General features: G+C 41.4%; 3 protein-coding genes across 3 annotated transcripts; 2 read left to right on the top strand and 1 right to left on the bottom strand.

Annotated features, from left to right (window-relative positions):
- The first annotated feature begins 24,132 nt into the window (after window positions 1-24,132).
- Window positions 24,133-36,006, top strand: TRIM68 (tripartite motif containing 68). The gene is made up of 7 exons (XM_003910325.4): window positions 24,133-24,366; window positions 26,858-27,340; window positions 29,066-29,161; window positions 29,992-30,252; window positions 30,717-30,739; window positions 31,284-31,384; window positions 31,585-36,006. Exons 2-7 carry the CDS (start codon window positions 26,915-26,917, stop codon window positions 32,133-32,135), a joined length of 1,458 nt encoding a protein of 485 aa, XP_003910374.1. The 5' UTR covers window positions 24,133-24,366; window positions 26,858-26,914; the 3' UTR covers window positions 32,136-36,006.
- Window positions 36,007-36,053: 47 nt separating this feature from the next.
- LOC101016255 (olfactory receptor 52I1) lies at window positions 36,054-37,242 on the bottom strand. The gene is given in 2 exon segments (XM_017948696.3): window positions 36,054-37,117; window positions 37,120-37,242. Coding segments are annotated over 2 exon segments (972 nt in total). The 5' UTR covers window positions 37,151-37,242; the 3' UTR covers window positions 36,054-36,176.
- Window positions 37,243-41,556: 4,314 nt separating this feature from the next.
- On the top strand, window positions 41,557-57,539 carry LOC101016622 (putative uncharacterized protein C11orf40). The gene is given in 8 exon segments (XM_031653964.1): window positions 41,557-46,315; window positions 47,735-47,929; window positions 50,451-50,611; window positions 56,220-56,330; window positions 56,332-56,356; window positions 57,010-57,070; window positions 57,073-57,161; window positions 57,163-57,539. Coding segments are annotated over 8 exon segments (807 nt in total). The 5' UTR covers window positions 41,557-46,207; the 3' UTR covers window positions 57,220-57,539.
- The last annotated feature ends 4,632 nt before the right edge of the window (window positions 57,540-62,171 follow it).

Genomic DNA, 62,171 nt, shown 5'->3' with positions numbered 1-62,171 from the left:
CCAGTTTTCTCTTCACCTTCAGGGCAGGGTAGTAACTAGACTAAAAGGTTAGAAGACTTAATTTTTCTTATCAATTAGTTGCTTAAGCTTTTTGTCTTTTATAAAGAGCTTTCTTAAAAATAATAAAAATAATGAAATATTTTTAGAAGCATCAGCACATCAATAGGCATCCCTATACTATAGGTAGGTGTTGCTAGAAATGGAGTACTCAGTTCTGCAGTAATTAAGCAACCCATTTTTACATTTAATCTTCGCTTAATTCTCAGATCCCCTTGATCAACTTAGCCAATGATTTTTCCCTACCTAAGAGCACAAAAGAAACAGAAGATACAAATCCCTGCAAATTTTAGAAAGCCAGAGTTCACATCCCCTGCAGTACTGATGCAGGAGTTACGAAGGAATTAGGAAGATAGCAAGGGCACCCCCAAATCATTTTCTAACAAAGAGCAGCCTGCAAGCTGGGAGCTTGCATGGGTGAATACCGCAGAAGCTGAGGACTAGACATTTTCAAACTGGTGGCTCCACTTTCCCTTCTCTGCCAGCCACGTGTATTGTAAGGAGCAGACAAGATGAGGCCAATCAACTGAAAAGCCCATTTGCATAAGATTAGGGTAAGGCAACCAGCCTTCCCCATGTGCCATGTAAATGTCATACCTAATTGAACCAATCTGTGAGCCCTACAAAAATCAGACACCTCCTTCTCATACGATACTAAAACAATGGATGCGTTCGCTGCCAGCCAGTGTTTTTTTCTGCGCATCCTTTCCGCATGTTCTTTTCTGCTCAGAGAACCTTTCCTTTAGGGAGGAAGCTGTTTCTCTTTCTCTTCTCTTCTACTTATTAAGCCTCTGCTCCTAAACTCCACGTGTGTCTGTGTCCTAAATTTTCTTGGCCTGCAACAAGGAACCATTGTCATTATTCAAAGGCTTCTGGACTGAACCCGGGCTCCGACAGTCCGTCCAGGTGTTGGTAAAGGATCTCCAGCTATCCCATCACAAAATTTTCCTTTCTTTTCTATCCATGGTCGTTGTCTCCTATCCTCTCTGTATATGCAATGTGCAGGTATGTTTATAATTCAGGGAAACAGTTCTGTTAGGAAAGATCCGCAAACATGCAGTAACTCAATGAACGTCTTTGCCATTTGTCTGCTGAGTACATGGTATTTCAAGGCCAACAGCGCCACCTAGTGGAAACAGAAATCCTTTTTTTATTATTATTATTACACTTTAAGTTCTAGGGTATGTGCGCGAACGGGTTTTATTTACGTATCTTATGCTTGTGCCATGTTGCTGTGCTGCACCATCAACTCGTCAGCACCCATCAGCTCGTCTGTTTGCATCAAGGTATAACTCTGACGCAGTCTCCTCCATGATAGGCCCGGTGTGTGATGTTCCTTCCTGGTTAGTAGTCGTTGTTTAGGACCACCTATGAGGTGGGAACGTATGGTGTTTGGTTTTCCTGTTCTTGTGATAGTTTGCTGGGAATGATGGTTCCAGCTGCGTCCATGTCACAAAGGACACAAACTCATCCGCTTTTGCTTGTGGCTACGCCAGTGACTTCTTGGTGTATAATATTGCCACATTTTCTTCAATCGGTGTCACTGAAAGTGGACACATTTTGGGTTGATTCAAAGTCTGCTATTGTGAATAGTGCCGCAATAAACATCACGTGTGCATGTCTTTATAGCAGCATGATTTATAATCCTTTGGGGATATACCCAGTAATGGGATGGCTGGGTCATATGGTACATCTAGTTCTGGTCATGAGAATTCGCCATACTGTTTTCATAATGGATTTGAACTAGTTTACAATCCACCAGCTTATTGGTGTACAAGTGTTCCTAATATCTCTCCATCCTCTCCAGCACTTATTTGTTCCCTGACTTTTGAATGGTCGCCATTCTAGCTTCGGTGGGGATGTATCTCATTGTGGTTTTTGATTTGCATTTCTCTGATGGACAGTGATGATGAGCATTTTTCATGTGTCTATTTGGCATGAATGTCTTCAGAAGTATCTGTTCATATCCTTTGCCCGCTGCGTTGGGGCTGTTTTGTTTTCTGCATGAGATTTGTTTGAGTTCTTGGTGATTCACGTTATTGGCATCTGGATGAGTAGATTACCCAGAATTACCTCCATTCCACATACGGGTTGCCTGTTCATGTTTGGTGGTTTCTTTTGTATTGTGAAATGCTTTCCAGTTAATTAGATCCCATTTGTCAGTTTTGGCTTTTGCTATGCGTTGCTTTTTGGTGTTTTGGACATGGAAGTCTTTTACCCATGCCATGCTGTCCTGAATGATGAATTTGCTACCTAGGTTTTCCTCTAGGGTTTTATGGTATTAGGTCTAACATTTTAAGTCTCTAATCCATCTTTAATTAATTTTCATTATAAGGAGTAAGGAGAAAGGATCAGTTTCAGCTTTCTCTGCTTATGGCTAATGAATTTTCCCAGCACCATTTATTAAAATAGGGAATCCTTTCCCCATTTCTTGTATTTCTCTCAGGTTTATCAAAGATCAGATGGCTGTAGATGTGTGGTATTATTTCTGAGGGATTCTGTTCTGTTCCATTGGTCTATATCTCTGTTTTGATACCAGTACCATGCTGTTTTTGTACTGTAGCCTTGTGGTATGGTTGAAGTCAGGTAGCGTGATGCCTCAGCTTTGTTCTTTTGACTTAGGATTGTCTCTTGGAGATGTGGGCTCTTTTTTTGGTTTCCATATATGAATTTTTAAAGCAGTTTTCCAATTCTACATGAAGAAACTCATTGTTAGCTTGATGGGGATGGCATTGAATCTATAAATAACCTTAGGCAGTATGGCCATTTCACGATAATGAAGTTCTTCCTATCCATGAGCATGGGTATGTTCTTCCATTTGTTTGTGTCCTCTTTTATTTCACTGAGCAGTGGTTTACATGGTTCTCCTTGAAGTCCTTTACCTCCTAATGGTTGGATTCCTAGGTATTTTATTCTCTTTGAAGCAATTGTGGATGGAAGTTCATTCATGATTTGGCTCTCTGTTTGTCTGTTACTGGTGTATAAGAGATGCTTGTGAGGATTTTTTGCACATTAATTTTGTATCCTGAGACTTTGCACAGAGTTGCTTATCAGCTTAAAGGGAGATTTTGGAGGAAACAGAGACAGTAGGGTTTTCTAAATATACAATCATGTCATCTGCAAAGAGGGACAGATTTGGCTTCTTCTTTTCCTAACTGAATACCCTGATTTCTTTCTCTTGCCTGGTGCCTAGCCAGAACTTAACACTATATTTGAATAGGGTGGTGGAAGGCATCCTGTCTTATTAATACCCACTTTTCAAAGGGAATTTTCCAGTTTTGCCCATCAGTATGATATTGAGCATTGGGTTTGTCATAAATATCTTATGATTTTGAAATTCACGTTCCCTCAATACAGCGGAATTTATTGAAGCGTTTTAGCATGAAGGGCTGTTGAATTTTTGTCAAAAGCCTTTTCTGCATCTATTAGAGATAATCATGTGGTTCTTGTCTTTGGTTCTGTTTATATACTGGATTATGTTTTATTGATTTCGCAGATGTTGAACCAGCCTTGCATCAGGGATGAAGCCCACTTGATCATGGTGGATAAGCTTTTGATGCTGCTGAATCGGTTTGCCAGTATTTTATTGAGGATTTTACATGGTAATTTCATCAGGGGATATTGGTCCTAAAATTCTCTTTTTTGTTAATGTCCTCTGCCAGGCTTTGGTATCAGGATGATGTGGCCTCATAAAATGAGTTAGGGAGAGGATTCCCTCTTTTTCTATTGATTGGAATAGTTTCAGGAAAGAGATGGTACCAGCTCCTCCTTGTACCTCTGGTAGAATTCAGCTGTGAATCCATCTGGTCCTGGACTTTTTTTTTTTGGTTGGTAGGCTGATAGTTATTGCCTCAATTTTGAAACCTGCTATTGTCTATTCAAGGGGATTCAACTGCTTCCTGGTTTAGTCTTGGAAGATTGTAAGGGTGTCAGAAATTAGCCATTTTTCTTCTGGATTTTTCCTAGTTTATTTGCATAGAGGTGTTTATAGTATTCTCTGATGGTAGTTTGTATTTCTGAGGGTTAGGTGGTGATATCCCTATCATTTTTATTGCATCTATTTGATTCTTCTGCCTTTATTAGTCTTGCTAGCGGTCTGTATCAATTTTGTTGATCTTTTCAAAAACCAACTCCTGGATTCATTGATTTTTGGAGGGTTTTTTTTTACTGTGTCTCTATCTCCTTCAGTTCTGCTCGATCTTAGTTATTTCTTTGCCTTCTGCTAGCTTCCAAATGTGTTTGCTCTTGCTTCTCTAGTTCTTTTAACTAATTGTGATGTTGGAGTGTCAATTTTAGATCTTTCCTGCTTTCTCCATGCAGGCATTTAGTGCTTTTACAGATTTCCCTCTACACACTTTTAAGCAAATGGCCAGGATTCTGGTATGTTGTATCTTTGTTCTCATTGGTTTCAAGAACATCTTTATTTCTGCCTTCATTTCGTCATGTATCCAGTAGTCATTCAAGGAGCAGGTTGTTCAGTTTCCATGTGGTTGAAGCGGTTTTGATTGAGTTTCTTAGTCCTGAGTTCCTGGATTTTGATTGCACTGTGGTCTGAGAGACAGTTTGTTATAATTTCTGTTCTTTTTACATTTGCTGAGTGGCAATTATGAATTAATTTTGGAATAAGTGTGATGTGGTGGTGAGAAGAGATGTATATTCTGTTGATTTGGGGTGCAAGGTTCTGTAGGAGATGTCTATTAGGTCTGCTTGCTTACTTGCAGAGATGGAGTTCAATTCCTGGATATCCTTGTTAACTTTCTGTCTCGTTGATCTGTGTAATGTTGACAGTGGAGTGGTGAAGTCTCCCACATTATTGTGTAGCAAGTCTAAGTCTCTTTGTAAGTCTCTAGGACTTGCTTTATGAATCTGGGTCTCCTGTATTGGGTGCATATATATTTAGGATAGTTGCTCTTCCTGTTGGGTAGTCCCTTTACCATTATGTAATGGCCTTCTTTATCTCTTTTGATGCTGATGGTTTTAAAAGTCTGTTTTGTCAGAGACTAGTATTGCAACCCTGCTTTCTTTTGTTCTCCATTTGCTTGGTAAAATCTTCCCTCCATCCCTTTATTTTGGAGCCTGTATGCTCTCTGCTTGTGAGATGGAGTCTCCTGAATGCAGCCAGACTGATGGAGTCTTGACTCTTTGTATCCAGTTTGCCAGTCCTAAAGTCTTTTAATTTAAGACACATTTAGTCCCATTTTACATTTAAAGGTTAAGATTGTTATGTATTGTAGACTTAGTCCTGCCATTGTGATGTGGTGGATTTATTTTGCTTTCGTTAGTTGATGCAGTTTCTTCTAACCACGATGGGTCTTTACATTTTAGCGTATTTTGCAATGGCTGGTACTGGTTGTTCCTTTCCATATTTAGTGCTTCCTTCAGGGTCTCTTCTAAGGCAGGCCTAGTGGTGACAAAATCTCTAAGCATTTGCTTAATACTGTAAAGGATTTTATTTCTCCTTCATACATGAAACTTAGTTTGGCTGGATGAAATTCTGGGTTTTAAAATTCCTTTTCTTTAAGAATGTGAATGGGCCCCACTCTCTTCTGGCTTGGAGAGTTTCTGCTGGAGATCTGCCCGTTAGTCTGATGGGCTTCCCTTTGTGGAGTCGCCCATTTTCTCTCTAGGTGCCCATGGATTTTTCCTTCATTTCAACTTTGAGTAGTCTAGCAGTTATGTGTCTTGGGTTGCTCTTCTCGAGGGTATCTTTGTAGGCGTTCTCTGTATTTCCTGGATTTGAGATGTTGGCCACTGCCCACTAGGTTGGGAGAAGTTCTCCTGGATGATATCCTGAAGAGTGTTTTTCCAGCGGGTTCCATTTTCCCCCCTCACTCTCAGGCACTGATCAGGCGTGGATTTGGGTGCGCTTTACATAATCCCGCGCTTCTTGCAGGCTTTGTTCATTTCTTTTCTTCTTTTTCTTTTGGTTTCTCTTCTCAACTTCATTTTGGATTCATTTTGATCCTCAATCGCTGATACTCTTTCTTCCAGTTGGTCGAATTGATTCTGGAAGCTTTGTGCATTTTGTCACATATCTCTTTGATGTCATGGTTTTCATCTCTTTCATTTTGTTTATGACCTTCTCTGCATTAATTACTCTAGCCATCAGTTCTTCCACTTTTTTTTTCCGGATTTTTGGTTTTCTTTGCACTGGGTCACGTAGTTCCTCCTTTGGCTCTGGGAAGTTTGATGGACTGACCTTCTTCTCTCATCACCGTCAAAGTCATTTCTCCGTCAAGCTTTTGATCCATTTGCTGGCGATGAGCTGCGGCTCCTTTGCCAAAGGGAGATCTCTTATTTTTGCCTTTGAATTTCCAGCTTTTCTGCCCTGCTTTTCCCCATCTTTGTGGTTTTATCTGCCTCTGGTCTTTGTTAGTGGTGACGTACTGATGGGGTTTTGGTGTAGAGTGTGTCCTTCCTGTTTGATAGTTTTCCTTCTAACAGTCAAGGACCTCAGCTGTAGGTCTGTTGGAGATTGCTTGAGGTCCTCCAGACCCTGTTGCCTGGTGCCAGCAGCCCAGAGGCTGTAGAAGATAGAATGTTGCTGAACAGTGTACCTGTCTGATTCTTGCTTTGGAGGCCACTCTCAGGGGGTACTCCACCCTGTAGTGTGGTGTCAGACTGCCCTAGTGGGGATGTCTCCCCAGTTAGGCTACTCAGGGGTCAGGGATTACTTCCAGGCAGGCAGTCTGTCCCTTCTCAGATCTCAGCCTCCATGTTGGGGGAGTCCACTGCTCTCTTCAAAGCTGTCAGACAGAGTGGGTTAGATCTGCAAAGAGTTTTCTGCTGCTTTTGTGGTTATCTGTGCCCTGTCCCAGGGTGGAGTCTACAGAGACAGGCGGGGTTTCCCTTGAGCTGCTGTGAGCTCCACCCGATTCGACTTCTCAGCGGCTTTGTTTGTACTTAAGCTCCAGTGGGCGGGCACCCCTCCCCAGCCTTTCGCTGCTGCCTTGCAGTTAGATCCTGAACTGCTGTGCTACAGCAATGAGGGAGGCTCCGTGGTGTGGGACCCTCCCGGCCAGGTGGGATATAATCTCCTGGTGTGCCTGTTTGCTTAAAAGCAGCAGTATTGGGGTGGGAATTACCTGATTTTTCCAGGTGTTGTATCTCAGTTCCCACAATACAGGAAAAGGGGTCCCTTTCCTTGTGCTTCCCAGGTGAAGCGTGCCTCACCTGCTTCAGCTCTCGCTGGTCGGGCTGCAGCAGCTGACCAGCACCGATTATCTGGCACTCCCTAGTGAGATGAACCCAGTACCTCAGTTGAAAATGCAGAAATCACTGGTCTTCTGTGTCACTCGTGCTGGGAGTTGGAGACTGGAGCTGTTCCTATTCGGCCATCTTGCTCTGCCCCCACAGAAATCCTTTTCATGAAGCACATTGTGAGTCCTTTGCCATCAACTGCAGTTTCCCAATTCTTGCTTTTCGCACTGCTAGAAAAGTTTCATCTGTGAATGGGAAAGCTCTGCCCTCAACGATTAGGAGTAAAATGTCCTCTATAGCCAAATTTTAGTCTCAATACTGTCCCATCGGCAGACAAATGGCCATTCAGTCCCTATGTTCTCTTACGGCACCTAATCTGCCTCCAATTAGAGTGGTACCTTACTAGTAAGGGGATTTTAAGTTCGAAAGTTAGCCAAAACCATTCTATAAAGGTAAATGCTTCAGCACCGGGCATAATAGCAGGATACAGACTTTAATCTAGCACGCCCCTCACCCCCCCCCCCCCCATTAAAGGTGCCTTGCCCAACTATTACATAGTTTTTCTTGAGATCCATTTTTCAGGGAGCCAGGTAGGTCACACAAGTCTAGGAAGTCAAAAGGAAATAGAAGGCAGAGGACTAGAGCCACCTGGGTGAGCATGACTAGCCCCAATCACTTAGTTCCTCTGGAGTGCATTCTGAAGCACAAGGACTCCTGTGACTCTGAAACTTTAACAAAAATGTGACTCATTTTATTTTGCACAAGGTCATGGCCTTTTTACTAGACCTCTGCAAGCATTGCAAAATCAACCCAGCTCTTTTAGCAATCATATCAGGCAGGCCCAAGGAGAATAATTCCCCAAAATTAGAGAAGCAACTTCCAGGAGAACTATCTGAGGATCCCCTTTATTTGGGGCCACTTCAAGTTCTCTTCTCATTACAAGATCTTAGACAAATAAAGGGAGACTTAGGTCAATTTTCTAACAACAATGACAGGTACATAGAATCTTTCCAAAATTTAACTTAGGTATTTGACCTCTCATGGAGGGACGCTATGCTGCTCCTAAGCCAAACCCTAACCACAGCTGAGAAGCAGGCAATTCTGTAGGCAGCAGAGAAATTTTGAGATGAGCAATATGTCTCCGATAGCAGGCCTAAAAGGAAAAGAGAAAATAGGAAAGGTGAAGAAATAGGGGAAATACTGTTCCCAATAGGAAGAGAGACAGTACCTCTTGACAACCCTCATCGGAACTCCTTGACTTTTCTATGGTGTTTTTCCTTCTTTCACAGTTTAAAATGGCTCTTTTATAATGTTCTTCCTACCTGGGAAAACTTAATTTCCCCAAATCTTAAAATGCTTGGCTTAGAGTTGAGCTAGGAGGAAGGGAGCCTAGAAGCCTGACATGCCAGCAAAAGGGTAAAATATTTTTTATCCTTTGGCTTCTCTCCCCCTATGAAAACTGGCAAAAGGGATAATTATTGTTTATATTCTCTGTAAAGTTTTAATTAATGAAAAAGAATTTGTGAGGTTAGTCTTAAGCTATAGCCAATCTGGTATGCTTTGTGTGTCTTTCTGTATGGTTCTGTCAAAAGAAAGGTACCTTAAATTAGAATGCAGGCCCAGGACCCCACAAGCCTGCTGTTCAAGCCAGCCCAACAAAATAGTAACAAACTTGACTACAGACCTCCATCTTGTTTCATGTCCTTGGGAACATGACCTGTAACCACGTGGCAATACTTTGTTTTGGTCTCCACCATTTTACAATGGTGGCTGTCTTCTTGTGTTAAGTCAGTTCCTGGGTGAGGCCACATAATCAGATAAGCCAGTCTGTCGATCTAGGTGGTGCCAGCTGGTCCATTAAGAGCAGGGTTTACAAAATATCTTAAGAACTAATCTTGAGAGCAGTTAAGGGAGGGTCAGAATCTTGTAGCCTCAGCTCCTTGACTCCTAGGCCATGGTTTCTAATCTTATGGCTAGTTTCTTGGTCTGTTCCCCAGGCAAGAGGTAAGCATTTCTTAAGAAGGGGCTGTTACCATCTTTGTTTTAGACTGTAAACTATAAACCCAGCTCCTCCCAAAGTTGGTTTGGCCTATGCCCAAGGATGGGCAAGGACAGCTTGGGGGCTGGAAACAAAATGGAGTTGGTTGGGTCAGATCTCTTTCACTGTCTCAGTCACAATTTTGCAATGATAGTTTCAAAAGCTGCTGATCACCCCTTTGAAAACACCATGTACACTTGAGTTCAGTCATAACCTAATTAAGGCTTGTAAGTTTCACCTATGAGATTATCTTTTATAAAGTTCACAACCTGAAAATCTTAATTGCTTGACATGGCTAAAGTCTGGTAACAAGAGATTTAAAAAGATTTTCTTAAAAAGCTCTCAGCTTAATTAAAAGTGGATATTCAAGTTATAGGTATAGTTAAAAGGCCTTTATGTGTTTCCCTTCTTGGATCTTGTCTCTCTAGAAAAAGGTTTTTTTCCTTCTCAGTCGACTGAATTATTTTTCTCCACTTTTTGTCTTGCCACTTTTAATGCATGCATGAGAGGCCCTAAGATAATTTCTGGTACCATGGGACTCTGAGGTACCACAGACCCCGTTTTGGGAAAAAACCTTTGTTTTCCTCATGAAACCCCAGGAATTAAAAGCAGATAGTTTAATCTTTAACAGTAAAAATAGTCTCAAGGATTATTGGTAAAATGCAAGTATCATCAAAATGCAAATAGGTGGTCTAAATCATTCAACTTAGATACTAGATTTGCCAAATAGTTCAAGGTTGTGTACCACCTGCTTTACAGTTGGGTAAGGCCCGTGGCATTAGAAGCTGGAAAGAGACAAGCCTTATCTGCACTTCTGTCTGGATCCTAAGCTACACACATGGTACATAATTAAAATCACTTACTAACGAGGTTTTTCACCAAAAGTAAAAGTTGCTAAGAGTTAACAGTGCAACATGTATTGAGATCACTAAATCATTTTATATTAAAGGCATATAAAAACAGTAAAATGTGTTTTTAGTAAAAGATTATAGGAAAGCATGGAAATGTTAATTTTGCCCAGGGATGAAGGATTATATTAAATTTGATAAGCTAGAGCTACAGGTTTAAGCCAGTTATAGAAAGATTGTAAAAATTAACCTTGCAAAAGTGTGTAAACATTAATTCAAAATCATCTTTTGAATATATGGTCTTTTCATAAACTGAGCATCGAAATAAAAGCACAGCAAGGTTGTCTTAAGATGCTTATCTGGCCTTTAGCAAAAGGGTTATAAAAAGTTTGTAAAGATTTCACCTCATGGTCAAATTGGTTAAGATTAGTTGGAATCATCTATAAGGTTTCATTTAAACAAATTGGGGCCGGGCACAGTGGCTCATGTCTGTGATCCCAGCACTTTGGTAGGCCAACACAGACAGATCACTTGAGGTCAGGAGTTCAAGGCCAGCCTGGCCAACATGGTGAAACCCCATCTCTACTAAAAATACAAAAATTAGCTGGGCGTGGTGGTGCACACCTGTACTCCCAGCTACTCAGGAGGCTGAGGCAGGAGAATCGCTTGAACCCAGGAGGCAGAGGTTGCAGTGAGTTGAGATTGTGCCTCTGCACTTCAGCCTGGGTGACAGAGTGAGACTCTGTCTCAAAAAAATAAAAAATAAATAAAATTGGGTTAACATTAATAAGCTAATGCAAGGGTAAAATATGGCTTTAAACAGGATTTTCATGTAATAGTAATGCTACTAAAAGGTTTTTGCCTTTTGAGTTATTGTTTTGGCAAAATAAACAATTTATAGCATTCTGGAATTCTACTTCATAACATCCAGTGTTTTAAACCTCTAACATTTAACAGACATCCCAAAATCAAACCTCAAGTTTCAAAATTGTCTTTCCTGCTGCCTGGCTTTTTGGATGGTTCCGAGGACCCCTGAAACATCCAGAGGAGAGGTAAACAAGATTATTTGACATGTTTAGTCACATGAGATTTCCAAAATGATGACCAATCTTCTTTAAGTCATATTTTGGTGAATAATACTAATGTATGTTCCAAAATTGTATGAGATTTCTAAAATTCTAATGTCTGAATATATGCTATCAGTCATAATTAAGGGTAAAGTTATCATAAGCCGTGGAGATAACTAAACTTCTTTGTCAGTCATGTTTTAACTGTAACTACCATGAAAATGTTGTCATTTGCAGACAATTGTTGTCTTGCTTTGTTCCTTCTGAAAAGGTGGGCTATAGTAAAGCTATAAGACTTTAACAGTTGTTCTCAAACCAGGTTTTTAATAGCTTTGAAGACTGTAACATTGGAATAGAGAAAGAATGTATCGGACTCATGAAGAACTGAAATGTTCATGAATGTCAAGCAAAACAAGAACTAAATGGACTGCACTCAGAAAGTTAAAGCAACCTTTTGAAATTTTGCTTGGAATATTTCTGGTCTTTTCTTCTGCTCAGTCCTTTCCACTTGCTTGTTTCTGCTCAGAGAACCCTTCCTCTATGGAGGAAGCTATTTCTCTTTTTCTTTTCTTCTACCTATTAACCCTCTGCTCTTAAACTCCTCATGAATGTCTCTGTTCTATATTTTCCTGGTGCATGACAACGAACCCCAGGGTATATACGCCAGACAATATAGCCGCTTCAGTACTGCCATTTACTGCCAGTTTCTGTCTGATCCAGTCAGCTATTCGAGGCTTCTAACTAGATCCAATCCAGTTGATTATCAGACCCAGTCTGATCCTTCACCCAGTCCAGTTTCTGTCACAACTTCTGAGCCCAATTCAGATAAAAAATGTGCTCAAACTCATATAACTCAAAACACAAATTCATGGAGCTTTAGAATTGAAGCAAGAACATACCCATGACCCCCGCTTCCCCACTTACTGTGGGGGAGCAATGGACACGCGGGTCTGACGGGTACCTCGCTGGGTCAATCGATGCTTCTGGGGATCACCGAAAGCTCTAGTTTTAATCCCACTTCTAATACCATCTGTTAGAAGATAAACTTAAGACAAATTTAATAGAGTTTAACTGGTGAAAGAATGATTTGTGAATTGTGCAGCTCTCAAAACCAGAACAGGTTCAGAGCAACTCCGGGGCTGCTACATGATCTAATATTTATGTAGAGGAAAAGGAAAGTGACATAGAAAAAAATGGAAGTGAGGTGCAGAAACAGCTAGATTAGTTACAGTTGAGCATTTGTCTTACTTGAACATGGTTGGAACAGTTGACTGCCTGATATTTGTAGAAAATAACATACATGTGGTGGTCCATTTTCAATTCTAAAGGCCTTAAAATAGGTTTAAGCAGGCCACAAAGAAACAAAGAAGCAGGATGTACTAAGCCATCCCCTCTTCTTGCTTTCCCCTTTCACCCAACAACCAGGCGCCTGTCGGTCGGGCCCCCCCTTAACTCCCCTCTCCCACCCCACCAAAGAATTTGGTTTAGGCTAGTTTACAACCTAGATAACTATACCCTTTCTTATCAGCTAAGCACAGCCACTAGGGCCATAAGTCAAATGTTTAAAGAGTCCTGAAATAGTCACAATGCGTTGTGGGCTGCAATAAAAAGCAGCAGGAAAATCCTAAAGAACACACTTGAAGCCTTAACCCAACTATCAACAGGGGACGTTTGGGAAGATTGTAACCTCATAGTATTCAGCCAGTGAGGAACTGGGGAGGGACTTGCTCACTAGGAAATAAATTGCTTGTTGTAACCATCCCAGGTGTGCCTGCATGCCAGACACCAATCTTGCAAGACTGCCATTAAGTCTTGCTTCTGCTATTCTCCGGGTCCCTGAGTCCATTCTTTGGGTTTGGATGGGTAAGGCTATTTTTCAGAGATTGGCTACAACTTTCCTTGATACAAGAGTAGGTTATAGTCTTTACACATTTCTTTAGGTTACAGTTCACTACTAAAGAGAAACTTTTAGACTGAACTTAAAATATGGAAGGAGGCAGCTTTAGGCTAAACTTAACAAAAGTTAGCACGTTGAACCCTGAACGACTTTAATGGAAATGGGATGTTAATGCCTGACCACAGTGTCTTCATAAAAAGCTTTGCTATCACTGCAGAGACAAATGGCACAGTGAGGTAAGGAGCAGCATTTGTTGTTCTTGTTGTAGTTTATTTTGTTTTTATTTTTCCATAGGTTATTGGAGTACAGGTAGTATTTGGTTACATGAATAAGTTATTTGGTGGTGATTTGTGAGATCTTTGTGCACCCATCACCTCAGCAGTATACACTGCACCCTATTTGCAGTCTTTTTATCCCTTGGTCCCCTCCCACAAGTCCCCAAAGTCCATTGTATCAATCTTACGCCTTCACATCCTCGTAGCTTAGCTCCCATATATCAGTGAGAACGTATGATGTTTGGAGCAGCATTTTTAATGGAAAAAGAAAAAGAATTATAAACTGAACTGAACAGGTAAAAATATTTTCTTGATTTCATGCTATACAAGCCACACTGGATCACACATGCTTATTATCAGATGAGTGATCATCTTATAATAAACTTTGTGGCTAATAAATTTGTTAAAATTTGCAAGTACCTATTGTCTAGTACACATTCAGATCCCCTCATGTCATTTCCTATCTTAAACATTCAAATGGCTTTATCCTTTGGATAAAGTTCATACTCATACTGCTTAGCAATGGGAATAGCCCTGCATGATCTAGTACCTGCTGTCTTCTCCAGGGACTTTCCTATTGTGTGATGTTCTATTGTGCCTCTGTGTCTTTGCATTTGATGTACATTCTATCAGGAATGGTTTTTTTTTTTTTTTTAAATCAAATCTGACTATGGCTATCTCTCCGTGGAACTAGGACTGCATTAGTATTGTTTACACGGTGTGTCAATTGTACCCTTCATCTCACATCTTTGCAGACTGGGGAAGGTGGTGTAGGATAGAGTAGCCCACGTGCAACTCCAAAGATCATGTGTAGGCAGAGGGAAGCTTTAGAGAACATTTAATACCCACTTCTTTTTGGCTGTCCCTTTCCAGGAAGCCAAGGAGATTGCAGGAAAAACTCAGCCTCAGAAGGAAACTGCCCCCTGCCCCCTCCTTCTTTTCTCAGTACAGAGGGCCTACAAGAGTCTCTGCTCATCTCCAAATGGCTGGGATGGTCCTTGTTCCTGTTTTTGACTGACTACTCAAAAAGACATTTTCCCAGGGATAGGCAGAAAAGTCCTCAAAGCACATTTGGGTGCCAGGGTCTGGCCCCCAACAATTACTTATGGTTGGGCTGGCTTCTGTGAAGATTCAAAGTGGAAGCAAACACTTCTCTTCCCTTCCCTATGGCAGCATTTCCATTTTCTGTTGCTGTGAGATCAGATTGTAGGATGAGGTCCAGGCAGTGAGTCCTTTCCTAGCAGGTCTTTTTAATACTCCACTCAGTTTCCACAGCAATTTGTTCTAGTCACTCAGCAGAAATGTATTCAGCATCTAATACATGTCAGGCACAATCCTGGTGCTGATGACATGGTGACAATCAATACCTGCCATCAAGGTTAAACTGAACAGGCGTAGTCATCACAAACTTTGAACCACTGCCAAATTTCCAGTGTGGGGAGGTGTTTTCAATCCTGTACCACACAGCATCAAGTAGTTTTTCCTTCCTTTATAGTTGCCATGTGTAACTGCAAAACACTGTTAGACATGGTAGATACATTAGTAGGTGTGGTAGATACATCATTATTTCGTGGAAACACCAATTTTATGAAATAAGTATTATTAAACCTAATTTAAAGACAGGAAACAGGCCTAAAGGGAGAAATCGGGTAACTTACGTACAACCTGAAGCATGGCCGATGATCTCTCCACTACTCAGGGTTGCCCAGTCTATGAACCTATGAATAAGCAAAGGATTGATAAAGACAAATTGGATGAAGTTGTTGTAAATAATAGCATGGTATATTTTAAATGTATACTTATATACATATATTTATGCATATGCAATATACTATGTGTATATGTACATATGCACACACAATATACTGTACCTGCATGTGTATATGAGTATGTGTGAGTGTGCATATGTATGTGTCTTCTCAACCAAAATATCACTACCCATGTTATATGGTGTGATATGATTTGGATTTCTGTCCCCACCCAAATTTCATGTTGAATTGTCATCTCCAATCCAGTGTTGGACTTGGGGCCTGGTGGAAGTTGATTGGATCATGGAGTCAGATTTCCCCATTGGTGCTGCTCCCATGGTAGTAAGTAAGTTCTCACATGAGATCTGGTTGTTTAAAAGTGTGTAAAACCTTCCCCCCACGTCCCCCTGTTTCAGCCATGTAAGATGTCTGCTCCCACCATGAGTCAAAGTTTCCTGAGGCTTCCTCAGAAGCCTCTTTTCTTTATAAATTACCCAGTCTCAGGTATTTCTTTATAGCAATGCAAGAATGGACTAATATACCATGCTAAAGGTTCATAGTTCTGTGGGAGGGACACTCAGCCACAATATTCAAAAATAAAACGTTCCCAAACTCAGGGATGCTACATTGATAGAGCTGAAGGAAAAAAGGATTTTCATGCACACCAGGGTTCAGATCTCAGCTTGGGCTCTTGGGTAGATAAATTAGAATCTTCATCTGTATGATGAATATGACAAATCCTCATAGAGATGTTACAAAAATTGAAATGCATATAAATTTACTAGCACAAAATCAATAATAATAGTGATCTTTCGAGTGTAGTTTACATATAATTCAAGGATTAGATATTCTATATGTTTTTAAAAAATCAAATTATGTTCCTGGATATATGTGATAATTATCCATGTCCAGAGGTGCATTGGTCATCTGGGTCTGTGTTTCATAACCACCCTTAATCCCAAATTACAGTTATAGTGTCAGGGAAGTACCAATTTAAGCTATTTATTAAGCTATTGGCAAAGGCCTCAAAACAAGTAACCCTCAATTAAAAAAAAAAAAAAAAAGTAGACCTTCTGGTGTCTAAAAACTCAATAGTATGAAAGAGAGTAAAGTGGATGGAGAAGTTGTTTGAGAATTGACTTAGCAGGTAATCTGAGTTATCATAGGTTGGGAGCCCAGAAATACAACTGAAATGTTGATTTTAGTTCAAGTAGTTTATTTGGGAGATGATTGCAAGATGAAATAGATGGGGAATTAGGAAGAAGGAAAAGAAAGAAGGGGAAGGGAGGGGAAGGGAGGAGAGGGGAGGGGAGGGGAACAGAAGGGAAGGGAACCAATAAAGGGATCAGTTTATCCCCATGGGCAACTGGGTCTCAATTCCTTTAAAGATCTCTTGGAGGAAGTAAAACACACCTGAGAGTTGTACTACATGAGGAGTAAGAAAGCGAACATCTTCAAGTAGGTTACCACTATGGGCAACTAAAACTCAGTTCCATTAGAGATTTCTGGGAGGGAGTAGAACCACTCAGGGAGTAGAACCGCCACTCAATTATACCACCCAAAGAGTAAGGAAGTTGGGTAATGATCCTCCAACTTCCATTTTCACTGGCTAAGAGATGCTCCAGGACTATTAACTCCCTGGCATTCCTGGTTTGCCACACAAGGGAAAACTTTCAGATAAGAGACACAGGCTTGCAGTAAGACATGGCACCAACAACATCTGGTATACATCTTATTTATGGATAAATCATCAAGAATCTTAGGTTTATAGATGATCCTTCCATCTATAAACATATCTACGCCCATTCTTGTCTTTTTTTCTGTATATAGAGTCAGGTATCTCTCCTGTCCAAGATAACTTCACCACCTGTTCTCTGAATATCACACCCTCCCCTATCTTCTAGGACCCATCCTATCAATATACATCTCATTTGTATCTTTAGCCTCTTGTTCTTCACTAAATCTGTCCCCTTAGCAAAATCAGAGTACCTGTCTATCTGCTGCCTTTATCTCTATGACCTTTTACAACCACTCTGAACCAAATAATATACTTCCATTTTGTCAAGTTATTCTTGTTAAGATGACCAATGGTATGTTGCATAGTTAGCATATGAGGGAGAAACAAAACCAGGTTCAGTCACTGGGAAGCAAAGTACCATGAGGAGAAGCTGAAGATGCTGAATTGGGGAAGGATCCCTTCTTATTTAGGCATCCAAGTACAAATGGCATTGCATACAAAATAACAAGATCTTGATTTGTAGAGCCAGGGATTCACCTTACAGGGCAGGAAAGTTTTCTTCCTTCAGTCAAATGGTAAAAGTGGAATAATTCTACCTGGGCTAGAGTAAATTAAATTCAAAGTAAGTACAGATTTATAAAGAATAGTTTAGCCTTTGGGTTGTTACAGCCATGAATTAGTAAACTGTATTACATATGTTTCTCTGGATTTTTAAAATTCTGTTTTAAGTTGTATCATAATAGAGAGATGACTAACTTTCAGGAAAGTGCATGTCCTATCTATAGTCTTTCCCTGGGCACCAACTACATTTCACAAATTACCTCTGGTTCATTTATTGGTTAAACCTTGATCAACGTTGTAGATTGCAGAGCTCTGGAACATGGGTCCAAGCACAGCAAATAACATCATAAGCAGATAAAGAAGAAGTTTCATTTTCAACCAATGTGGGAGGCAGGGGGGCAGGAGGCGGGAATAAAATAATCACAAATCCTAAGGCCAATAAATAATGAAAGGAAACCTGTAACAAGAATGGCATTGCTTTCTTAATCAGATTGGCATGGAAATAGCAGCGTCAGATGCATCATTTTAGTCATCAGATAAAAGAATGACAGAGTGCCTTGATGAAGAGATACAGAGGTATCTATAAGACAGTTTTAGCTTTAGAAGTGGAAACAAAGTAAGAGTGTATCAGCAATTGAAGGAAAAAAATCCTTAGGAGTTGAGTAGAAAAAGAAAATGAGGGCGCATGGCAAGACATTCTGATCTAGGCAATATGTGACTCCTATAAGTGGTAGAGAAAAATGGAGATAATACGTTTTTTTAAAAAATGATGGACCTACTTGTACGGACAGGAAAAAAAGAGGGAAATAGAGTATTAAAGGAAGTTAAAGTCATAGCTTACTACTTAGTAAAAGAGGTAACAACATTTATAGAAATTCTGGAGAATGTAAAGTCTAAGTGAGGAGAAGAAATAATCTCAGACGATGTATATATCCAAGAATAGGTCTCTGGTCTCTGAAGGCTTGGGCTCTGGAATAAAACAGAAGCTTATGTTCAGGAACCAGATGATCATGATTTTATAGCTCTCATGAAAGTGGCCAGCAATAGTAAACCTCCCGTGGACAGCCAGACTCACAGACCTAACGAATTCCAGTGCAGGAAGAAGGCACTTTGGTAAAGAGCTAAAGAGTCCTTGGAAATTTGTGATAGATGCCATGAAATACAAAGAAAAGAGGGGTAATAAGAACTGTGGAAAATGTCAGGACTTAAACTTTTTTTGAAATGTATTTTTGCTCAATAGAATGCATCTCGTTTGACATGGTTTGAATATATTTGTCCCTCTAAACTTTATATATTGGAACTTAAACCTTAATGTGATAGTATTAAGTAATAGAGCCTTTAGGAAATGATTAAGCCAGGAGGCCTCTGCCCTCATGAATATGATTAGCAACCTTATAAAAGGGCTGGAAGGGACGCATTAAGCCCTCTTGCCCTTCTGCATTTTCTGCCATGTGAGGACACAGCATTCATACTCTCTGTAGGGCACAAAGTTCAAGGTCCCATCTTGGAAGCAGGGACCAGGCCCTCACCAGACACCTAACCTGCCAGTGACTTGATCTTGGGCTTCCCAGTCTCCAGAACTGTGAGAAATACATTTCTATTCTTTATCAATTATTCAGTCTCAGGTATTTTGTCGTAAGAGCATAAACTGACTAAGACCCTGCTCAAAAGAATGTAGCTATTTCTCTCCAAAGGATACTCCCAATGCTGCACTGGGGTGCTTGGAACAAAATGGACAAAGAGGAGATGGAAAAGAAAGAGTGGAGGTTTTGTAACATGCATACTACTTAAGGGAAGAATGGCATATTGCAAATTTTAATTTGAGAAAACAGAAGTGTTTCATACACCACTTCCTTCAAATAAAAAATTATTTAAATAGGTGGATTTTTCTCACATTGTAAGAAAATCATAGTGTCACTCTTAACTTCTTAATTGGAAATACTCTGAGTTAATTTCTGGGCTCTAGACACCAAATGATAGACACCAATTGACAAATAAAACAATTCTGAAAACCTGAAACCATCAATCCTGTTTTCTCCCCTTGTGTTTCCTTTCTGGTCTCTCCCCAGAGAGCATTATAATTCTCCTTAAGGACTGTGGCCAGTGATGGCAATGTGGATCTAAACTTCTCTTTGACTAGGGAATGAGCTATTATACTACACGGTAGCCACATTTTGTTCTGAGGACTTACTTGTGTTTTCTAAATTTTTGTGAATGTAGAGTTTGTGCCTGTGGTGGGTATTTGTCATTCACTGTAGCTGGCACTTGAATGATCTTCCTATGTTTGATCAATTTTCCTTTTCTTGGGGCGTCTACTTCTCCCCCAAGAAAAGCCATAAAAATCACCTTCCTACCTAATTAATCAGCTTTTATACTATGACAAAAACTCCAAAGTCTCAGGGGCATACAACAAATGTTTTCACTCACACATCATGCCCTTGGCTGCAGATAGGCTGCTAGGATCCCAGTCTACATGTCTTCTCATGCAGGACACAAGCTGAAGCAGGAGCCTCTCTTTGTGATATGCCTTTATTGTGACAATGAGAAAACAACAAAAGGTGGTACAAACATGCAATGTCTCTTAGAGCTTCTGTATGGAACTGAAACACTTCCCTCCATTCCTATTTCAATAACCCAAGATGGTCATATAGCCAAGTCTCATAATGTCTTAGAAAGCATTTTCCAGCTGTTGGGAAGCACTGTGGGTCATGAGGCAATGGATGAGATTGTATGCTCCTCTCACAAAAAGGGAGAAAATAGATGGGAATAATCACCCACCATGGGAGAAGGCATTTTGTCTAAGTGCTGTCAATCATGCACACCTGCAGGAAGACAATTCAGAAGCTAGGAATATAAAAGCAAATATGCCACTTTGAATCATTCTGTTGAAGAGTGCTGACAGAAGAGTAAATCCTCCAGAGGTATCAGAGGCAGAGATTCTAGTGTCAGTCTCTGCACCCAGGTTTAGAAGTGAGATCCGAGTTATCTATGCTCAATGGAGGCAGTAGTGATAGCTCCATCAGAGTGGACCTAAGGGGTAATTTGATGATGTTCCTGCATACATCATACATCATCAGTGGACTACCAAATATTCTTTAATAAGTCCTTTTTGTGCTTAAAATAGGTTTCTGGTGTTTTCAACTCTTGTTTTTAGTAGGCATTTTGATTGACTGGCTCTTCCCTCGGTTGTCTGCTATTCACATGGCAATGAGTTAGGCCAAATCCCTACAAACACATTTTATACTCGATAAGAAGACTATATAATTTAGTATTTTCCACTATAGACAATATGCCTTCTTTTCCAGTACCTTCTGAACAATTATATAGCTGGCCACAAAACAGTTTCCCAAAGGATAAGTTGCAATGGTATTTTTAAAACTCTTATTGCATCGTGGTTATAAAATGCTAACAAACCTAAATAAATTATATATATAGAGAGAGAGAATTTCAATTAAATTAACTGATTTCAGGAGAAAACCAAATTTAAAACTGTGCTTACATTTATTTAATAACAAATGATAATTAAAGCACCATGATGATTTATGGTATATAGCCTGACTTATATTTAGGGAAAACTTTACACTCCTCAGTCAATGCAAGAAGAAAGAAAAATAAGATAATAAATATAAGTAAAATAAATCAAGAAAAAATAATACAGATAAAATCAGAAAAAAAGTGAAATAACAAGTTAACAGGTTCTTTGAAAGGAACGATCAACTAGACAGATCTTTGGAAAGAAAGATATGTCGCTCAGAAAAAAAAAATAAAGTAGCGGTAAATATAAAATATCAGGGATTAGAATCAAGGAAAAAACTCAGAAGTAGAGACAAATAAAAATAAAAATAATTATTTGTGTAATTGTTCATAACTATGAAGACACTGACACTTTGAGAATTGTAACTTACTGAAACAGATTTGACATTTAAAGAACTTGAATTAGACATCAAATACAAGAACTTACAAAGCTACTTCTTGTTTTAATCTAATATAACTCTGATATCAAAACCAATAACAATATTTGGCTTGTTCTGCTTCCCACTGTACAAAGGTCTTGCTGTTAGTTGTGTGTAACTATTAACAATTGCTATTGTAATATACATCTATATTCTGATATATACCTTGTTATTTAGTTATTTTTATGTCTGTCTCAGGCACGCGCACACACACACACACACACACGTATGTTGTCATTTTCCTGTCCATGGCATCTCACACTGAAACTGCCCCACCACATCCTTGCTAGATCTTCCTGTTACTGTTCCTTGCATCTGCTTCTGAAATTATTCTCTCTTTTCTACTTCCTGCTTCTCAATTTCTTGGAACACTTAAACCCTAATATACAATCTAGGTGACAGCCTCAACCCAGAAGCACTTTCAGAAAGGCTCTCCACCACCTCCAGACAGAAAGCTGTGTTTTAATTTCTAGACTCATCACCCTTTCCAATCCCTGACCTCCTTCCTCTGCCAAAGTGAAAGTGGTAACAAAGTCCTGCAGATTTGCCCCTCTAGGCAGGAATTTCCTCTCTCTTAGCCAAGGCTAGCACTGAGCAGATAGGGAAGGGAGGCCCTAACTTCTCCTGCTTGGACTCCTGGGAGATGTCAGTTTTGCCTTCTGGAAACTGAAAACAATCTGGAATAGCGGAAACAGGAGGTATTAACTCCTTCATAAGAGGTCCAGTAGGAGACTTTCAAGGTGGAGTGGGGTATCTATCCATGGTCTAGGCTTTATTCCTACCCTCCTCCTTCCACCCCTAGCAGGTTCTCCTGATGACTGACATGCCACTAACACAGGCAGCTATTTCTTCCCCTTTAAAGCCTTCAAGCCTAAGATTATATTCTTCAAGCCTAAGATTGTACAGAACTAATTGAGGGTGTGGCTCGTACTTCCTCAGAAAGAGTAAGAGAAGAAAATAAATTAGGGGTCTCTAAGCAAGCATGTTGCATGACATGCAATATAGTCAGTCTCTGGTCTCTTTCCAGAATATCAGACCTCAGATTTCTACTAACTCCCTAACTCTTCCTTAGTCCTATTTATTCAGTGCCTATATCTCTTTCCCTGTTCCCCAAACAGTTCTCAGTTCTTGCTTCTCCTGTGATGCTACTCCTCCCCTACAGCACAGATGGGCACCATCCTACAGTCAGCCACTCATCTTGTTGTCCTGTTCTATCTTGGATTCAGGGAAGAGGGTTGGGGTCTGCAGCTACAGCTGTGGAATTTGTCCAAGACAGAGCCTCACCTGGACACACCTGTCTCACAGCAAACAAATAAACAAACAAAACACTCTGAAGATATCTGTAAAGGAAAGCTTCTATGCCTTGGAAGTAAACTGATCTGTCTTCAAAAGCCCTCTCTCCAGCCTTCCCCGCATGAATACAAGCCCCCGCCCCCAGTTACCCTGATTGCCAGGGTTCTTGACAATCGGTCATAGTTACAAATTTCACCTTACACATGAAAATGATCTTCCCATTAACTGTTTTAACTTCACAGAGATTCCAGAGCACTACAACCAACTTGACCTTCAGCTTCTTAAAGGCAGAGACTATATGTACCATAGTTGTAATCCCAGCACCCAGTATAATATTGTCAAAAAATTGATGTTAAATAAATGTTTAAAATGGCTTATTTCAATTAATTAATTCATTATTCTATTAGAGCAGCCATTTCTCCAAAACTGGGTGAGACAGACTGTCTGTCCAGCTCAGACCTAAGATACTTTTGTCTTTTCTCATAGCCCTATGTGTTGCAGGAAATTTCTGGGCCTCACCCTTCAGAATTTTAACCATGGCCTGCGCTCAGACACTGGCATGAGCATTCTGGAGTCTCTGTCCTAACAATTAAGATATTATATAATTTGGAACCGAGCTTCAATTGGAGGATTTCCTGGTTATTTTCTACGTAGATAGGAGGTGCCTTCACTTGCTTATTAAAACCTAAGTGTCAAGAGAAGGACAAGGCCCTGGGAGTACAAAGAAAAACCCAAATCGCTGTCTTAAGTAACAATTTTTGTGTGTGCGTGCATGTGTCTATGTGTTTGGGTGAGGAAGGGATACCAGTTGTTTAATTTTTTTCTTCTTGTTTTAATGACAATTTTTGACCAGGGATTCAATTTCTCCATCAACTCCCGGTCTCTGTTGTCTGTTTTTACCTTTTAAAGTGGATTGCGGCAATAGTGATGACAAGCTGGTTACTTAAGTATTGAAGTGTAAGAGTATGCCAGGAAAAAAGAGAGGGTTTTGTTTGTTTAAGAACCCAGTACTTGCAGCCTGGAACCATGAGAGGTCGCGAATATTGCCAGGAACAGCAGAGTCCACACCATATGTGTGCCCAACCCTATGCTAAGCTGGGTCACAGAACGAGACGTGGCCAATCTCAGGCTTCTGAGTTTAACAAGACAAACTGGCAAATGAATAGCCACCTGAGTCTCTCAATGCACAGCCTGAGGGGCATCATTCGGGAGCCTCAATCCTTTGACCTATCCTGGAACTAACTTCTGGAACCCTCTACAGTTTAAGGGAATCTTGAGTGGGTGAAGAGACCAGAAAAACCCAGGAAGTAGAGAAAAAGCATTGACATGCCTAGAAGCGCCGGAACCCCCGTCTCATCACCAATTGGCTAGGGTTACCCTGCTCACTGCCTGTGATTGGCTGCCCCCACAAACACACCGCCCCCTGGGCGAAGCCACCCTGGGCCCAGCCGGCCGCTCATTGGCTGCCGTCCTGCGACCGGGGCCTGGAGCCGGGTGTAGTATCCTAGGAGCTGCGGGCTACCGGGCCTGCACTGCCGGGCTTTGGGCTCTGGGCCTCCGGCGCTCTCTGGCCCTAAGTGCTGAGCTGCTGGGAGCGGCCGCTTCTGACGCTGGGCCACTGGACGCTGCGGAACCGGGCTTCTTCACTTTGAATTTCCGCCGCGAAGCGCCAGTCCGGGCCCAGGAGGGAGGTGGGTAGAGAACTCTGCCTTTTCTGAAGTCAGATCCTGCAAGCTCACTTTACCCCGACCCGCCCGCTGTCCTGGGGACCTGCCCAAAGCCCTGTGGCGAGGCCAGGAGCTTACTGTCCCCAGCTGCTCCCTGACTCTGGAGATTACCGCCCGCCCCTCTACCCCCTTCCCACTGGGGTCCTCCCTGGAAGTCTTCCAGGCCCCGCCCCCTTCTCAAATGCCCTTCTCAGACTCTCACTGTACCCTACGGAAGGCACAGTCAAAGCAACCGAACGTTTAATTATTTGAATTTTCTCAAAGTAATTCATGTATAATAAAAAGTCAAACATTGAAGCTGGTCTTATTTTGAAGAGCAGTGCCTACCCATCCCCAGATCTTTGCAGAGGCTGCCACTTTTAATTTTTCCCTATTTAGATGTTTTTATCACCCTAAATCAAAATAATGTGCGTTCCTCTGTATTTCTGGATTTGTCATTTTGATATTTCTTTGCCTTACTTTCCTACTGCCCCAATCTTGTCAGTTTTCTATCGCTATTTTAGGTCTTCCATTTGTAGCTTCAAATAATAGGTATCAATTTCCATTTATTGTTCTATTGACTTTAGATGGTGTCTCTTAATGTCTCTACTGCCTTAGCTAAGGATATTAACACATCCTCCACTTAGTCAATCTATCAGTTGGAACTCAACATTTACATTTAGTTTTCACGTATTCAACAGGTATTTGAGGCACTGTTCTTGGCATTGGGGAAATAGAAATGAACAAAACAGACAATGACCCTATCTGCATGAAAAAGTTCTAGTATGGGAAGTAAGACAATAGACAAATACATGGCAAATGACGTCAAAAGCAGGATCATGCAGAAGTCATTTTCAACTGGGAGAACAGCAGGAACCCAAGTCAGGTAGATTTAATGGACGAGGAGTTTGCAGGAGTGTGCGGAAGTTTATTCCTTTGCCTAACTGGACACAGGTGCTGTTTCAAGGAGAGGTCTTGTTAACTGGGAGCCAGGATAGATTCTTTAGTAAGTTAGTGATTTACCAAAAGGAGGTTTTAGGATACTGGATCCCACAGTTTGGTAGTGATAGTGAGAGGAAGAAAAGCAGGAGGCAGGGAATCTAGTGAGAAGGCACACGCTGCCAGTGGCATATCAGAGTCCTGCAAAATTTACTGCCCTGCTTCCTGCTTCCTGCTACTGGACTAACCTAAACCATAGTGATTTTTCTCTCTCCTTTTGAATTTGTATTATACCTTAAAGCTAAAGAGGTTAAGAAATTTGCCCAAGATAGATGGCAGAGCCCCAAGCCAAACATCTGTAAAATGAGAACAATAATGGTCTCTGCCTAGGGTTGTGAAATAAACCAACTTAATTCATGTAAAGTGCTCAGAACAGTGCTTGGCACATCATATAAGTGCTCAAAGAGTGCTTGCTTTTATTATTAATGTATGCTCTCAATTTACCTCACAAATTCTAAAAGGATTTTGGGTTTAGTAACCATTTTCTATGTCTAGCTGGTTTATTCATTCAACAAATATTTATTTACTCAGCAATATCTGCATTGCAGGTGCTATTTAGGTGCTGAGGATACAACAGGAACTAGGACCAACATGGCCCTTCCTTGTATAGACTCTAGCTGGTAACACAAGCTAGCAAAGTGAATGAATAAATATTGCCAACTGAGCCAAGAGCCTGCCATTGACCATGACCATTTTGTCATGCCCATACGTGGCCCTGACAAAAATCTCAGATTTCTTGCTGGAGTAGTGATTTCATCAATATGGGTGTGATGATCATCAAATGATCTTTGTTTTAATCTCCAAGGGATGTTATTTCATCTCTGCTTGTAACATACCACTAAAAGCTCAGAAGAATGTCTTGGCATCTTGGTGAATAATAAGTACATTAGTGCTGGAGCAGTGGGCAGGGGTTTAAAAGGCACAGGAAAAGAACTGCCGTTTCCTTTGCAGTTTTTACATTTTAGTGTGCAACACAAGAAAACAAATTGAGCGTGTAGGCAATGGGCTTCTGGCATACTACCTTCTGACACTTTGAATTGTATAAATGTAAATATAAAGATACCAGAGAGTGAGGCTGGAGGTATTTATGGCCTTACTTCAGATACTGAAATACCACATTTTATGTGAACTTACCCAAGTTTAAGAGAAATAATGCTGATTTGTAGAGCATGATTGGAATGGCAATGGTCTAGTAGAACAATCCCAGAGGAGAATCAGAGTTGGCCAAGTGAATGAAGACTGAGGACTCCCAATATTCACTCACTTAGGCATCCCCATCATCCCCTTCATGATGTGAGTAATGTGACCCATTCAGACCATGCACCCTTCAGTTGGAAAGGCGAATGCTTACTAAAGAAGGTCAGTAAAGGGTCAAAAGGAAGGTGGTTTTTCCCCAGAAATTAATTATTCCTGTTACTGATCTCTCCGTTCCTCTGTTACCTTTTTCTCTTATTTGTCTTTCTTTTCTTCTTCTCAGCCTTTACCACTTCTCCCTGATTTCATTCATGTTCTGAGGAGAGTGTGAGAAGGAACCATGGATCCCACAGCCTTGGTGGAAGCCATTGTGGAAGAAGTGGCCTGTCCCATCTGTATGACCTTCCTGAGGGAGCCTGTGAGCATTGACTGTGGCCATAGCTTCTGCCACAGCTGCCTCTCCGGACTCTGGGAGATCCCAGGAGAATCCCAGAACTGGGGTTACACCTGTCCCCTCTGTCGAGCTCCTGTCCAGCCAAGGAACCTGCGGCCTAATTGGCAGCTGGCCAATGTTGTAGAAAAAGTCCGTCTGCTAAGGCTACATCCAGGAATGGGGCTGAAGGGTGATCTGTGTGAGTGCCATGGGGAAAAGCTGAAGATGTTCTGCAAAGAGGATGTCCTGATAATGTGTGAGGCCTGCAGCCAGTCCCCAGAGCATGAGGCCCACAGTGTTGTGCCAATGGAGGATGTTGCCTGGGAGTACAAGGTGAGAGATGGAAGCTGGCCACTCCAGTCTTCCAACTTGGCTATTACTAGATCAAGGGCTTGACCACCAGCATCACAGACTGCGAGCTGATTCCTTTGGTTCCTGACACCCACAGATCCTGGAATCTGATACAGGGAGCTACACCTTTCCTTGTATTCATGACCTTCCTTGATTTCCTGCCCTCCCACTTCCTCTACACCCCATCCCAGATCCTAACATGGCTCAGTGCCTAACCCAAGGCTGATTTCAATACTGAGAATGTAAAGGAAATCAGTTTGGGTTTTAACTAAATTCTGAATGCCTTGGATGAGTTTAGGCATGAAGCTCTTGTATAGATGGTCAAGGCTACACCTGACCTGCAAACTCCTCCTGGCAATGCTGCAAGTAGTCATTTGGCATTGAATGGATCACTTACTCCTTCATTTTATAGACAAAAGTGAGGCTTAGAAAGTTGAAAACATGGTAATTTATTTTAGAGGGGGAAAGAACTATGGATGAATCACAGGAGTGAGAGAGGTCATCTAATCTTCTCAGGTCCTTTATGACTTCAGGTCCAGTTAGCGAAAGGAAGATCAGAGGCTGTGACTCAAGTCTTCTTGCTCTTTCTCCTCTCCCAAGTTTGTTTATTTGACAAGTCATCTCTGACAAACCTGGGACTCCTTTTTTGTACCTTACCTCATTAACTTCCAGCTTCTGGGCTTCTCTTTACTCTTCCTCAGATGCCCATAATGACACCTTTATCAGAACCATTATCTCAGTGATTCTGTGATCCAGTGATCCAGCATTGGTCTTAATTCTGTTTTTTGGAGTTGAAATAGGAAGGTGAGAGTGTAAGACAAATACCCTGAAGAGCTTTTTTCCTATATGGGAGGGATTTCTAAAATATGAAAAGTGTTTACTAACTCATTCTGTTTTTGAGAATATTAGAAAAGGGAGATAGTATAACACAGGGGTAAAGGGCTGGATTAAATCCCAGCCCAACCATTTATTACCTGAATGACTTTGGGTAGGTCACCCTCTAAGCCTCAGTTTTCTTGTCTATAAAATGAGGTTAATACCAGGCTCAGGGGATTGTAAATATCACATCCATATTTAGAGCTTAAAATATACCTGTCATATGATAAATTTTAACAAAATAATTGCTATTTTGTTAAAATAGCAGAATTAAATGGTGTGTCTGCACACTTTATGCTTTTCAGTAGAAATCCCTTGCATTACTATTCTAGGAAAGTGCTTCTTACCCTTAATATGCATATGAACCACCTGGGAGATCTGGCTAAAATTGAGATGCTCATTTGGTAGGTCTAAGGGGAGGCCAGGATTCTGCATTTCTAACAAGCTCCTAGGTGATGTGGATGCTGCTGATCCACTTGAACCACATTTGGAGTAACAAGGTTCTGGCAGACAGCAAGATAAAAATAAATAAGATAAGGATAAAAATTGACATGGAAAGGAAAGTCCAAGGTACTTTTCTGGAGAGGCTGGAAATGGACCTTTTCTTCCAGTTTACTGACATTTAGAAACTGTGGGAGTTGAAATTATTCTCGGCCCAGTGAGCTACCTTGGATGTCATCTGGGCAGAGTCTACTTCCTCTGTCGCACTCCCTTTCCCCACAGCCTTCACTGTGGCCAGTTGCCTGAAGGACTCTGGTTCTCCCACAGCCTCCCAATGCTAGGAAGCCTAAGCTGCCGGAGGTGGCCTCATGAGGGTTTTGTCTCTTGCAGTGGGAACTTCATGAGGCCCTCGAACATCTGAAGAAAGAGCAAGAAGAGGCCTGGAAGCTGGAAGTTGGTGAAAGGAAACGAACTGCCACCTGGAAGGCAGGTTGCCTCGTGGGGAAAAGAGTTTGTGTCAGTCGTCCTGTGTGGTCCTGGAGCTGGCCTGGGGTAGCATTCTTATCTCTGTGAGGCAGAATGTAAGGCTTGAAATCACAGAGCCTGGGGTTCTAATCCCTGCTTTCTCTGTCCCAGGCTTTAGGTAGGCCATGTCACCTCTTAATTCCAATTTCTCCTTGGTGATGTAGGGATAACCTCTGGTCTTGTATCCTCATATATGAGAAAGGGAAAGCATGTGCTCACGTGTGTCAGCTCACAATGGTGTGGCTTATATCATGCTTAGTAAAGCAGAGTTTCTCTTTCACTTTCCCAAGTTAGAGCATATTTGCTAAGAGTCTGGTTATTAAAATATTGGAAAATCACCTCTGAAATAAATTTGAGGCCAATAAGTATCAAACTACTAGAACTTTTGATCAGCAGAAAGTAACACTGAACCAATCTAAAACAGCACATTGAACAGATATAATATCAACATGAAAATGAACCACCTAACAGTGTAGTTAAGTTACACTGCCTTAGAGACTTAAATGTAACACATCTTGTCATTATTCTGAAAATGGAAAATAGTCTAGAGCTTGTAGTATTTAGATAATATCCTGGACCCTACTGGAGTCAGTAAGAGTGACAATAGAGACTTAGAAGTGTGTGGTGGAGTTGGAACAGGAAGCTAGGAAAAATAGTATCCTTTATCTTTGCCCCCGCATAGCCTGTCACGTGGTTGGTACCACTGCAGAGTATGTGTGTATGCATATGTCAGTATGCTCAATACTGGGTAACTGAAAGTATCAGTGCTGATTTCCATCTTGGCTCCACAGATACAGGTGGAAACCCGAAAACAGAGTATTGTATGGGAGTTTGAGAAATACCAGCGATTACTGGAGAAAAAGCAGCCACCACATCGGCAGCTGGAGGCAGAGGTAACAGCAGCTCTGGCCAGCCTACAGCAGGAGGCGGCAGAGACCTTGCAGAAACTGGAGTTGAACCATAGTGAGCTCATCCAGCAGAGCCGGGTCCTGTGGAGGATGATTGCGGAGTTGAAAGAGAGATCACAGAGGCCTGTCCGCTGGATGCTGCAGGTGAGTAGCAGGTTTTCCTGGTAACCCTGAGTGATAGCTGAAGATAGACTGAGACTCCAGGAAAGAGCATCCATTACTCTTCAGTAGGGACTGCCAGCACTCTGCCAGCTGATCATGGATCCTGTGTTTCCCCAGCGAATACCTGCTGTTTCCCTCTCTCTGGCTGGTGGATGACCTGGTCTGTTGTAGTGTCATAGGTGGGACAGTGCTCAGGCAGCTCTGGCATCATTCTAGGCCCTCTCCTCTAGCCTGAGAGTCTTGAGATGGAGCCTGAAGTTGGCCAGTTCAGCCAAAGCTCAGCCTGCTCTTCCATCCTTCCATACGCTTCTCCTTACCTCTGCATGGCATCTCTCCATTCTTGGTATCTGTCTCCCTTCCCGTAGAGAAACTCCCTGCCAGTTTGATGTCTGTTCCCTCCAAGGAATAGCACATACTCAGGTGTTGCATTTTTTTTCTCCTCCTAGGATATTCAGGAAGTGTTAAACAGGTATGTTCTCACCCTTGGAGCCTCTAAGCAGCCCTGTAGGGGATAGTGGGGCCTGGCTGGAGCCAGAAGTAGGGACAGAGCACAGACTCGATGCACACAGAAAAGCAAGTGCTGGTCCACAGTCTCGTCCCACTTACATGGTAATGGCTAAGGAATCTTTGTTGATCTTTCCTTTTTCTTCTTTGTACTTTATCAAATGTATATCAAGTGAAGCTATAAAATACGTGGTTTCAAGTTGATTGCTCAAAGAGGAAAAAAGACTGCCCATGACTCCTTCATGTCCAGCAGAAAATATGTGCACTTCTTCCTCTCCCAGAATCAAATATACATCCAAACCTTCCCGTAGCATGAGCATGCGGGTGTTCTCACCTCTGCACACAAACAGCTTGAGGCTCAGCCAAATAACCATAACCATCATGTCTCTGCTTTGCTGGGGTGGGGCACTTCACTACGTCCCTGGCCAAGCCCCTCTTCCCTGTACTAAGATAAGGCCCATGTGGCAAAGCCAGGACTCCTGGCCCTGAGGTTCACCCTCCTCTACCAGGAGCAAATCTTGGAGCTTGCAGCGGCCAGAACCAATCTCCCTGGAGCTGAAGACAGATTGCCGTGTGCTGGGGCTAAGAGAGATCCTGAAGACCTATGCAGGTAATGGATCCTGGGGGAAACTGTAGTGGACAGTCGGAGGGACCCCTCCCAGAGAAGGAAAATGGTTCAGTGCCCTCTGGGTGCTCCATCCAGCCTCACCCACTCATTATTGAGAAATCTGTGGCTGAATTTATCAGACAGCCCTCACCCATGCCCCTTGGCCCTATATCACTGTTACCAACCAGGACCTTTTTTTCTAGCTGATGTGCACCTGGATCCAGATACTGCTTACTCCCGTCTCATCGTGTCTGAAGACAGAAAACGTGTGCACTATGGAGACACCAACCAGAAACTGCCAGACAATCCTGAGAGATTTTACCGCTATAATATTGTCCTGGGAAGCCAGTGCATCTCCTCAGGCCGGCACTACTGGGAGGTGGAGGTGGGAGACAGGTCTGAGTGGGGCCTGGGAGTATGTAAGCAAAATGTAGACCGGAAGGAGGTGGTCTACTTATCCCCCCACTATGGATTTTGGGTGATAAGGCTGAGGAAGGGAAATGAGTACCGAGCAGGCACCGATGAGTACCCCCTCCTGTCCTTGCCAGTCCCTCCTCGCCGGGTGGGAATTTTCGTGGATTATGAGGCCCATGACATTTCCTTCTACAATGTGACTGACTATGGCTCCCACATCTTCACTTTCCCCCGCTATCCCTTCCCTGGGCGCCTCCTGCCCTATTTTAGTCCTTGCTACAGCATTGGAACCAACAATACTGCTCCTCTGGCCATCTGCTCCCTGGATGGGGAGGACTAAGAGAGCTATCATCCTAACCAGAGAGGCCTTGGAATTGGGCCTGGCCCCCATGGGGCTTGGAGGACCCAGCCACTGACAGGTATCCCCTGAAACTGACGTGAGCTCAGAATCCAAGGATTCCTCTGTCTGATCCTTTGGTCATTGCTACCAGGCTAAAGTCTGTCATGAAACCACTTATTTTAAAAAGCAGAGGCCCAGTCAAATGAGCACTGCACCCCATGAGGAAAGCGTGACAGGGCTGATGGTGAGGATCAGAGCAGTTCTAAGGTGACTTGTTGGGGTAAGGATCAGGACTTTGTCCGTGGTGTAGCCAACGCCCCTCTTCCCTGATTCCTGTCCGATGTCACAGTTAAGTCAGTGAGGATGATGAAGTAGACACAATCTTCAGGACACTATTAGATAGGCTTTCTCAATAGGCCAAAAAAATGCTGCCCATACCCAGAGCTGGTTGTTGTGCTGAGGCCAGTCAGAGGATGCTTCCCCTGAGGTTTGCTACAACTAAGCAAACTTTATGTGACCCTCACCCTCTTACCACCTGGCAAGAGAAATTCAGTGCAGCAGGGGGACACCGACCCACCCAAGCCACTCCACTGCCGTTCCCTCTCTGAGCACAACCTGGGCAAATCACTGTCCCTTGGACTCCTGGGAGACCAGTGTCCTAAGTCCTGCTTTTTTTCTCTAAGTGGCAGGATCAGAAAACCTGTGAGCCTTAGTTTGTATTTTCACTTTATGAATGAGGAAACTGAAATGACCTTAATGGAGCAAGATATTTCTTTTTTTTTTTTTTTTTTTTGAGATGGAGTCTCACTCTGTCACCCAGGCTGGAGTGCAGTGGCACAATCTCAGCTCACTGCCAGCTCCACCCCCTGGGTTCATGCCATTCTCCTGCCTCAGGCTCCCAAGTAGCTGGGACTACAGCAGGCACCCACCACCACACCTGGCTCATTGTTTTGTATTTGTAGTAGAGACGGGGTTTTACCATGTTAGCCAGGATAGTCTCGATCTCCTGACCTCATGATCTGCCCACCTCGGCCTCCCAAAGTGCTGGGATTACAGGCATGAGCCACCATGCCTGGCCGCTGGAGCAAGTTATTTCTTACAAAGCTGCTGAAGATAAGATTATAAAAATTATAAAGCATTTTTCACACTCATATGAAACAAGGTTGACAAACTCACTTCACAGGTCACATGCCTGTACATCATTTATTATATTTGGGTCTGAAACTTCTCACATGTTTGGAAAGTTTTATGTGTCCTCATTGGGAAAATGGGTGTAATTCAGCATAAAACCTCTTATTATTGTCCTGCCTCATGGAACTGTTATATAGATCCCAGATCCATCCCATGCATTTGTTCCGTCTGAGGCACAGAGGCAGGCAAGCCACAGATTTTGCACGTGGTGACCTTGCCACTGTGCCACGATACAGCCCGCATCTTATAGCAATGCCTTTGTCTCAGGGCCTCTCCTGACAGTCTAGAGCCTTTCAGGCAGAAAGGTGCTTCAAATGGCTGTGATAAGAAATACTAAAAATTGTGTTTCTACTTTTATTGTATTATATTGGCTGTTCACGTATGTAGGAGTTAAAACAGGCCAAACTTGGAGAAATAAACTCATTCTGCCCACCATGCTTCCAGGCTGCATCTTGAGAATTAGCAGTAGAAGGGGAGAAGTTTCCATCATCTGCTTGGAGGGGAATGAGCTGGTGAGTCACAGACCCTGGTGCTGGCAAAGGGTTGAGCCTGCCACCATTAGAGAAGCATCTTTGTCGGGGGATTCCCTGGGGATAATTGAGAAGTAGGTCCCTAGGAAGGACTTCAGTTAATGTCTGTGGACACTTGGCACAAAAGGGTTAAGGAAAAAATCAATGTTGTTCTTTTGCTATTAGGACAAATCTTGGAAGTTTCCTAGAAACGGAGGATTGTTAGGTGATTAATTCATTCAAACTTAGAATGAAGGAAGGAATGAAATGGCGTCATTGGTAATGTACTCTTTTAGGTTAGTTTGATTGTTTTTTACATTTATAAGCCTGTTTGGGTACTCTGATTACTTGTTAGAAGAGTTGTAAGGTTAAATAATCCACATTATTACAGATTGTCTGACTTTTAAGACCAGACAAGAAGATTGAAGCTCTAAGTGCCTGAAAACCGTTTTCTACAGAGTAGAAAAAAAAAATGAGAATGAAATATAGACCTGGTAGGGCAAGCTTCCTGATGGAAATGCTGGGAAGAAATTAGTGTCTGGGGTGCAGGCTGGACTGTACCTTTGTTGCTTTATATTAGATTCTTTAATGCATCCAATATGCTTTCATTTAATGGACCTAGCCAATTTTTCAGGTTACTTATGGAGAAAGAATAATGTGACATTTCAAAATGAAAATCTTACCAAATGTGTTTAACAACCTTATAATCTTATAATCCTTTTTTTTTAAATGTTATAACCTTATAATCTTGTTTTGTTTTTATGGTAGGGGGTTGTGAGGGAAAAAAGTTTCACTTTACTACCCTTTGGGACCTCAGTGCATCATTATCAGATTTTTAAGAGGTTGATTTCTACTCTGCTGGTATTCAAAAATTGAATACATTCTTGGCAGGTAAACAAGTCTAATATTAGCAAAAGGTATGGATGTTAAGTTACTAAGGAGCTTGTCTATTTGAAAGAATTGTCCTATGAGTACTGGTCTGTATAGGACTACTCCCTTGAAATTATGGAATTAGAAATGTATTGGGCGTATTTTTAAGTTCATACAATATGTCAGAGATTGTGTTATCTGCTTTCCATGTTTTATTTAATTTTTAATACTCTGAATTAATGTTGTTTTCTCTATCAATAGACAGGAAGTGTTAAGACTCAGGTATAGTAACTTGCCGTCAACAGATTCTTCTCACACTGTGAATTTTAACACTAGTAGGAAATTATCTTTTTATTAAGATTTTCAAATGTACATATCTCTTATATATGAGATCTTTTTCTTTTAACATATACTGATTACTCAGTTCAAGATTTTCTGAAAGGGAAAAAAACCAAAAATCATGTAAGCATCCAGTAACCTGAAGAAGAGTGCTTACATTTCAACTTCTTTATCTATATTGTTCTCTATTAACCTCTTCATCCCAGAGCACACCCCCTGAGAGGTGCCCACAAGAAGAAAGACCTGTGTATATTTGATCCCTCTCTTCTATGCCTTAAGGTTAAGTTATACAGATGGGGACTAGGAAGCAACAAGAAAGATTTCCAAAACCAAACTTGTATTAACTTACCTTCTGTTGCTTAAAAACAAAAAGCTGGTAATTGGTATACTAACTCCAACTAGCTTAACAATAGGATATACATTTAAAAGTTAAGTGGCATTTTATAGAACATAACAATATACCTGGGTGTCCAAAGTGATTTGGAATCAGAGAACCAAAGACTTATTCTCTTCATCCATTCTTGGAGATTGGCCTTTGATGCATGGGCCAATCCCAATTTTCTCCTTCCAGTTTATGTGTTGTAGAATTACCACCATCTCTGATCCCAAGTTTATATCTCCCTAGATGAACAGTAAACCATATGGCTTGGGAAGGACCCTGGTCTAGGTGTGAACATAGAACCCAAATGGAGTGAGATCACTATTGGGCCAGAGGGCAGGGTCATATATTAATAGCTTCTTCCATGTAATCACTTGGAGAAAAGAACAGTTCTGAGAATATCAGTCAGGTTTCGGGGGAGATACCAAACACTTGGTTTCTTCAGCAGAGGGGATGGTAGGATAGTAGGTAGGAAATATGGGTCAGAAGCTGTAGAAGGAAAAATTCCAGAGCTGTATTCTATACCAAACTTACTCTGATTCAGACACTATTGTATTAACCCATTAAAAATGTCAGAAAATTAGAAACATTTCATTCATATTCTTGGTAGAAATTTAAAAGTGACACAAAGATATCCTTTACAGCTTCATCTTAGAATTCCTTATAGTACCAGGTAAACCAATCCCGCTCCACAAATCTCTAAGGCATCTTTGAAGGTGGCTGGAATGCTCCAGATCTGAACAGATATTGTGTTCATGAACCCAGGTTGGAGTGGTCAAAGAGGAAGTGCATCAGATAACTCCATATTCTCTCCCACAATTGTTTGGTCCTCATGCCATAGATGATGGGATTTAAGGTGGCGAGGGTGATCATGTACAGGGCAGCCAGCAGCACCTGGGTGTGCAAGGGCACTACATCCTGCCCCAGCCAGGCCGCATAGACGGATGCCATCCCAGGTAGATAGTACAAAGCCATTACCCCCACGTGGGAGCCACATGTGCTTAATGCTTTCAACTGAGCTGTCTTTGAGGAGAGACCAAATACTGCCCTGAGAATTAAGATATAGGAGGCAGCAATGAAGACCACATCAGAGCCCACCATAATAGAGGAACCAATCAGACTATAGAGACTGCTGGGCATGGGGTCAGCACATGCTAACCTGGCCAAAGCTATGTGCTCACAGTAGCAGTGGAGAACCACATTGGAGCCACAGAAAGGTAGATGACTCACCATCCAACTCAATGGAGTCATGAATGTGACAGCTCTAATGGTGATGGTCAGACTCATTCCCAGCATCACTTGAGGTGTGAGAATTCTCTTGTAGTGTAGAGGCTTGCAGATGGCTACATAGCGGTCAAAAGCCATGGTTAGCAGCAGCCCTGTCTCCACAGCTGTGGCTAAGTGGACAAAAAACATCTGCGTGAAACAAGCATTAAAGCTGATGGAGCTGTCTCCTGAGCAGAAGATGCTCACCATCTTGGGTACCACCAAGGAGGCCATAACAATGTCCACAGCAGCCAGAACACACAGAAAGCAACACATGGGCTCATGTGGAGTGGAATCCATCCAGATTGCAGTCACAATGAGGGTGTTTCCTAACAGGGCTATGATGTACATGGCACTCAGTGAGATAGCCAGCCAAAGTTGTGAAGATTGCAGTCCTGGGATACCCACAAGGAGAAAGGAAGCAGGGTTTCCATTGTGTGGTTGTAGGCTGGACCCAGCATCACAAGTGAGACTTTTTTCCCGTTAATGCACAAATGATGTATGAGAAGAATGCAATCCTGTAAGATTTGTTGACACGTGTGGTGCTGGGAAAACCTAGGGATATTCTCAGCTTGGTGGTAATCTCAGGATCAAAAATGTGGCATCTGACAAAATTATCCTGTGCCACTTTTATCGTCCTTAATATTCTTCCCTTACAAATTTATATTCATTGTTCGTGGATCAGCTCATGGCTTACCTCCTTTGGAAAGCCTTTTCTGCTTTCTTCCTTCCCCAGTCCATACCCTTTCATCTGAGCTTTCATGCAGTCTCCCATCATGACCTCAAAGAGACTAAATTGATCATTGTAATGCTCTCCCTAGACTTTATTGTATGCATTTAGGTGTATGTCTCTTGTTTATGATCTTATACAAAGGGTGTAATCCATAACTGAGGTCACAAGTCTATTAAAATAAGTCTATTAATATATATTTATTATGGTAAAGTTTCCACGGAATGAAGGATAAACAGAGAAATGAATCTTTCATCTCTGTATGCTCAGTTACTCATTGTTGTATGAACAAAAGCTTCCTGAGGTCAAACATATCATATTTTTTATCCTTGGCGCAGTGCCTATAAAAAAATATGAAAGAAGTATCCTTGTGGTGAAAGAAATACATGAATGACTTGGGAAAAATAAGATCATTAGAGAACAACAAAATCACCTTCCATAGGAGATAATAAAGTACCTGGAAATATTTATAATCCTTACCTTCTCTAAACTTTGCCCTGAATATCCTATTTACTTAGGTTCAATTAACAGATTAAATTAGTACAAACAAAACCTTGGGACTACCTTATAGATGAACTTTCCCCAATAAGCTTTTATGATTTTTCAGTGCAGCTAACTCTTTTTTCATGATAAACTACCAAGTCATTCCAGGCAACAAGGAAGCTTTATCCTTTAGAAAGTTAAGCACTTTATTATGAACATAGTATGTGACAGTACTATGTTAAAAAGCGTAGTATTCATAATGTGAGTGTATTCCTCCATTTTTAAAATAGATCAAACATCCATTCCATACAACACAGTTTATATGACTTAAATGAGATTAAATATTCTAGCCAAGATCATGTAGTGTGTGATATGTTTGGGGTTTAAGCTGTAACTCCCAGGTGTCCATCCAGCCCAACGTGGATAGTGAAGAAGACAACTGTGGATAAAACAAGGTTAGGGGTTTCACTTGGCCAGGTTTGATGAGACAAAGATAGCTACTGCTATGCACAGCCTGCAGCTGAGGTACACCACTTGTTGATCTCTGTTTATTGCTGCATTCACCATCCTTTGCCTCTGTCAGGTGTTACCATATCATACAATGTGTAATAATCTGGCTGGAGAACCTAAAATAGAAGTAGTCAGCCTAAACTACCATTACAGTCCTATGTGGTAGCCCTTTAGTTACTTTCTCCATAGGATGATTGGTTTCCATGATTTCATATGGTGTTTGGTCATGGACACATTTTCCCAGCCATGTGAGAATATTCTTTGCAAGGGTTGCTGCTGCTTCTGGTGGTAACATTCAGCTTTGGGAGACAGTGGCTGATCTTCTTCATGGAACCCCTAGGTTTTTTTCTTCAGAATACAGCCTACAAATCCTGCATAGTTTCATGTACCACACTCAAAATGTGGTACTGTTCCTACATCATCAAGAGGCAAAAAGCACTGGTTCTAGATTCATACCTCTAGACTTAAAAATCCACTCTGTCACTTGCTAGCCACTTTGCCTTAGTCAAATTATGTAAACACACCAAGCCCCAGTTTCTTCATCCATAAAATGGGGGTAACAGTACTTACATCATAAAGATATTTTGAGACTTAAGTGATAAGCTTTGTAAAAGTGCTCAGCGTGATGCTTGGTGCTTTGGTGCTCAATAAAATGTAGCTAATATAAAATGAAACTGTTTTCCCTGCATAAATCCCATACTTTTAGATTGCTCCAAGTAGCATCCTTAAATGAGAGTGTGTGACTTGAAGACCACTATTAAAAAGTAAAAGCCACTCAACCCGCATTGCCTGAAGCTTTTCTCCTGTCCTCCCATAATTCACCGCTGAAGATGTCTCACCCACAGGCTATACACAGCAAGATTCTTCTAATTGGACTATGATGAGGAGCTCACTGTCTGTCCCATTATAGATCAGGTCTCAAGGTTAGAATTTTTTTTGTTTGCTAGTTTGCTAATTTTTTTTTCTTTCTTCATCACACCTGTGACAACATCTTCCTTACTTTTGCCTACAACCCCTCTTTAATAAGGAAGCCTAAGAATGGCTCCACTTCTGCTGTCATATAACAAGTCTTTCCAAACTGAATTCAGATTAAGGATGGAGCAGAGGCAGGTATGACAAATATTTCTTTTTCAGTCTAAATTGCTACTTCAACTCTTTTTCCTATTGCCATTAGATCATTTTGCTTCCAGAGAAATGGACATGTAGGTTGGTCACAGACCTGAACTCTGGATGCCAAGAATGGACTAGAATATGTTAAGGACATGCGATCTCTTTTCTCAAACCCTCATGGTTCTAATTTATATATCTCAAGGCCTCAGCCTAGTAGTTCACCACATCAATTGCGTGATTTGTGTTGACGTAACAGTAGTCCTATATAGCCCAAGAACTGTCTTAGGTGTTCAGGCACTCTTAAATGATGTGTGCTTATTTGCCAAACCTCAAGACTAGCTTGCTTTATCTATTACTTCCTGTGCCTCTCCTGAATAAAGGGTTTCCATAGTAGGAAGCTGCCATTGTATACTGTCTCTAGTTTCCCCTTTTTATACAAGCTACCCTTGTATACTGTCTCTAGTTTCCCCTTTTTAAGTTCTCATCAGGGGCATCAGTTTTGCCGGAGTGATGAGGTAGATCAGATTAATGGAATTCTATGCTCAGAATCCCATCTACTGCAGTAGACATTTTCCCTGTTAGCCGAGCACTAGAGGAACGTTTACCAGGTTCTCAATCCTAACCAAAAGACATATGTTTGCCCCTTCAATTAACCTTCTAGAAAGCCTAGCACTGATTGACTCCACACCCAGGTGCCAACAATAGCTGTGATGGGAGTCCTCCGTTGTTTTCTAAAAAGCCAAATTTCTGGGACATGATTACACTCTGTGGTCTGTATAAAAGAAAGAAACCTACAACAAGAAGAAAATCCCTGAGTTTAAGAAATGCTATTTCATGGAACAGATTGAATACAGTAGTGAGCTCCACATCACAGTCAGTTTATAGGGGCTTACTGTAAACTGCTGGGACACTGGGTGAGACATCTTAAGTGATGGGTCACAAGAAGATTCGGGAAAGCTTTTGAAGTAGAATGGTAGTAAAGAGTGAAAGAAAATTTAGGATATGCTTGAAACTACCGCATGTGTTCTGGATGCCACAAACTCAGGCTTATGCATTATTGCATAAAGGGCTGCAGAAAGCTTGGGGATCCAAACAGCCTCTTCCCCACTCACCTTTGATGCAGGATATTCCTCCCCTGGCTGCCCTGTGTAAATTCACCTTTCTTCAGGAGGCAGCCTCAGCTGATGCTTGCCTCAATCCTCCAGCCCTGGAAACTAACTGGGCATACCTTTCATGCCCTCGAGAGTGTTTTTTTTTGTTTTTTTTTTTTCATTTTTCATTTACTTTTCTTCTTAATTAGCACTGTTGGAGATTTAATTGTTGGTAATCTTTTCAAAGAAAAGGATATTTGATTTTGTTGGCTGTTTCTTTTTAAAATGTTTATTTTACTCAATGTATTGATACTGAAAATTTCTTGGCGAAGATCAAGTGTCATCTCCATTAAGGATCTGTTGCCAGTCCAGTGACTCTTTTTCTTTCTGTTTTACCAAAACATCTCACACAACTGCCTGTTCCTTAATTTTTTGGTTTTCTTTTTGAACCATTATGGACATACTGGAATATGCACAAATCTCAAGTGTTCAGTTAGATGAGTAATTACAATGTGAACACATGAACACACCTATGTAGAAATAAACCAAGATATACATACTGTTGCTCAAGGCTGGTAAGGCATACTATTTTCAGAACGCTGTGTCCAAGCTCTCCTAAGACATTTTTCTAGCCCTGCACCTGCCTTTGTTTTTAACCCTGTGGAAACATTCACATGCAGATCCAGAGGCCCAGTCACTGAAACGTAGCTTTAAAAAGTTCGACCGGGCTTGGTGGCTCAGCCTGTAATCCTAGCACTTTGGGAGGCCGAGGTGGGAGGATTGTTTGAGCCTGGACAATATGGCAAAACCACGTCTCTACAAAAAATACAAAAAATTAGCTGGGCCTGGTGGCAAGCACCTGTAGTCCCAGCTACTCAGGAGGCTGAGGCACGAGAATCACTTGAATCTGGAAGGTGGAGGTTGCAGTAAGCCGAGATCATGCCACTGCACTCCAACCTGGATGACAGAATGGAGACGCCATCTCAAATAAAAATAAAAAATAAATAAATACAAAAATAAAAAGTCTCTTAATGTCAATAACTCATGATTCACAAAGCACAAGACCTGTGAGGATTTTTCATTTCTATTAAAAGAGAGGGAAGTACATAATTCAAGTTGAAATTGTCTTACAGGTAAAAGAACTAATGCGTAACTCATTTGAATAGAGCCTTTCCCTTTATGACAACCCTGTGCCTCTTCCTGAGTACCTCCACTGTCCCACCAAGCATACTCACAGTCACCCCTATTGCTTGGATCTTTTCTTATAACTTCTCTTGGTCCCTGAAAACTGTTACTCCACCAACTCAAAATTGGACTTACCTTTCCTCTCTCTGCTTTGAATCAAAGTAATCATATTTCCATTCCCTCTCCACCTCCCTCATCCAGACATCATTTCCATAAGGTCTTGGTATCAGCAGATATACCACCAGACCTAGACAGCCCTATATGGGAGGCATGAGGGCTTGTAACTTTCATTCTGGGGTGACCCAGGCTTGACGTCAGGTCATCAGCCCAACATTCGATCTCTATCAGCCCAACACCTGATTCCCAGGTCAGTTACCTACATCCTTGGAGTTTTCTCTGTTCAAATTTCCCTGATGGGTTGATGCCCGGTAGTCCACATTTCTTTTACTCAAAACAAGAGGGTTTGTACGAGAGGGTTTGTTCAACAGGAGCCGGAAAAAATGACACAAAATCAATAAACAGTGGAAAGTCATGGGGAGGAGTATTTTCTTTTCCAAAGAATTCCCACTGGGAGCCCTCTTTTCCTTCTGGATACTCTATCATCCTGCCTTGTCCCTGGACACCCACCTTACTTTGGCCTCTGCCCAGCAGCCAAACACTGCACCTCCTCCAGAGACTAGTTTTTCTTTGTGTTCTGGCACTTGGGGCTTTCCAGATTGCAGGAAGAGACAGAGGCTTAGTGGCTGGAGAGTCCTTGTTTCTTCAAGTCCTCAGAGGATACCTAAAAGACCAAGAGTGTAGAGTACAAACTGAAAGAAAAAGGAAGATCAAATATTGGTAGGATTTGTGAAAGGTTACTATGTGCCAGGCATCCTAATAAATGCTTTTCAAAAATTATCTTAGTCAGTTTTCAGAACCTCCTGAAGTAACTGTCATCATCTCATTGACATCTTATAGATGAAGCCGAGGTTCATAAAGGTCACAAAGTTAGTAAGCGAGAGAGTTAAGATCTAAATTCTGATAACTATAAGTCACTTTATTTTATTGTAGAACTGTTCACACTAATAGTGTACTTAATATCTTAAAGTCCAGTTCACTCTTCCTCGTTCTGCCTGGGTTCTCAAGGTAGGCTTTGCTAGTTAAATGTCTCCCATGACACTACTGTAATGGCCTGTTGAGTGCAGAAGGGAAATAGGATGTTAAGGAGAGCAAGAAAGATGAGCTTTTCAAATTGGAGATAGGAAATGTGCCTGAGCACAAAGGCATGAGAAGGGAAATGTTCTCCAAATAGATAATAAACCAGAGGTGGTAGAGTCAGGGGACTTCAAAAGGAATGAAAATACAAGAGCCTAGAGGGGTGCATGGGGCTATGTTTTCAAGGTCATGACTTCTGCCTGGGCATCATCTTTGGGAAGAAGTAAACTTGAGAGAAAGAAGTCAACAGGCAGAAGATATAAAGTTGATTGTATTTTTAATGGCAAACATATAAATATTTGGAAATACAAAAAATCAGGGGACAATGCTGCATATTCCCAGCTCTCCCAATCCTCAATGGAGGTATTTATGAAGAGAATGATGAGAGGCCATTTGTTGTCTTATTTTGAGGGGTGATGAGAAAGGAGTGGGAATAGGCTTTGTGCCTTCTTCAGCCTAAACTAGCACATTCTTAAAGACCAGGTGGACTTCAGTTTAACTTAACATCTGATAGAAGACCCATTCTTCAAGCGTGCAAAACGACTAGTCCTCCCAACACCTGCTTAGTATCTTAAACTCCAAAACCTGATTCCCTGTAGAGTCATTCAGTGAGCAGGCCATAACATAAACATCAGCAAGCATATTGAACATTGATAAGTGAACAATCAAATGCAGAAGACAATTGAGATATGATTTCAGTAACCCCAGCATGAGATGAGTCAGCTAAACTGTGATACTCTTTGCTAAGATTCAACCTGTTCCTACTGAAGCATTCAGAGCAGTATTAGATCCTCACAAACAGATGGTGGCCTTAAACTCACGCTTTCATTCCCAGTCCCATGGGGGAAGACTTCCAAATAGAAATATTCCAAAAATGACAGAGACCAAAGATAACAGAATAATGACATGAGAAGGTATTCTATATGGAAGCAAGAGCTTTCAACATCTTTGATTGTGCCTCCTTTATCATTATTTGCTTATAGTCCTTGCCATTCAACCTTTATAACCTACATCATATAGAAGAATGCTTAGGATGACATAAAACCAATTATTGAACAAAGTTGTCATAGCCTATAAGAGAACAGAAAAAGCAGACAAAAATAGGCAAGAGTTGTATATCTCAAAAATTGAGCAGAAATGTTTGATTTTGTGTCCAGCTAAAGTTGCCTTCTTGTGTTCAAGATAATATGGCTAAAGAAACCTAAGAAATATTGACATAGGTCTTCAAACTTCAGAAAACAGTTCAGTTCCTTCATCTCTCCCTTTTCAAATCTCCACACTGTACTCCAACACAATAGAGGCATTTAAAAATACATGACGATCTATCCTCAGGAACACACATGTCATCTAAGTCTATTAACTTGGCTATTTACATTAGTTGATGCAGAATCTTGAGGTCCTGAAAGTCCCCCGCCCCAAATATTACTAAGACTCCCCAGGAGGTACCTGTAGTAGTTATCACAAATGAAATCCAGTGTTCCATTTCTAGCATTTGTGCCCCAGTGTAACCCCCTCTTCCTGAGTGGTGCTGGACCTAATGGTTTACTTCTAATGAATAGAATTCTGCAAAAGCTATGAGATTTCACTGTCCAAATTAATTATAAATACACAGTGCTTTCCATGTTACCCTATTTTACTGCCTTTCTCACCCTTTAAGAGGTAACACAGTATTGATGGTTAGTGTTGATGATTGAACTTGGCAAACAGTGTGCAAAAAAGAAAAACTAAAGACTAATCTTATAAGAACTGACCCAAAAATACTAAATAAAATATTAGCAAATATTGGAGTGTTTTAGAATAGGGACTTCTCAAATGTTAATATGTTGTATAGTTTTTACATCAGTGTTGTAGGCATCAGGGATATGTTAGGCTCCAGAGTGAAGCCAAGAAAGAGAATTTAGATGCTGAAGTTCTAGCTGATAAAGTAACATATACGTCTGAATTCAGTAACTCTAATGACTCCAACCTGTTTGGATCTATTTTGTAGTCTTTTTTTATAATGGAAATTTGCACTTAAAATGGACTAGGACAGACATTAGACAGCTGAAGAAAGTATAGCATAAAAGGAAGAGATGATATAGTTGACAAGTGGCTGGATTTTGGGGTATAGTGGAAATCTTTGACTGCCTGAAGACATTATAATCTCAGAAGTTATCCTGAAGGGAACTAGGGATTAAGTCTACAATTCACTAGGCCAAAGCTTTGTTCATATTTGCCACCTCGGCATAAAGGCAAGTGTCAGGCTTGTGTGTGTATGTGTGTTTGTGTGTGCATACATGCATGCGTCCAAGTATTGATACACAAGTCCCATTTCAATCACACAGCCCTTTTTGCTTGAGCTAATTTTCACTAGGAAGAACCCTGTCATATTTTCCAAGGGAATAAATTCATTTTGGGCCATCAAGAGCCAGCCATAATACCACCTAATGGAAAAATCTACAAGATTCTGGTTATTTCTTCACAAAAGTATCTCTTTATTACAGAAAATGCAGCAGAATCGTTCAAACAGCAGAATATCCTTAGAGATGGATGAGCTTAATGAGTCTCTTGAGATTGAGGTTCAGGTCAAGACACATCAATTACTTAAGGTCTTTGGCCTCCTGCCAGGAGAATCTATCACTTCCGGCTCTCTATGTGTGTCCTTCTCTACAGTTTCCATTGCTAAAAAGCTAATCAATAAATACAAGCACATTTTAAGCAAGCTTTAAATGTATTTTCCAAATTTGTCTCTGTTATTTTAGTTCTGTTATTTTATGCCTGGATCTTTTAAAAATCAAAATTGAGAAGGTGAATATATTTTTATGTTGGCTTATATTGGTTCTTATTGACTTTTGTTTATTTTTTGGTCCTCATTATATTTTTAAATTATGTTTAATTTTATTCTACCTGTTTCATAATTTCTTAACAAACAGGAACTATGATAAGAAGCATGGGAGCAACAATGGGAGAGTCCATTCTATCATCAGGAAAAGTCTGACCATTTATTCCCTTTACCCATTGTAAGGTATATGGATGTGTTTTGGTCAAGGAATAAGCCAAGGCAGATATCCAGGCCTGCATGATTCAGCGAGTTTGTTGGACAGGTGCACACTTCTACTTGTTATATAGATTGTTTGTGTAACTTCATACTTGACTCTGAGCCACTACTGTCTGTAAAAGGTATAATCGCCCTGCTAACACTGTACAGGGGCTTTTGGGGCTTGGCTTAACTCAACATGGTGCTGGGGCCCAGAGAAAGACAGGCAAAGCTGTCCATCTTGCAGATGGACAGAGGGGCCCCACAACATGGCTCACGCTGGTGCCCAGAGAAAGAGGTAAGCTGCTGACCCTGAAGGCAAGGGAGAGCCAGCCATGCAGCTGCAGGCATGGGGGTGGCAGGAGCCACAGAGCCAGAGCAGACAGTTGAGTTAAGGTGGACAGTGTGAGAAAGTTGTTAATAAGAACTGCTGCTGAATGAAATCATCTTTCACCTGCCTACGGACCGCCGAGTGTTCTGTTCATCCATCCATTCCCCTCAGACTTCAGCATGGGCTGGACCCAAACCCTGGGATCTGACACCCATCTCAAGTCCTCTCAGAAGACTAATCAGATATGACTTTCCCCAGTTGTAAACTGTGTTGCTCCACACAGATCCCCCTTGAAGCACTCATTACCTCATAAGCTGGGAGTGTCAGCTGCTGATAGTTCACACCTACATTTCTTTCCAGGAATTATCTTCAGCCAAAGGGAGCTATATTACCCTAAATTAGCCACCCTCCATTTGCAATGATTGTATTTAATGACTAGTTGATGGTGAGTTTAAAGGCCTGACTCCCTTGCCTAACTCAGGACAAGTTTCTCGTAAATCAGCTGGGAAGTCTGATGAAACTGCGTTGTAATTCACCTTCTCCCTCTGCAAAATTCTGCCTCCTTTGCACCTATTGAGACATTGTTTCTGAGCTTACTTTCTGATAAACTTTCAGCATGGAAAAGTCTCAAAGTCAGTTTCTAAGGAACCCAACTTAAGACAGTTGATAGCAGGAATGGTCCCAGAAAATGGACTCTCAAGTGTGATTATAAGTTGACAGGCTGGAAATGAGGACCCAGAAGACTGTTTTCTAAGTTGTCCTGAACACAATTACGGCAGGAGAGTCCTTACCATGCTAAACCATATGCTTCCCTTTTCTTCTTCTTTTACTAGTTTAAAAGATAGTTTTTGATAGAGAGGAAAAATTCACTGAAAGTTAACTAATATTGGTTATGTGTCTTTATTCTGAGTTGGTTCTAGATCTGATCTAGAATCTAGGGAGTGATGTATATTTCACAATGTACAGAGTTCATTATTTTACTGTCAAGTTTAAGATTCTAGCCCATGTCTGGCAATTTCAACTTTTTTTTTTCTTGTGAACCCTGATGTTAAATGTTGGAAGGTGAATTATGATACCATAGTTACAGGTGGACACACTCAGGAGTCTCCCAATTTAAAAAATCAACACCAGCTCTCAGCTGCCACTTTGCTTCTGGTTTAGTGGGTTCAGGAGACTCCGTGGCTCCAGCTAATCCAGGCTTCAAGAACTCTGACCAATGGCGCTCTCTCACCTTCTACTTAAGTTAAACTTCAACTGTCTGTAGGCTCTGTAAGCCACTGACTGAAATGAGGTGGGTGGGGTCTGAGTAGTTTGGGTAGAGACTGGGAGACTTCTTAGGTTTTTCCTTTCTGTCTGTGTCTTTCTTTCAGCTTTTTCTGTTTCTGCTTCCTTTAGGAGATAAGAAATTCCCTGCTGATTGTCTGTGAGAGAGACAAAATGAATAAGGGACCTAGGTTTAGTCCCGTTTCCTTCCATGTCTCTCATAATCCCACGACTTGCCCAGGAAGTGAGACTGGAACAAGCTCAACATTCCTCACTTTCACTAATGAAACAGTGAAAATCGGCACTGAACTGAGATGCTATGGGCTGGTGAAATACTAGAAAATACTTTTTAGTTCTGGTAAAGCTCATCCTTTCTCTCACCACTTTCTTCCTGTGGTTATTGTGGGGCCATTGGAATAACCCCAGACTGGGAACAGTTTCTAAAGAAGGGCCTCACTAAGAAGCTGGGATGGGAACATTAACCCTGCTTTCACTAGGAAGGCTATTTCTAATTCGTAGGCTTAACGTCCCTTACAACAGAAGGCTAGAAGAAAGACCTTCTCAGCTGGGCGCAGTGGCTCACGCCTGTAATCCCAGCACTTTGAGAGGCCAAGGCAGGCGGATCACCTGAGGTCAGGAATTCGAGGCCAGCCTAACCAACATGGAGAAAACCCATCTCGGCTAAAAATACAAAATTAGCCGGCCATGGTGGTGCATGCCTGTAATCCCAGCTACTCAGGAGGCTGAGGCAGGAGAATTGCTTGAACCTGGGAGGAGGAGGTTGCAGTGAGCAGAGATTGCGCCATTGCACTCCAGCCTGGGCAACAAGAGTGAAACTGTTTGTTTTTTTAAAAAAAACAAAACCTCTGGTTGGCTCAAGCTTCACTTATGACTCAGGCACAAACTGGCCTTACCATTATTGATAGGGAAGGTTGTGAGCTACTTTCCAACCAACTCAAAATATTCCCCATCAGAAGGAACTTGCTTATACATACATACCCCATCCTCTTGATGCCTTTACTTATTTTATAGCTTTCTTTTCTGAAGCCATTCACATATTCTCTCAGGAAGGACTAAATGTTATTTCACTTTCTAGGATGCTTGCCTTGGCTAAGGCTTTTTTCCCTAACAAAGCCTTTTTTCAGAACATGAGAGTTCCATTATTCTGACTTAAGTTTTCTTCTCTCCCTTCTCTCTCAATTGACCTTTCTGGTGGATTAAGACTTAGAAGACCGTTTGGTATTCATTTAGGTTGATTCCCCTTGTCTTGATGGAAATTGGGAGACCACAAGGCTAAGGAGTGACTTACTGGGAAATGGACATATCCCTAGTGTGCTCATAGCCACTGTTCATTGCTTCCTCTTTGCCATTCAAGCTTACAAATCCAGTCCGGGCATGGTGGCTCACGCGTTTAATCCCAGCACTTTGGGAGGCCAAGGCGGGTAGATCACGATGTCAAGAGATCGAGACCATCCTGGCCAACATGGTGAAACCTCATCTCCACTAAAAATACAAAAAATTTAGCTGGGCATGGTGGTACATGTCTGTAGTCCCAGCTACTCAGGAGGCTGAAGCAAGAGAATCCCTTGAACCTGGGAGGCAGAGGTTGCAGTGAGCCAAGATTGCACCGCTGCACTTCAGCCTGGCAGCAGAGCAAGACTCCATCTCAAAAAAAAAAAAAAAAAAAAAAAGCCAGGTCTGGTAGTGGGAGCTTGTAATCCCAGCTACTCAGGATACTGAGGCAGGAGAATCACTTGAATCTAGGAGCAAAGGTTGCAGTGAGCCGAGATCGTGCCATTGCACTCCAGCCTGGGTGACGAGCAAAACTGTCGCAAAACAAAACGAAGTTTACAACTCATTTCATAGAAGTATACATGGTTCCTCTTACTACATACTTTCTTGGGTTCCTAGGTGTTTTCAAGAAAGGGTTCCTAGATGTTTTAGTCCTTGAGATTACTCTTTCTTAGTTGTTTGTTCAGGATCCCTCATGACCCCAAAATTCTAGACTAGAATTGATCATCACACTGTTATCTTGCTTTTCTTATGGGACCCTAGACCCACAAGTTCTTTTCCATACTTCATGTAGAACCTACAGATTTCTTGACCTTGCTTTCTAATAGGGATCTCTGCTTTGATGTTCCTCAGCCTACAGTTTGAGGGGTCTCCACTTAACTTCAATGTTCTCTGCTCTAAGCAACAATACTTCTGAAATGTACATGGCTAGGGGATGGAATTGGACCAGTAAATGGGATGGTGATGCTGATCCTAAAAGTTATCTTCCTTCCTTCAATCTCCAAGACATTTCTGCCCTCAGAATGGAAGAACCCTGATAGAGGCAGAAGTCATGAAGTACATTGAGACCCTTGTTGACGGGTAAAACCTAAGTGTACACAGCTATATAGGGTAGAATGACAGACACTAGAGACCCAGAAGGGTGGGGAAAAGATGGATGATAAATTAATGGTAAAAATGTATGTCATTCAGGTGATGACCACTAAAGACCCAGACCTCACCACTATCCATGTAACAAAACTATAACCCTTAAACTTGTTTAAAAAAATCTAAGTGCCCTTCCTGTAAAGGACTCATAGTTGCCTTTGCTTTAAAGGGCTTTCAAAGCATTTTCCTAGGGGTTGCATGAATAGCTACTTCTGCCTGACTGAGGGCAGAGCTATGCCTTTAATTCAGGAGCTCACAGATGCCTTTCATCACATACTGAGACTGTCAAACCAGCAAAGCTAGCCATCGTCACCTGTGGCTGCCTTTCTTTTGAAGAGCTTATCTTGATTCAGGGTAAAATAAAGACTCCTGTGTTTCAGATTGTGATGGCTCATGATAGGAAACATAATCCAAAAATATCCTTATAAACTTCTACAGAGCCTTTAACTTAGATGAGGATGTGTTCATACACCAGGCCAACCACCCACTAACAGTGCTGTCTAGTGTGGTGATGGGTAGTAATGACCACTCCTTGGCAGAAGGTGATAAAAGACCTTGCTATAGGGTACTGTAGGTGTCTGGCCTCAAGGGATGCCCTTCAAGGAATGCAGCAGTGCCCTCGGAGTAAGAAAATACTGCCCAACCTAACATGCACTTTCAGTAGCTGCAGTCCAAATATAACAGTGACCAGGGGTCTCTCTGGTACCCTTTTATAAAGGCACTAATTCCATTTACAAGAATTCTACCAATTACCTCCTGAAGGCCCTAACACTTACCTGGTCTCAACTTATGAATCTTGAGAGTGTACACACATTCAAACCATAGCAGCATATAAAAAGCATAAGCTTAACAAACACTACCTAATAAATCACATGAATTGTTAGTGTCTCAGTTTTTTCACCCCACTTAAAAGGCAAAGTTCCAAGTTGGATTAAACAAGACCCCATACATATGACATCTATAAACTCAAAGAATTGTAAAAAATCATACGGGTGGGAAAAAGGAGTCACTTTTACGTCAGATAAAGCAGACATTAAATGAACAATAAAGGGAATTACATAATGATAAAGGGTTCCATTCTACAAGACTTAACTATCATAAGTATGTATGCACCCAACATTGCAGCACCCAGATCCATAAAACAAGTACTTCTAGATCTGAGAAGACTTTGCCACTCAATAGTGAGGGACTTTAACACCCCACTGGCAGTGTTAGGTCAAGGCAGAAAACAAATCCTGGACTTAAATTTGACATTTGACAATTTGACCTAGTAGACATTTACAGAATACTCCGCTCATCAACCACAAAACATACATTCATCTCATCAGCAAAGGGGGAAATAATCTAAGATCAACAACATGCTCAGCCATAAAGCAAGTCTTAATTCAGAAAATATCAACTATACACTCTAGGACTACAATGGAATAAAAATAGAAATTGATGCCAAGATCTCTTCAACACAATTACATGGAAGTTAGACAACTGGCTTCTGAAATAACTTTTAGGTAAACAAAAATTATGGTAGAAATTACTTGAAATAAGCAAATGCAATATGCAAGTCTCTGGGATGCAAAAACAGTTGAAAGTTATGGTATTTAATGCCTACAATAAATCTAGAAAGATTTCAGACTAATCATCTAACATCACATCTACAACTAGAAAAACAGGAACAAACTAAATCCCAAAGCTAGCAAAAAAAATAAATAACTAAAATCAGCTGAATGAAATTGAGACACAAAAATCCATACGAAGAATCGACCACGAGTTGGCTTTTGAACGGATAAACAAGATATCTAGACTGCTCATTAGAGTAACAAAGGAACAAAAAGATTCAAGTAAGTGCAATCAGGTGAGAGGTGACATTACAACTGATCCCACAGAAATACAAAATATTATCAGACTATAATGAACACCTCCATGCATACAAACTAGAAAAACTTAGAAGAAACATAAGTTTTTGGGAACACAACCTCCCAAGATTGAATCAGAAATTAAAACCCTAAAAAGACAAATATTTAGGTCTATTACTGATTCACTTTTAGGACTATCAAAAACCCTGGACCAGATGGATTCACAGACAAATTCTACCAGGCATATAAAGAGCTAGTACCAATTTTACTGAAGCTACCTCAGGATATTGAGGAGGGACTTGCCTCCTAACTCATTCTATGAAGACAACATTACCCTAACACCAAAGCCTGGCAAAGACAACAAAACTACCAGTCAATATCCCTGAGAATGGACACAAAAATCCTCAAAATACTAGCAGGCCAAATCCAACAGCACATAAAGTCAATTCATCATAATCATATACTTTATTCCAGGGATACAAGGCTGGTACAATATAGCAAATCAATAAAAGTGATTCATCACAAACAGAACTTAAACAACCTATGTGATCATTGCAATAGACATAGAAAATACTTTTGATAAAATTCAACATTGCTTTGTAACAAACCCTCAACAAATTAGGCATTGAAGGAACATACTTCAAAATGAGCCATCTATGACAAACCCACAGGTGAAAAGGACACAAGCACACACTGAAAGGACAAAAGCTGGAAGCATTCCCCTTGATCTAGAACAGGGCAAGTGTATTAGTTCCACATGGCTAGGGAGGCCTCACAATCACGGTGGAAGGTGAAAGTCATGTCTCACATGGCAATAGATGAGAGTTTGTGCAGGGAAACTCCTTTTGAAAATCATTAGATCTCATGAGACTTCCTCACTGTCATAACAGCATGGGAAAGACCTGCCACCATTATTCAGTTACCCCCACCAGGTTCCTCCCATAACACATGGGAATTCAAGATGAGATTTGGGTGGGGAGACAGCCAAACCATATCAGCAAGGATGCCCATTCTCACCACTCCTATTCAACGTAGTACTGGGAGTTCTTGCCAGAGCAACTGAACAAGAGAAGGGCATCCAAATAGGAAAAGTAAAATTGTCTGATATAATCATGGACCTAGAAGACCTAAAGACTGTCAAAAGCCTCCTCGAACTGAAATAATTTCAGCAAAGTTCCACATAGAAAACCAATGTACAAAAATCAGTAGCACTTCTTATACACCAATAACATTCAAACTGAGAGCCAAATCAAGAAGGCAATCCCACTTACAATAGACACACACACACCCCTAGGAATACATCTAACCAGGGAGGTGAAAGATCTCCACAAGGAGACTAAAACACTGCTGAAATCAGATGACATTAATGAGAAAATATACATGCTTTTGGCCTGGCAGAATCAATATCGCTAAAATGGTCATACTATCTAAGGTAGTCTGTAGATTCAATGCTACTTCAAACTAATGTCATTTTTCAAAGAACTAGAAGCTATTCTAAAACTCATAGAACCAAAAAACTTGAATGGCCAAAGCAATTCTAAGCAAAAAAAGCCAGAGGCATAACATTGCCCAACTTCAAACTATACTGTAAGGCTACAGTAACCAAAACATCATACACTGCTACAAAAACATTTAGCCCAACAGCCCGGAACAGAGAACACAGAAATAAAGCCACATACTGACAGTCATCTGATTGTTGACAAAGTTGACAAAGATAAGCAATGGGGTAAAGACTCCCTATTCAATGGATGGCTCTGGAATAGCTGGCTAACCATATGCAGAAGAATGAAACTGGACCCCTACCTTTCCCCGTATACAAAAATAAACTTAAGATGGATTTAAAGATTTAAATGCAAGACCTCAAACTATAAGAATCCTAAAAAAAATCTGGGAAAGATCATTCTGGACATTGGCCTTGGGAAATAATTTATGACTAAGTCCCCAAAATCATTTGCAATAGAAACAAAAATAAACAAGTGAGACCTAACTAATAGAGCTTCTGCACAGCAAAAGAAACTATCAGAATAAACAGACCTACAGAACTGGAGAAAATATTTGCAAACTATGCATCTGACAAGGGCTAATACCCAGAATCTACAAGGAACTTAAACCACTTAACAAGCAAAAAAAAACCATTAAAGTGACACCATGAATGTTTCTCAAAAGACATACAAGCAGCCAGTAGATAAATGCTCAATATTACTAATCAGAGAAATGCAACTCAACCACAATGAGTCACCATCTCACACCAGTCAGAATGGTGATTATTAAATCAGATGCTGATAAGGCTGTGGAGAAAAGGAAATGCTTACCAACACTTGGTAGGAATACAAATTAATTCAGCCACTGTAGAAAGCAATTTGGACATTCTCAAAGAACTTAGAACTACCATTTGACTGGATATATACCCAAAGAAAAATCATTCTGCCAAAACACATGCACCTCTATGTTCATTGCAGTGCCATTCACAATGGCAAAGACATGAAATCGATCTAGGCTCCCATAAAAGGTAGATTTGATTGGGGAGGGGAATGGGAGATGTAGTACATATGTAGTACACCATGGAATACTATGCAGCCATAAAAAAGAGTAAACTCATGACCCTTGGAGCAACATAGAGCTTGAGGCCATTTATCCTAAATGAATTAACACAGGAATAATAAAACTAAATACCACATGTTATAAGTGGGAGGTAAACATTGGGTACTCATGGACATAAAGATGGCAACCGTAGACTCTGGAGTATACAATGAGAGAGAGGGCAAGGGTTAAATTATTGGGTACTATGCTCATTACTTTGGTAATGGGGATCATTTGTATCCCAAACCTCAGCATTACACAATACAATCATATAAAAACCTGCATGCATACCCTGAACCTAAAATAAGCTAATTTTAAAACTTCTCTCTTTTCCACCAAGTAAGTGATCCTTGCTGATAAAAACATGTTACTGTGCCTACAAAAAGACCATAAGTGGTTGGGGGGGGTTGGTGGATTTTGGGGCTGGGGTTCAGGGGTTAATCCAGAGAAAGGACATGGAAAACAAGAAGGGTTTTCCAGATTAAAAAAGATTCTTTAGATAAAACCAATAAAATGTTTGTACACACAGAACCACAAGGAATTGGCAAGCTAGAAACCCAGGAGAGCTGATGGTATAGTTCCAGTTTAAGTGTGAAGACCTGAAGACCAAGAAAGCTGATTGTGTAAGTTCCAGTCCAAAAACTAGGCTCGAGATGAGAGCCAACATTTGACTTTGACTGGAAGGTAGGAAAAGACGAATGTCCTAGCTCAAGGCAGTCGGGCAGAAGGGTGCTCTCAATTACTCTGCCATTGTGTTCTTCTACAGAGGCCCTCAACTGATAGGATGAGGCCCACCCACATTAGTGAGGGTAGCCAGCTTTAATCTAAAAATTCAAATACTAATCTCATGTAGAAACCCTTCAGACACCCAGAATGTTTGCCCATGTGTCTAGGCACCCCATGGCCCTGTCAAGTTGATAACATAAAATTAACCATCACATAATATGTCAGGATTTGGAATCAAGAGGAAGATAGTAAGAGGCCCCAAAGACCAAGTGACTGACAGAAGTAGCTAAGATACTGGTATTGGGATGCAGAGAAGACCTAGTTCAGGAACTGAGCTGGGAAGTGAGATGCTAGCTTCCCCTTTTCTGCTCAGGGGAAGGGGTCTAGAATAAAAGCCAATAGAAGGAAATATGGGACATTTCTATATTTATAATGTGGGATAATACAAATAAATAATACAAAGTTCAATATGAAAGTGATATACCTTGAAATACTGTCCTGAAGTTTCAGGACAATGCTTACTGCAGCTCCAGTGTGCAAACCCTAGCTGGAGTCTTAGTCAAGAGTCTTTAGACTCAGAGTGGACATTAAGACAATGGCTCTCCTGAATGACATGCCTCCGAATAATGCCACCCCACACCCCACCTCAAGTTGTGTCAAACCTCAAGGTCAAGAAGCCTTAAATGCTCTAACTGGTCCATTACCTTGATAGCTGGAAAAAAAGGATACTACGTGGCATGTCAAGATTTAAACTGTCAACCTTGTTGTCCTTCTCAGGAGGTATTAGAGTTAAATTGAGGGGACAGGTTTCAACAGGCATCTTCCATCTGATATCGGCACATCTGAATCTTTAATCTCGGGGTTAGGTGCTGAAAACTTCAAAACTGCCAGGATGGGCAGAAATGGAAGAAGCCAAGGCGTTTTGGTGAATGGTAAATTGAATTTCTGTAACAGTTATCTTCCTTTATGTGCCGCCTCCTAGAGCTCTTTCATTTCAACATCGCTTCTCTTGCCCTTCAAAGACCTTGCTATCTGGAACATGTTTCCAGTAGAGTCTCTATTTCCTGGATCTCAGCCCTTCTACCTGTGGGAGCAATGAAACACCAGCTTCTATGTTACTTAATGGATCTTATCATGCTCTTTCTGGTTAGCAGGTCAGGTTTAGGCCATGTCTTTTTCATGTCTGTGGGGAATGTCTTACCCTGTGGTTTCTAGCTGGATCTCCTAGAGACTTCTTGGTGCCCCAGCCATTAATGGGCACAACAATGCCATAGAATTTGAATGGTTTTAGAGCTACTTTGGTAACAGTAATCATCTTTCCCCTTCTGGTCACATTGTTTTTTTGGTCTCTTGTGGTGTGAAACGAAGTGGGTACTTCAAAATTTCAAAATATTTCTGGGATCTTCCCAGCATCTACTCAATTTTGATGCTTCTCTTCTGTAGACATGCTCATGCACTACTCCAATTCATATGCCTCTGTTGCATTCCAACTTGTTACAGGTCTTCAGTTATTTTCTCCTTTCCTGCCATTGACCAGCAGTAAAGTAATTTGCCACTGAACATTAGTATATGTGTGTAGCTTCACCATGAAATGAAGGGCTTTTTCACAATGAACAACCAGACTCCACCTGAATATGTCCATTGGAAATATTTCCCTCCATTGTCATTCAAGGTATGCTTAAATGGAGTTATGCAGCAGCCATCCATCTTTTTTTTTTTTTTTTTTTTTTTTTTTTTTTGGCTCGTACTCTGTGATCCATCTATGAAACAAACTTGGGCGTTTTCTTAGTGTTTGTTCTTCATGCTCTGTAGTGTATGAGCCTTAAAGCTACCAACATGCAACACTGCAAGTGTTCAATAGCCACATGGGACTGGCCATTGAATTGGACTGCACTGATTACAAAACACTTCCATCAGAACATTCTGTCCTAGCACTGCTCCAAGTCTTTGTAGGGCAAAACTATGTGTATGGATAGTGTTTTACTTCATGTGGATGTGAACTGTTTGAAGTCCCTGCCCTGATGTAGAAAAATATTTGCCAAATCAATGACTGCAGTATGGTGATCATTAAATCAGATGCTGATTCAGGTGTTACTGTGCTGTGGCAGATACTGTATCTGGCAGAGCAGTTTAATTGGGGCTAACATTTGGTTGAATTTGAGGTACTCTTTCTGTAGGATCTTTGTGTTTTGGGTGCTATACTGGTGAACTATGTAGGGATATGATGAGGGCCATTAACTCTGCATCCTTGAGACCATTTTAAGTGTCAATAACGTTCTGTATACCTTCCGTTACATAACACTGTTTACTGTCTTGTGCAGAGAAAGGGAAGTTTCAAAGGCTTCCATCTAGCTTTCCCCACTGAGAACACTTGCCTCATAGGCCAAAGTTATAAGTAGACATATCTCTTCTGAGTATACGTTTGAGGAAAATGATCACCAGATGCATTCGAATATCGGGGATCCACTATGAGCTGGCTATCCATTATACTCCACTAGGAACTAAAATCTACTACCCGGCTTCCTATTCCCCCAATGACTGGGGAGCCATAATGAATTTTGGGTTGCTGGGTATCAATGTTCTCTAAAGCTTAGGTCACACATTCTATAAATGGTTGGTTATTCTTTTCTCCAGTGTAAAGTTACCTGCATGAATAACCATAGGTCCCCCTAGGGGAAGGATTAGGGGAATCACTATCAAACTTGTAGCAAGCTGTTGACACCTTCCTTGAAGGAAGACACATGCAATCAATGTGTCCTAAGCCTAAACACAGGGGAAAGGGTTATAAATATCGTAATGTAATAGACTATAAAATGGTCATGGCCTAGCTCTTTTTTTAAATAGTTACTCACAGATCTTATGTTACTCAGTAGTTACCTTCCACAAAGTCTAGAAAGCCCAGGAATCTAGTGGTCAATATTCCCCTTATATATCCAACCCCCCTACCACCCCCAGAAATCCACAAATCTCATTGCATGAGAATTTCAAAGGTCTGTATTCCTACCAGAGAAGTGCTGCTATCCAAGCATCCTTTGCATTTAATAAATAAGATGTTTGAGAATTGCATCATTGGAACTGCCTGACCTAGGATTACTATTTTCAAAGTCTACTGGCAAATGCTTTCTTTCAAAGCCTAAGTACTTTTCAGCCAAGTGACCTGTTTCTACATTTTCTAATAAGATTAAGTTTGCTGCTGATAAGGAAACAATTTTACCTGACAACCAAGGTTAGCAGTTGATGATGGAATAAGAGATAAACCGAATTAATTCCTAGCATAAGGAAAGTCTGTATGAACTCCAAGCCTCCATGTTAGGTATCTCCCCCAACACCCTTATAACATGCTTGTGGATGTTTTCCAACTAGACTATTGAGTAGACCCTCCAATAACTCATATTACTGAGTTAAGACACACGCAAAATGTATAAAGGAGCCGATTTACTTGAAACTGCAATGGGAAAGTTCCCTAAGCCCCCTCTCACAGGATGTGTGACAGGGGTGTGGCTCATGTTTGACTGAGACCCCTTACACACTGAGAAGTGTACACAGAGACTCCTTACAGGAGGGGGAGCATGCAGATGGGCAGATGCAGGAGCCGGTGTGAGCGCCCCTGGGCTCTGGTCCCATGGTAGCGTCCAGGGGTCGGTGCCTGTGACTCCCAAAGCCAAAGTGGGCATGTGTTACAGTGTGCTCTTCTAGCTTTGCCATCCCCAGACAGCTTAAGTGTTAAACAGCTCAGCTGACCCTCTGCCTTTTCACAAGGACAGAGGGCCAATGTGACAGCTTTCTGTATTCCAAGCTCTTGTCTGGTATCCAGGAAAAATCAGGTCACACACAGACTCAAAAGATGAACTCAGGGGTTTTATTCAGTGGTGGTGGAGGTGGCTCTCAGAGGGATGGGTGGGGAGCTGAGAAGTGGACAGAGTGGGAAGATGATCTTCCCCTGGAGTTTAGCCATCCAGTGGCCAATCTCCTCTCCAACTGTCCCCAGTTGAACTTCTCTTAAACATTGTCGTCCTCCCGCCATTTAAGGTTTACAAGGGTACAGGGTCCTGCCCTCCTCCTGCCGCCCTCCTCGCCTTGGGTTTAGGGTTTACAAGGGTACAGGATAGGTAGGTATGGTGGACCAAATGGCAACTTTTGGGCACAAAACCAGGAATACCTGTTGCCATTTAGGTCTGTGGGTTTCCAGGCTTGAGGGTGGGGCTTTGCCAAGGAACCGCCCTCTTCTACCCAGTATTTCTGTCTCCTGTCTGTATCAAAACTGGTCTGAGATCTATCATATCTGGACTCAGGAGCCTATGACACACATCTTGGACTTATGTAACTGAGATAAACTGGAATACCAGTGCGGTGATCCATGTCAAGGTGTCACATATGCATTTTTGTCTCATCCTTGTCAACCATTCACATCCCTGCAGGGGTGAAGGATCTGAGGACTAAACTGACTTTTTTTAATCTTGCCCAAGTTCCTGTCTAAGGGGTCTGGGGACTCATGCCCTACAAACCATACATTCTCATCAGATGGGTTTTATTTAACTCTTATATATTTTGACTTTCCAATCTGTCTCTGGCATAACATTACGTGACAAAGAAAATCAAAATACTTCACCCCAAAAACATGTTTCTTTGGCATACTTTGAAAGGCCCTGCAAAGCCAACATTTGTTGGGGGTAAACCTGCATCTGTAAAGAATCTAACAAAGCTAGATCCTTTTTCTTGCAGGCTTTCCAAATCCTAAAGAGATTAACTGAGTCTAGCACCTTTTAAAGATCTGAATAGGAAACACTTGTCATCTATTGTCTAAGGGCAGCCACTATGAGACTTCAAAAGAACCTTGGTCTCTACAATCTTTAATCTGAACATTTCCTTTATTGATTCCAGGTCTTTCAGATAAACCAGAAGTTTTTTCAACCAGAAAATGTAAGTTGACCTATAGCCTGGAAGCGCCCCCCACCCACCCCATGTACTACTTAAATGTATTTGATGCCTCATGTCTCACAAATGTATAAAACCAAGTGCACCCTAACCACCTTGGGCACATGTTCTCAGGACCTCCTGAGGGATGTGTCATGGGCCATGGTCACTCATTTTTGGCTCAGAATAAGTATCTTTACAGTTTGACTCTTCTCGACAGACAGTTGTATGGCTTCTCATTGAGATTGAGGATAGTGGACTGCTCAGCTTCCTGTCCTCTCTATAAAACTGAGTATAAACTTCATGCCAGGTTAAGGCCTTACTGGGTCTTATGGACATACTAGTTCAAACTTGTGAACACTGCTGATAATGGCTTAGCTGTTCTAATGATTTTTCTGATGGACTCAATTCAGCTGCTTTTGAAGTACTTGTTTCTCAAATGTCTTTGTTTTGTCCTATTGCGTTTAGGATAGAACAACACATAGTCAGGTAATGCACGTTCACCACAGACTTCCCAGCGCCAATGAGAGGGTAAATGAATGCTAGGATGAAAAGGCCAAGACACCAAAAACGAACAGCAAACGTGGCCGGGTGCAGTGGCTCATGCCTGTAGTCCCAGCACTTTAGGAGGTCAAGAGTTCGAGACCACCCTGACCAACAGAGAAACCCCATCTCTACTAAAAATACAAAATTAGCCAGGTGTGGTTGCACATGCCTATAATCCCAGCTACTCAGGAGGCTGAAGCAGGAGAATCGCTTGAACCTGGGAGGCAGAGTTTGCAGTGAGCCGAGATTGGGCCATTGCACTCCAGCCTGGGCAACAAGAGCAAAACTATCTCAAAAAAATAAAATAAAAATGAATAGTAAAACTTCCCTCCCCACAAAATGAAACCTATCGCCCTTAGGGAGAAGCAGATCTAAGAATTCTTCATGAATAAGTAACCAGTGCTGAGAATATGAAAAAATGATGGGAACACTATTGCCTAAAGTCACTCTCTACCTGCTTTTCATGGCTTTCATGAGCACAGGGCTTCCTTGCTGCCCTGAATGTATTTCTGGGGACATATGCACCAGGGCTCTGAGTTGATGCAAGTGTTAACTAGGCACTGTTTGTTCCAAGGCAATGCAGGGAACTAACGAGGCCCAAACTCTCAGTTTGCTTTCTATTGCATCTTCCCACAGCTGTGCTTGAGTATCTCCTGTCTCTGGCTAAGGCTACCCCTCACAAACCTACCATCATTCTTCAGTCCAGCCTTCTTCAAAGTCTAATTTGTGTTTTTGTATATGTGGTACATCTCAGACTGACCTTGGTAGAAAAGGAGCTAGCAGTTATGCTAGTTTGCCACAAAACCTCACACCTAGAAAGTTTTGGGAATGCTCAGGACTCAGTCTTTAAAAGTTGGTCTTAACCCTGTTTGTTCAACTTTGTGATTCTAATAGGCCCTTCTAAGATTTGTCCATGTTTGTGACATTTGTATAATGGATTCTGTATTACAGAAGAATACTGATTTTTTTTTTAACTTATGAGGTAAATGAATCCACCTGTAAAACCCTAAGCTTTTAGCCAAAGTTATTCAACAGCATTCAAGGCATAGAGGTTGCAGTCTGAGTAGAAAGCTATGTTTCACTGGAGAAGAAACTTATTTTCTCAACCCTGGTTGTAGTTGGCACGGACTCCTGCAACAGTGAAGAGATTATCAAGAAAACAAGTTTATTAATGTGTCCTGTCGTGCACATCACAAGGCCAAAACTTCAAAAGATAAGCCTAAGGTCTAAGCCTAGGGTTATGTAGCATCTCCAGCACACCCCGGCCCCCTCCCCACCCCGCCCCCACACCGCAAACAAAACAAAACAAAACAAAACAAAACTTGTAGAGAAACAAAACAAAGTGACCTTTAGGCTTCCAAAGGCAGGAAACTGGGAGGGTAAATACCTGAGAAGAAACCATAATGGAGTAAGGTTTGTAAGCTGATAGCCTGTTTTTAGGCAGAAAGTGGGGAGGATAGAGCTCTCCTGTTTGCTGCTTAATTGCTTTAGTTCAAACTTCTATGTTGAGGCAT

The sequence above is a fragment of the Papio anubis genome, chromosome 12 (genome assembly GCF_008728515.1).
Source record: "Papio anubis isolate 15944 chromosome 12, Panubis1.0, whole genome shotgun sequence".
NCBI classification, from domain to species: domain Eukaryota; kingdom Metazoa; phylum Chordata; class Mammalia; order Primates; family Cercopithecidae; genus Papio; species Papio anubis.
Note: the sequence above shows the minus strand (reverse complement) of the source record. Positions and strands in the feature narration are given on the sequence as shown.

Excerpts from the sequence above, each read along its gene's own strand:
- TRIM68 (XM_003910325.4), top strand. The coding sequence starts at position 26,915 with ATGGATCCCACAGCCTTGGTGGAAGCCATTGTGGAAGAAGTGGCCTGT. Across the intron at positions 30,253-30,716 it reads CTGTCCGCTGGATGCTGCAG|GATATTCAGGAAGTGTTAAA; the intron begins GTGAGTAGCAGG and ends TTCTCCTCCTAG. Across the intron at positions 31,385-31,584 it reads GATCCTGAAGACCTATGCAG|CTGATGTGCACCTGGATCCA; the intron begins GTAATGGATCCT and ends CTTTTTTTCTAG.